At 40.2% G+C, this 70,998-nt stretch overlaps 3 protein-coding genes across 3 annotated transcripts; 1 reads left to right on the top strand and 2 right to left on the bottom strand.

Moving 5' to 3' along the window:
• Positions 1–39,679: 39,679 nt before the first annotated feature.
• LOC123037897 lies at positions 39,680–40,821 on the top strand. The gene is made up of 2 exons (XM_044460725.1): positions 39,680–40,361; positions 40,441–40,821. The coding sequence occupies exons 1-2, from the start codon at positions 40,260–40,262 to the stop codon at positions 40,660–40,662; spliced, it is 324 nt and encodes a 107-aa protein (XP_044316660.1). The 5' UTR covers positions 39,680–40,259; the 3' UTR covers positions 40,663–40,821.
• An 8,408-nt stretch (positions 40,822–49,229) lies between these two features.
• Positions 49,230–52,018, bottom strand: LOC123037896. Its single transcript, XM_044460724.1, has 2 exons — positions 49,405–52,018; positions 49,230–49,342 (listed from the first exon to the last, which is right to left on the bottom strand). The coding sequence occupies exons 1-2, from the start codon at positions 51,770–51,772 to the stop codon at positions 49,293–49,295; spliced, it is 2,418 nt and encodes an 805-aa protein (XP_044316659.1). The 5' UTR covers positions 51,773–52,018; the 3' UTR covers positions 49,230–49,292.
• A 7,843-nt stretch (positions 52,019–59,861) lies between these two features.
• LOC123037898 lies at positions 59,862–63,103 on the bottom strand. The gene is made up of 2 exons (XM_044460726.1): positions 60,653–63,103; positions 59,862–60,590 (listed from the first exon to the last, which is right to left on the bottom strand). The coding sequence occupies exons 1-2, from the start codon at positions 63,018–63,020 to the stop codon at positions 60,541–60,543; spliced, it is 2,418 nt and encodes an 805-aa protein (XP_044316661.1). The 5' UTR covers positions 63,021–63,103; the 3' UTR covers positions 59,862–60,540.
• Between the last annotated feature and the right edge of the window lie 7,895 nt (positions 63,104–70,998).

Raw genomic sequence — 70,998 nt, 5'->3', positions numbered from 1 at the left:
TTTTGGGTCAAAGTTAAACAAGTCAAATTAGAAATAACTGACATAAAAATGGGTGAAAAATTTGATCAAAGTTAAATTGAAAAATTTGAATGCAGATTTTTGGAGAATCGAATCAGAAGTCTTTAGAGGTATGCCACTTTGGAATCGGCTTAAGTTTGGTTAAGTTATGGACTCTCTAAGTCCTATTTTGGGTCAACGTTAAACAAGTCAAATTAGAAAAAACTGACATGAAAATGGGTGAAAAATTTGATCAAAGTTAAATTGAAAAATTTAAATGCAGATTTTTAGAGAATCGAATCAGAAGTCCTTAGAGGTATGCCACTATGGAATCGGCTTAAGTTTGGTAAAGTTATGGACTCTCCAAGTCCAATTTTGAGTCACTCTTTTACAAGACATCGGAAAATTAGAAATAACTCACATGAAAATGGGTCAAAAAATTAATCGACGTTAAATTGAAAAATTTGAATGCAGATTTTTAGAGAATCGAATCAGAAGTCTTTAGAGGTATGCGGCTTTGGAATCGGCTTAAGTTTGGTAAAGTTATGGACTCTCGCAGTTCAATTTTGGGTCAAAGTTAAACAAGTCAAATTAGAAATAACTGACATAAAAATGGGTGAAAAATTTGATCAAAGTTAAATTGAAAAATTTGAATGCAGATTTTTAGAGAATCGAATCAGAAGTCTTTAGAGGTATGCCACTTTGGAATCGGCTAAAGTTTGGTTAAGTTATGGACTCTCTAAGTCCTATTTTGGGTCAACGTTAAACAAGTCAAATTAGAAATAACTGACATAAAAATGGGTGAAAAATTTGATCAAAGTTAAATTGAAAAATTTGAATGCAGATTTTTAGAGAATCGAATCAAAAGTCTTTAGAGGTATGCCACTTTGCAATAGGCTTAAGCTTGGTAAAGTTATGGAACTCTAAGTCCAATTTTGAGTCACTCTTTTACAAGTCATCGGAAAATTAGAAATAACTCACATGAAAATGGGTCAAAAAATTTGATCAACGTTAAATTGAAAAATTTGAATGCAGATTTTTAGAGAATCGAATCAGAAGTCTTTAGAGGTATGCGGCTTTGGAATCGGCTTAAGTTTGGTAAAGTTGTGGACTCTCGAAGTTCAATTTTGGGTCAAAGTTAAACAAGTCAAATTAGAAATAACTGACATAAAAATGGGTGAAAAATTTGATCAAAGTTAAATTGAAAAATTTGAATGCAGATTTTTGGAGAATCGAATCAGAAGTCTTTAGAGGTATGCCACTTTGGAATCGGCTAAAGTTTGGTTAAGTTATGGACTCTCTAAGTCCTATTTTGGGTCAACGTTAAACAAGTCAAATTAGAAATAACTGACATAAAAATGGGTGAAAAATTTGATCAAAGTTAAATTGAAAAATTTGAATGCAGATTTTTAGAGAATCGAATCAGAAGTCTTTAGAGGTATGCGGCTTTGGAATCGGCTTAAGTTTGGTAAAGTTGTGGACTCTCGAAGTTCAATTTTGGGTCAAAGTTAAACAAGTCAAATTAGAAATAACTGACATAAAAATGGGTGAAAAATTTGATCAAAGTTAAATTGAAAAATTTGAATGCAGATTTTTAGAGAATCGAATCAGAAGTCTTTAGAGGTATGCCACTTTGGAATCGGCTTAAGTTTGGTTAAGTTATGGACTCTCTAAGTCCTATTTTGGGTCAACGTTAAACAAGTCAAATTAGAAAAAACTGACATGAAAATGGGTGAAAAATTTGATCAAAGTTAAATTGAAAAATTTAAATGCAGATTTTTAGAGAATCGAATCAGAAGTCCTTAGAGGTATGCCACTATGGAATCGGCTTAAGTTTGGTAAAGTTATGGACTCTCTAAGTCCAATTTTGAGTCACTCTTTTACAAGACATCGGAAAATTAGAAATAACTCACATGAAAATGGGTCAAAAAATTAATCGACGTTAAATTGAAAAATTTGAATGCAGATTTTTAGAGAATCGAATCAGAAGTCTTTAGAGGTATGCGGCTTTGGAATCGGCTTAAGTTTGGTAAAGTTATGGACTCTCGAAGTTCAATTTTGGGTCAAAGTTAAACAAGTCAAATTAGAAATAACTGACATAAAAATGGGTGAAAAATTTGATCAAAGTTAAATTGAAAAATTTGAATGCTGATTTTTAGAGAATCGAATCAGAAGTCTTTAGAGGTATGCCACTTTGGAATCGGCTAAAGTTTGGTTAAGTTATGGACTCTCTAAGTCCTATTTTGGGTCAACGTTAAACAAGTCAAATTAGAAATAACTGACATAAAAATGGGTGAAAAATTTGATCAAAGTTAAATTGAAAAATTTGAATGCAGATTTTTAGAGAATCGAATCAGAAGTCTTTAGAGGTATGCCACTTTGCAATCGGCTTAAGCTTGGTAAAGTTATGGAACTCTAAGTCCAATTTTAAGTCACTCTGTTACAATTCCTCGGAAAACTAGAAATAAGTGACATAAAAATGGGTGAAAAATTTGATCAAAGTTAAATTGAAAAATTTGAATGCAGATTTTTAGAGAATCGAATCAGAAGTCTTTAGAGGTATGCCACTTTGGAATCGGCTAAAGTTTGGTTAAGTTATGGACTCTCTAAGTCCTATTTTGGGTCAACGTTAAACAAGTCAAATTAGAAATAACTGACATAAAAATGGGTGAAAAATTTGATCAAAGTTAAATTGAAAAATTTGAATGCAGATTTTTAGAGAATCGAATCAGAAGTCTTTAGAGGTATGCCACTTTGCAATCGGCTTAAGCTTGGTAAAGTTATGGAACTCTAAGTCCAATTTTAAGTCACTCTGTTACAATTCCTCGGAAAACTAGAAATAACTGACATGAAAATGGGTCAAAAATTTGATCAACGTTAAATTGAAAAATTTGAATGCAGATTTTTAGAGAATCGAATCAGAAGTCTTTAGAGGTATGCGGCTTTGGAATCGGCTTAAGTTTGGTAAAGTTATGGACTCTCGAAGTTCAATTTTGGGTCAAAGTTAAACAAGTCAAATTAGAAATAACTGACATAAAAATGGGTGAAAAATTTGATCAAAGTTAAATTGAAAAATTTGAATGCAGATTTTTAGAGAATCGAATCAGAAGTCTTTAGAGGTATGCCACTTTGCAATCGGCTTAAGCTTGGTAAAGTTATGGAACTCTAAGTCCAATTTTGAGTCACTCTTTTACAAGTCATCGGAAAATTAGAAATAACTCACATGAAAATGGGTCAAAAATTTGATCAACGTTAAATTGAAAAATTTGAATGCAGATTTTTAGAGAATCGAATCAGAAGTCTTTAGAGGTATGCGGCTTTGGAATCGGCTTAAGCTTGGTAAAGTTATGGAACTCTAAGTCCAATTTTGAGTCACTCTTTTACAAGTCATCGGAAAACTAGAAATAACTGACATGAAAATGGGTCAAAAATTTGATCAACGTTAAATTGAAAAATTTGATCAAAGTTAAATTGAAAAATTTGAATGCAGATTTTTAGAGAATCGAATCAGAAGTCTTTAGAGGTATGCCACTTTGGAATCGGCTAAAGTTTGGTTAAGTTATGGAACTCTAAGTCCAATTTTGAGTCACTCTTTTACAAGTCATCGGAAAATTAGAAATAACTCACATGAAAATGGGTCAAAAATTTGATCAACGTTAAATTGAAAAATTTGAATGCAGATTTTTAGAGAATCGAATCAGAAGTCTTTAGAGGTATGCGGCTTTGGAATCGGCTTAAGTTTGGTAAAGTTGTGGACTCTCGAAGTTCAATTTTGGGTCAAAGTTAAACAAGTCAAATTAGAAATAACTGACATAAAAATGGGTGAAAAATTTGATCAAAGTTAAATTGAAAAATTTGAATGCAGATTTTTGGAGAATCGAATCAGAAGTCTTTAGAGGTATGCCACTTTGGAATCGGCTTAAGTTTGGTTAAGTTATGGACTCTCTAAGTCCTATTTTGGGTCAACGTTAAACAAGTCAAATTAGAAAAAACTGACATGAAAATGGGTGAAAAATTTGATCAAAGTTAAATTGAAAAATTTAAATGCAGATTTTTAGAGAATCGAATCAGAAATCCTTAGAGGTATGCCACTATGGAATCGGCTTAAGTTTGGTAAAGTTATGGACTCTCTAAGTCCAATTTTGAGTCACTCTTTTACAAGACATCGGAAAATTAGAAATAACTCACATGAAAATGGGTCAAAAAATTAATCGACGTTAAATTGAAAAATTTGAATGCAGATTTTTAGAGAATCGAATCAGAAGTCTTTAGAGGTATGCGGCTTTGGAATCGGCTTAAGTTTGGTAAAGTTATGGACTCTCGAAGTTCAATTTTGGGTCAAAGTTAAACAAGTCAAATTAGAAATAACTGACATAAAAATGGGTGAAAAATTTGATCAAAGTTAAATTGAAAAATTTGAATGCAGATTTTTAGAGAATCGAATCAGAAGTCTTTAGAGGTATGCCACTTTGGAATCGGCTAAAGTTTGGTTAAGTTATGGACTCTCTAAGTCCTATTTTGGGTCAACGTTAAACAAGTCAAATTAGAAATAACTGACATAAAAATGGGTGAAAAATTTGATCAAAGTTAAATTGAAAAATTTGAATGCAGATTTTTAGAGAATCGAATCAAAAGTCTTTAGAGGTATGCCACTTTGCAATCGGCTTAAGCTTGGTAAAGTTATGGAACTCTAAGTCCAATTTTGAGTCACTCTTTTACAAGTCATCGGAAAATTAGAAATAACTCACATAAAAATGGGTCAAAAATTTGATCAACGTTAAATTGAAAAATTTGAATGCAGATTTTTAGAGAATCGAATCAGAAGTCTTTAGAGGTATGCGGCTTTGGAATCGGCTTAAGTTTGGTAAAGTTGTGGACTCTCGAAGTTCAATTTTGGGTCAAAGTTAAACAAGTCAAATTAGAAATAACTGACATAAAAATGGGTGAAAAATTTGATCAAAGTTAAATTGAAAAATTTGAATGCAGATTTTTGGAGAATCGAATCAGAAGTCTTTAGAGGTATGCCACTTTGGAATCGGCTTAAGTTTGGTTAAGTTATGGACTCTCTAAGTCCTATTTTGGGTCAACGTTAAACAAGTCAAATTAGAAAAAACTGACATGAAAATGGGTGAAAAATTTGATCAAAGTTAAATTGAAAAATTTAAATGCAGATTTTTAGAGAATCGAATCAGAAGTCCTTAGAGGTATGCCACTATGGAATCGGCTTAAGTTTGGTAAAGTTATGGACTCTCCAAGTCCAATTTTGAGTCACTCTTTTACAAGACATCGGAAAATTAGAAATAACTCACATGAAAATGGGTCAAAAAATTAATCGACGTTAAATTGAAAAATTTGAATGCAGATTTTTAGAGAATCGAATCAGAAGTCTTTAGAGGTATGCGGCTTTGGAATCGGCTTAAGTTTGGTAAAGTTATGGACTCTCGCAGTTCAATTTTGGGTCAAAGTTAAACAAGTCAAATTAGAAATAACTGACATAAAAATGGGTGAAAAATTTGATCAAAGTTAAATTGAAAAATTTGAATGCAGATTTTTAGAGAATCGAATCAGAAGTCTTTAGAGGTATGCCACTTTGGAATCGGCTAAAGTTTGGTTAAGTTATGGACTCTCTAAGTCCTATTTTGGGTCAACGTTAAACAAGTCAAATTAGAAATAACTGACATAAAAATGGGTGAAAAATTTGATCAAAGTTAAATTGAAAAATTTGAATGCAGATTTTTAGAGAATCGAATCAAAAGTCTTTAGAGGTATGCCACTTTGCAATAGGCTTAAGCTTGGTAAAGTTATGGAACTCTAAGTCCAATTTTGAGTCACTCTTTTACAAGTCATCGGAAAATTAGAAATAACTCACATGAAAATGGGTCAAAAATTTGATCAACGTTAAATTGAAAAATTTGAATGCAGATTTTTAGAGAATCGAATCAGAAGTCTTTAGAGGTATGCGGCTTTGGAATCGGCTTAAGTTTGGTAAAGTTGTGGACTCTCGAAGTTCAATTTTGGGTCAAAGTTAAACAAGTCAAATTAGAAATAACTGACATAAAAATGGGTGAAAAATTTGATCAAAGTTAAATTGAAAAATTTGAATGCAGATTTTTGGAGAATCGAATCAGAAGTCTTTAGAGGTATGCCACTTTGGAATCGGCTAAAGTTTGGTTAAGTTATGGACTCTCTAAGTCCTATTTTGGGTCAACGTTAAACAAGTCAAATTAGAAATAACTGACATAAAAATGGGTGAAAAATTTGATCAAAGTTAAATTGAAAAATTTGAATGCAGATTTTTAGAGAATCGAATCAGAAGTCTTTAGAGGTATGCGGCTTTGGAATCGGCTTAAGTTTGGTAAAGTTGTGGACTCTCGAAGTTCAATTTTGGGTCAAAGTTAAACAAGTCAAATTAGAAATAACTGACATAAAAATGGGTGAAAAATTTGATCAAAGTTAAATTGAAAAATTTGAATGCAGATTTTTAGAGAATCGAATCAGAAGTCTTTAGAGGTATGCCACTTTGGAATCGGCTTAAGTTTGGTTAAGTTATGGACTCTCTAAGTCCTATTTTGGGTCAACGTTAAACAAGTCAAATTAGAAAAAACTGACATGAAAATGGGTGAAAAATTTGATCAAAGTTAAATTGAAAAATTTAAATGCAGATTTTTAGAGAATCGAATCAGAAGTCCTTAGAGGTATGCCACTATGGAATCGGCTTAAGTTTGGTAAAGTTATGGACTCTCTAAGTCCAATTTTGAGTCACTCTTTTACAAGACATCGGAAAATTAGAAATAACTCACATGAAAATGGGTCAAAAAATTAATCGACGTTAAATTGAAAAATTTGAATGCAGATTTTTAGAGAATCGAATCAGAAGTCTTTAGAGGTATGCGGCTTTGGAATCGGCTTAAGTTTGGTAAAGTTATGGACTCTCGAAGTTCAATTTTGGGTCAAAGTTAAACAAGTCAAATTAGAAATAACTGACATAAAAATGGGTGAAAAATTTGATCAAAGTTAAATTGAAAAATTTGAATGCTGATTTTTAGAGAATCGAATCAGAAGTCTTTAGAGGTATGCCACTTTGGAATCGGCTAAAGTTTGGTTAAGTTATGGACTCTCTAAGTCCTATTTTGGGTCAACGTTAAACAAGTCAAATTAGAAATAACTGACATAAAAATGGGTGAAAAATTTGATCAAAGTTAAATTGAAAAATTTGAATGCAGATTTTTAGAGAATCGAATCAGAAGTCTTTAGAGGTATGCGGCTTTGGAATCGGCTTAAGTTTGGTAAAGTTATGGACTCTCGAAGTTCAATTTTGGGTCAAAGTTAAACAAGTCAAATTAGAAATAACTGACATAAAAATGGGTGAAAAATTTGATCAAAGTTAAATTGAAAAATTTGAATGCTGATTTTTAGAGAATCGAATCAGAAGTCTTTAGAGGTATGCCACTTTGGAATCGGCTAAAGTTTGGTTAAGTTATGGACTCTCTAAGTCCTATTTTGGGTCAACGTTAAACAAGTCAAATTAGAAATAACTGACATAAAAATGGGTGAAAAATTTGATCAAAGTTAAATTGAAAAATTTGAATGCAGATTTTTAGAGAATCGAATCAGAAGTCTTTAGAGGTATGCCACTTTGCAATCGGCTTAAGCTTGGTAAAGTTATGGAACTCTAAGTCCAATTTTAAGTCACTCTGTTACAATTCCTCGGAAAACTAGAAATAAGTGACATAAAAATGGGTGAAAAATTTGATCAAAGTTAAATTGAAAAATTTGAATGCAGATTTTTAGAGAATCGAATCAGAAGTCTTTAGAGGTATGCCACTTTGGAATCGGCTAAAGTTTGGTTAAGTTATGGACTCTCTAAGTCCTATTTTGGGTCAACGTTAAACAAGTCAAATTAGAAATAACTGACATAAAAATGGGTGAAAAATTTGATCAAAGTTAAATTGAAAAATTTGAATGCAGATTTTTAGAGAATCGAATCAGAAGTCTTTAGAGGTATGCCACTTTGCAATCGGCTTAAGCTTGGTAAAGTTATGGAACTCTAAGTCCAATTTTAAGTCACTCTGTTACAATTCCTCGGAAAACTAGAAATAACTGACATGAAAATGGGTCAAAAATTTGATCAACGTTAAATTGAAAAATTTGAATGCAGATTTTTAGAGAATCGAATCAGAAGTCTTTAGAGGTATGCGGCTTTGGAATCGGCTTAAGTTTGGTAAAGTTATGGACTCTCGAAGTTCAATTTTGGGTCAAAGTTAAACAAGTCAAATTAGAAATAACTGACATAAAAATGGGTGAAAAATTTGATCAAAGTTAAATTGAAAAATTTGAATGCAGATTTTTAGAGAATCGAATCAGAAGTCTTTAGAGGTATGCCACTTTGCAATCGGCTTAAGCTTGGTAAAGTTATGGAACTCTAAGTCCAATTTTGAGTCACTCTTTTACAAGTCATCGGAAAATTAGAAATAACTCACATGAAAATGGGTCAAAAATTTGATCAACGTTAAATTGAAAAATTTGAATGCAGATTTTTAGAGAATCGAATCAGAAGTCTTTAGAGGTATGCGGCTTTGGAATCGGCTTAAGTTTGGTAAAGTTGTGGACTCTCGAAGTTCAATTTTGGGTCAAAGTTAAACAAGTCAAATTAGAAACAAGAAAGGAAAGCTAACTTCGGGCGGAGCCGAAGTTGAAATACCCTTGCAGAATATTCTGCAAATTATATTCTCCAAAATTATTCATATGATGCATTCTTAATACTCATAAAAAATTCCACCTTCCTAATTTTAAAAACACCAAAGTTATGGCAATTTCAATCGTTCAGTTATATGGCAGCTACAGGATATAGTCGGCCGATCCATATGAAATTTGGTAGGTCGGATTAATTGGCCATAAATAAAACCCATAGGAAATCCCAACTTTCTAACTTTACAAACACCAAAGTTATTTCATTTCCGATCAATCAGTTATATGGCAGCTATAGGATATAGTCAGCCGATCCTTATGAAATTTAATATGTCGAATTGATTGGGCAAAAATAAAACCCATAGAAAATCCCAACTCTCTAACTTTACAAACACCAAAGTTATGACATTTCCGATCAATCAGTTATATAGCAGCTATAGGATATAGTCGGCCGATCCTTATGAAGTTTGGTACGTCGGATTGACTGGCCAAATATAAAACCCATAGAAAGTCCCAAGTTCCTAACTTAACAAACAGCAGAGTTATGGCCGTTCCGACTTATATACTGCGTGCAAAGGAAAGAAGGGTGTGTGCAAAGTTTGAATTCGATTTCTTTAAAACTGAGAGACTAGTTCGCGTAGAAACAGACAGACGGACAGACAGACGGACAGACAGACGGACAGACGGACAGACAGACGGACATGGCTATATCAACTCAGGAGGTGATCTTGATCAAGAATATATATACTTTATAGGGTCGAAAATGTCTCCTTCACTGCGTTGCACACTTTTGACCAAAATTATAATACCCTTTGCAAGGGTATAAAACTGACATAAAAATGGGTGAAAAATTTGATCAAAGTTAAATTGAAAAATTTGAATGCAGATTTTTAGAGAATCGAATCAGAAGTCTTTAGAGGTATGCCACTTTGCAATCGGCTTAAGGCAGGCTTGCACCTTGTGAGGTCAAAAAAATCTTCTTTTTTTTTTTTGCAGTTTCGGATACATATATGTTTCAATTTTACTCTCCTAAAATTTCAAGTCGAAATCTCTTGAATTACGAAAGTTATCGGCCGTTTGGTGGACCGGTGTCAAGCGCGTTGCCATTATAGTGCAAATTTTCAAACGCGTTTTTCTCGAAACCATGTTTTCCGAGTTGGCGGAAGTCGTACAAGCCGCAAAAATTGAGCAATCGTCATGAAATTTTTTATACATGTTCCTCAGAAGTATGTGCATGGCATAGACTAGGATCTTTTGAAAATATTAAAAATTGTTTATTTAAAAAAATAATGAGTAACGAAAAAATGAGGAAAAAACCGATTTTTTGTTCAAAAGCTCATAATTTTTGCATTTTTTATGTTTTTTCAATTATCCTAGTTCAAGCCATGCGAGCAAGTGTACAGATTAAGAATATATTCGTTTTTTGCGTTTCGGAAGTCGTACAAGCCGCAAAAATTGAGCAATCGTCATGAAATTTTTTATACATGTTCCTCAGAAGTATGTGCATGGCATAGACTAGGATCTTTTGAAAATATTAAAAATTGTTTAATTAAAAAATAATGAGTAACGACAAAATGAGGAAAAAACCGATTTTTTGTTCAAAAGCTCATAATTTTTGCATTTTTTATGTTTTTTCAATTATCCTAGTTCAAGCCATGCGAGCAAGTGTACAGATTAAGAATATATTCGTTTTTTGCGTTTCGGAAGTCGTACAAGCCGCAAAAATTGAGCAATCGTCATGAAATTTTTTATACATGTTCCTCAGAAGTATGTGCATGGCATAGACTAGGATCTTTTGAAAATATTAAAAATTGTTTATTTAAAAAAATAATGAGTAACGAAAAAATGAGGAAAAAACCGATTTTTTGTTCAAAAGCTCATAATTTTTGCATTTTTTATGTTTTTATACCCTTGCAGAGGGTATTATAATTTTGGTCAAAAGTGTGCAACGCAGTGAAGGAGACATCTCCGACCCTATAAAGTATATATATTCTTGATCAGGATCACCTCCTGAGTTGATATAGCCATGTCCGTCTGTCCGTCTGTCCGTCTGTCCGTCTGTCCGTCTGTCTGTCCGTCTGTCTGTTTCTACGCGAACTAGTCTCTCAGTTTTAAAGATATCGAATTGAAACTTTGCACACACCCTTCTTTCCTTTGCACGCAGTATATAAGTCGGAACGGCCGGGATCGGCCGACTATATCCTATAGCTGCCATATAACTGAACGATCGGAAATGCCATAACTTTGGTGTTTGTAAAGTTAGGAAGTTGGGATTTTCTATGGGTTTTGTATTTGGCTAATCAATCCGACATGCCGAATTTCATAAGGATCGGCCGACTATATCCTATAGCTTCCATATAACTGATTGATCGGAAATGCCATAACTTTGGTGTTTGTAAAGTTAGAATGTTGGGATTTTCTATGGGTTTTATATTTGGCTAATCAATCCGACATGCCGAATTTCATAAGGATCGGCCGACTATATCCTATAGCTGCCATATAACTGATTGATCGGAAATGCCATAACTTTGGTGTTTGTAAAGTTAGGAAGTCGGCATTTTCTATGGGTGTTATATTTGGCCAGCCAATCCGACCTACCAAATTTCATAAGGATCGGCCGATTATATCCTATAGCTGCCATATAACTGAACGATTGGAAATGTCATAACTTTGGTGTTTTTAAAGTTAGGAAGTTGGGATTTTTTATGAGTATTAAGAATGCATCATATGAATAATTTTGGAGAATATAATTTACAGAGTATTCTGCAAGGGTATATCAACTTCGGCTCCGCCCGAAGTTAGCTTTCCTTTCTTGTTTCAATTATCCTAGTTCAAGCCATGCGAGCAAGTGTACAGATTAAGAATATATTCGTTTTTTGCGTTTCAGATTATTTCTTAAAATTCCAAAAAATCCGCCATGAGGAAGAGTTTTTCGCGGACATGCCGCCATTGTTGGGTACTCCCCCTCCCCCCTTCGCTTGGATCGCACTCAAAAAAATTGTGTAGCTTCAATAAACTGTACCCTACAACTGGCTAAAATTTTATTCCCACACCTACCATACTTTCCAAGAAATAAATTCCAGAAAAAAATCAGGTTTTGGGCGCCAACAAGGTGCAAGCCTGCCTTAAGCTTGGTAAAGTTATGGAACTCTAAGTCCAATTTTGAGTCACTCTTTTACAAGTCATCGGAAAATTAGAAATAACTCACATGAAAATGGGTCAAAAATTTGATCAACGTTAAATTGAAAAATTTGAATGCAGATTTTTAGAGAATCGAATCAGAAGTCTTTAGAGGTATGCGGCTTTGGAATCGGCTTAAGTTTGGTAAAGTTATGGACTCTCGAAGTTCAATTTTGGGTCAAAGTTAAACAAGTCAAATTAGAAATAACTGACATAAAAATGGGTGAAAAATTTGATCAAAGTTAAATTGAAAAATTTGAATGCAGATTCTTAGAGAATCGAATCAGAAGTCTTTAGAGGTATGCCACTTTGGAATCGGCTAAAGTTTGGTTAAGTTATGGACTCTCTAAGTCCTATTTTGGGTCAACGTTAAACAAGTCAAATTAGAAATAACTGACATAAAAATGGGTGAAAAATTTGATCAAAGTTAAATTGAAAAATTTGAATGCAGATTTTTAGAGAATCGAATCAGAAGTCTTTAGAGGTATGCCACTTTGCAATCGGCTTAAGCTTGGTAAAGTTATGGAACTCTAAGTCCAATTTTAAGTCACTCTGTTACAATTCCTCGGAAAACTAGAAATAACTGACATGAAAATGGGTCAAAAATTTGATCAACGTTAAATTGAAAATTTGAATGCAGATTTTTAGAGAATCGAATCAGAAGTCTTTAGAGGTATGCCACTTTGCAATCGGCTTAAGCTTGGTAAAGTTATGGAACTCTAAGTCCAATTTTGAGTCACTCTTTTACAAGTCATCGGAAAATTAGAAATAACTCACATGAAAATGGGTCAAAAAATTTGATCAACGTTAAATTGAAAAATTTGAATGCAGATTTTTAGAGAATCGAATCAGAAGTCTTTAGAGGTATGCGGCTTTGGAATCGGCTTAAGTTTGGTAAAGTTGTGGACTCTCGAAGTTCAATTTTGGGTCAAAGTTAAACAAGTCAAATTAGAAATAACTGACATAAAAATGGGTGAAAAATTTGATCAAAGTTAAATTGAAAAATTTGAATGCAGATTTTTAGAGAATCGAATCAGAAGTCTTTAGAGGTATGCCACTTTGCAATCGGCTTAAGCTTGGTAAAAGTTATGGAACTCTAAGTCCAATTTTAAGTCACTCTGTTACAATTCCTCGGAAAACTAGAAATAACTGACATGAAAATGGGTCAAAAATTTGATCAACGTTAAATTGAAAAATTTGAATGCAGATTTTTAGAGAATCGAATCAGAAGTCTTTAGAGGTATGCGGCTTTGGAATCGGCTTAAGTTTGGTAAAGTTATGGACTCTCGAAGTTCAATTTTGGGTCAAAGTTAAACAAGTCAAATTAGGAATAACTGACATAAAAATGGGTGAAAAATTTGATCAAAGTTAAATTGAAAAATTTGAATGCAGATTTTTAGAGAATCGAATCAGAAGTCTTTAGAGGTATGCCACTTTGGAATCGGCTTAAGTTTGGTTAAGTTATGGACTCTCTAAGTCCTATTTTGGGTCAACGTTAAACAAGTCAAATTAGAAAAAACTGACATGAAAATGGGTGAAAAATTTGATCAAAGTTAAATTGAAAAATTTAAATGCAGATTTTTAGAGAATCGAATCAGAAGTCCTTAGAGGTATGCCACTATGGAATCGGCTTAAGTTTGGTAAAGTTATGGACTCTCTAAGTCCAATTTTGAGTCACTCTTTTACAAGACATCGGAAAATTAGAAATAACTCACATGAAAATGGGTCAAAAAATTAATCGACGTTAAATTGAAAAATTTGAATGCAGATTTTTAGAGAATCGAATCAGAAGTCTTTAGAGGTATGCGGCTTTGGAATCGGCTTAAGTTTGGTAAAGTTAAGGACTCTCGAAGTTCAATTTTGGGTCAAAGTTAAACAAGTCAAATTAGAAATAACTGACATAAAAATGGGTGAAAAATTTGATCAAAGTTAAATTGAAAAATTTGAATGCAGATTTTTAGAGAATCGAATCAGAAGTCTTTAGAGGTATGCCACTTTGGAATCGGCTAAAGTTTGGTTAAGTTATGGACTCTCTAAGTCCTATTTTGGGTCAACGTTAAACAAGTCAAATTAGAAATAACTGACATAAAAATGGGTGAAAAATTTGATCAAAGTTAAATTGAAAAATTTGAATGCAGATTTTTAGAGAATCGAATCAGAAGTCTTTAGAGGTATGCCACTTTGCAATCGACTTAAGCTTGGTAAAGTTATGGAACTCTAAGTCCAATTTTAAGTCACTCTGTTACAATTCCTCGGAAAACTAGAAATAACTGACATGAAAATGGGTCAAAAATTTGATCAACGTTAAATTGAAAAATTTGAATGCAGATTTTTAGAGAATCGAATCAGAAGTCTTTAGAGGTATGCGGCTTTGGAATCGGCTTAAGTTTGGTAAAGTTATGGACTCTCGAAGTTCAATTTTGGGTCAAAGTTAAACAAGTCAAATTAGGAATAACTGACATAAAAATGGGTGAAAAATTTGATCAAAGTTAAATTGAAAAATTTGAATGCAGATTTTTAGAGAATCGAATCAGAAGTCTTTAGAGGTATGCCACTTTGGAATCGGCTTAAGTTTGGTTAAGTTATGGACTCTCTAAGTCCTATTTTGGGTCAACGTTAAACAAGTCAAATTAGAAAAAACTGACATGAAAATGGGTGAAAAATTTGATCAAAGTTAAATTGAAAAATTTGAATGCAGATTTTTAGAGAATCGAATCAGAAGTCTTTAGAGGTATGCCACTTTGGAATCGGCTTAAGTTTGGTTAAGTTATGGACTCTCTAAGTCCTATTTTGGGTCAACGTTAAACAAGTCAAATTAGAAATAACTGACATAAAAATGGGTGAAAAATTTGATCAAAGTTAAATTGAAAAATTTGAATGCAGATTTTTAGAGAATCGAATCAGAAGTCTTTAGAGGTATGCCACTTTGCAATCGGCTTAAGCTTGGTAAAGTTATGGAACTCTAAGTCCAATTTTAAGTCACTCTGTTACAATTCCTCGGAAAACTAGAAATAACTGACATGAAAATGGGTCAAAAATTTGATCAACGTTAAATTGAAAATTTGAATGCAGATTTTTAGAGAATCGAATCAGAAGTCTTTAGAGGTATGCGGCTTTGGAATCGGCTTAAGTTTGGTAAAGTTATGGACTCTCGAAGTTCAATTTTGGGTCAAAGTTAAACAAGTCAAATTAGAAATAACTGACATAAAAATGTGTGAAAAATTTGATCAAAGTTAAATTGAAAAATTTGAATGCAGATTTTTAGAGAATCGAATCAGAAGTCTTTAGAGGTATGCCACTTTGCAATCGGCTTAAGCTTGGTAAAGTTATGGAACTCTAAGTCCAATTTTGAGTCACTCTTTTACAAGTCATCGGAAAATTAGAAATAACTCACATGAAAATGGGTCAAAAATTTGATCAACGTTAAATTGAAAAATTTGAATGCAGATTTTTAGAGAATCGAATCAGAAGTCTTTAGAGGTATGCGGCTTTGGAATCGGCTTAAGTTTGGTAAAGTTGTGGACTCTCGAAGTTCAATTTTGGGTCAAAGTTAAACAAGTCAAATTAGAAATAACTGACATAAAAATGGGTGAAAAATTTGATCAAAGTTAAATTGAAAAATTTGAATGCAGATTTTTAGAGAATCGAATCAGAAGTCTTTAGAGGTATGCCACTTTGCAATCGGCTTAAGCTTGGTAAAAGTTATGGAACTCTAAGTCCAATTTTAAGTCACTCTGTTACAATTCCTCGGAAAACTAGAAATAACTGACATGAAAATGGGTCAAAAATTTGATCAAAGTTAAATTGAAAAATTTGAATGCAGATTTTTAGAGAATCGAATCAGAAGTCTTTAGAGGTATGCCACTTTGCAATCGGCTTAAGCTTGGTAAAGTTATGGAACTCTAAGTCCAATTTTAAGTCACTCTGTTACAATTCCTCGGAAAACTAGAAATAACTGACATGAAAATGGGTCAAAAATTTGATCAACGTTAAATTGAAAATTTGAATGCAGATTTTTAGAGAATCGAATCAGAAGTCTTTAGAGGTATGCGGCTTTGGAATCGGCTTAAGTTTGGTAAAGTTATGGACTCTCGAAGTTCAATTTTGGGTCAAAGTTAAACAAGTCAAATTAGAAATAACTGACATAAAAATGTGTGAAAAATTTGATCAAAGTTAAATTGAAAAATTTGAATGCAGATTTTTAGAGAATCGAATCAGAAGTCTTTAGAGGTATGCCACTTTGCAATCGGCTTAAGCTTGGTAAAGTTATGGAACTCTAAGTCCAATTTTGAGTCACTCTTTTACAAGTCATCGGAAAATTAGAAATAACTCACATGAAAATGGGTCAAAAATTTGATCAACGTTAAATTGAAAAATTTGAATGCAGATTTTTAGAGAATCGAATCAGAAGTCTTTAGAGGTATGCGGCTTTGGAATCGGCTTAAGTTTGGTAAAGTTGTGGACTCTCGAAGTTCAATTTTGGGTCAAAGTTAAACAAGTCAAATTAGAAATAACTGACATAAAAATGGGTGAAAAATTTGATCAAAGTTAAATTGAAAAATTTGAATGCAGATTTTTAGAGAATCGAATCAGAAGTCTTTAGAGGTATGCCACTTTGCAATCGGCTTAAGCTTGGTAAAAGTTATGGAACTCTAAGTCCAATTTTAAGTCACTCTGTTACAATTCCTCGGAAAACTAGAAATAACTGACATGAAAATGGGTCAAAAATTTGATCAACGTTAAATTGAAAAATTTGAATGCAGATTTTTAGAGAATCGAATCAGAAGTCTTTAGAGGTATGCGGCTTTGGAATCGGCTTAAGTTTGGTAAAGTTATGGACTCTCGAAGTTCAATTTTGGGTCAAAGTTAAACAAGTCAAATTAGGAATAACTGACATAAAAATGGGTGAAAAATTTGATCAAAGTTAAATTGAAAAATTTGAATGCAGATTTTTAGAGAATCGAATCAGAAGTCTTTAGAGGTATGCCACTTTGGAATCGGCTTAAGTTTGGTTAAGTTATGGACTCTCTAAGTCCTATTTTGGGTCAACGTTAAACAAGTCAAATTAGAAATAACTGACATAAAAATGGGTGAAAAATTTGATCAAAGTTAAATTGAAAAATTTGAATGCAGATTTTTAGAGAATCGAATCAGAAGTCTTTAGAGGTATGCCACTTTGCAATCGGCTTAAGCTTGGTAAAGTTATGGAACTCTAAGTCCAATTTTAAGTCACTCTGTTACAATTCCTCGGAAAACTAGAAATAACTGACATGAAAATGGGTCAAAAATTTGATCAACGTTAAATTGAAAAATTTGAATGCAGATTTTTAGAGAATCGAATCAGAAGTCTTTAGAGGTATGCGGCTTTGGAATCGGCTTAAGTTTGGTAAAGTTATGGACTCTCGAAGTTCAATTTTGGGTCAAAGTTAAACAAGTCAAATTAGAAATAACTGACATAAAAATGGGTGAAAAATTTGATCAAAGTTAAATTGAAAAATTTGAATGCAGATTTTTAGAGAATCGAATCAGAAGTCTTTAGAGGTATGCCACTTTGCAATCGGCTTAAGCTTGGTAAAGTTATGGAACTCTAAGTCCAATTTTGAGTCACTCTTTTACAAGTCATCGGAAAATTAGAAATAACTCACATGAAAATGGGTCAAAAATTTGATCAACGTTAAATTGAAAAATTTGAATGCAGATTTTTAATAACTCACATGAAAATGGGTCAAAAATTTGATCAACGTTAAATTGAAAAATTTGAATGCAGATTTTTAGAGAATCGAATCAGAAGTCTTTAGAGGTATGCGGCTTTGGAATCGGCTTAAGTTTGGTAAAGTTGTGGACTCTCGAAGTTCAATTTTGGGTCAAAGTTAAACAAGTCAAATTAGAAATAACTGACATAAAAATGGGTGAAAAATTTGATCAAAGTTAAATTGAAAAATTTGAATGCAGATTTTTTGAGAATCGAATCAGAAGTCTTTAGAGGTATGCCACTTTGGAATCGGCTTAAGTTTGGTTAAGTTATGGACTCTCTAAGTCCTATTTTGGGTCAACGTTAAACAAGTCAAATTAGAAATAACTGACATAAAAATGGGTGAAAAATTTGATCAAAGTTAAATTGAAAAATTTGAATGCAGATTTTTAGAGAATCGAATCAGAAGTCTTTAGAGGTATGCCACTTTGCAATCGGCTTAAGCTTGGTAAAGTTATGGAACTCTAAGTCCAATTTTAAGTCACTCTGTTACAATTCCTCAGAAAACTAGAAATAACTGACATGAAAATGGGTCAAAAATTTGATCAACGTTAAATTGAAAAATTTGAATGCAGATTTTTAGAGAATCGAATCAGAAGTCTTTAGAGGTATGCGGCTTTGGAATCGGTTTAAGTTTGGTAAAGTTATGGACTCTCGAAGTTCAATTTTGGGTCAAAGTTAAACAAGTCAAATTAGAAATAACTGACATAAAAATGGGTGAAAAATTTGATCAAAGTTAAATTGAAAAATTTGAATGCAGATTTTTTGAGAATCGAATCAGAAGTCTTTAGAGGTATGACTCTCTAAGTCCTATTTTGGGTCAACGTTAAACAAGTCAAATTAGAAATAACTGACATGAAAATGGGTGAAAAATTTGATCAAAGTTAAATTGAAAAATTTAAATGCAGATTTTTAGAGAATCGAATCAGAAGTCCTTAGAGGTATGCCACTATGGAATCGGCTTAAGTTTGGTAAAGTTATGGACTCTCTAAGTCCAATTTTGAGTCACTCTTTTACAAGACATCGGCAAATTAGAAATAACTCACATGAAAATGGGTCAAAAATTTGATCAACGTTAAATTGAAAAATTTGAATGCAGATTTTTAGAGAATCGAATCAGAAGTCTTTAGAGGTATGCGGCTTTGGAATCGGCTTAAGTTTGGTAAAGTTGTGGACTCTCGAAGTTCAATTTTGGGTCGAAGTTCAATTTTGGGTCAAAGTTAAAGTTAAACAAGGCTTAAGCTTGGTAAAGTTATGGAACTCTAAGTCCAATTTTGAGTCACTCTTTTACAAGTCATCGGAAAATTAGAAATAACTCACATGAAAATGGGTCAAAAATTTGATCAACGTTAAATTGAAAAATTTTAATGCAGATTTTTAGAGAATCGAATCAGAAGTCTTTAGAGGTATGCCACTTTGGAATCGGCTTAAGCTTGGTAAAGTTATGGAACTCTAAGTCCAATTTTGAGTCACTCTTTTACAAGTCATCGGAAAATTAGAAATAACTCACATGAAAATGGGTCAAAAATTTGATCAACGTTAAATTGAAAAATTTGAATGCAGATTTTTAGAGAATCGAATCAGAAGTCTTTAGAGGTATGCGGCTTTGGAATCGGCTTAAGTTTGGTAAAGTTGTGGACTCTCGAAGTTCAATTTTGGGTCAAAGTTAAACAAGTCAAAGTAGAAATAACTGACATAAAAATGGGTGAAAAATTTGATCAAAGTTAAATTGAAAAATTTGAATGCAGATTTTTAGAGAATCGAATCAGAAGTCTTTAGAGGTATGCCACTTTGGAATCGGCTTAAGTTTGGTTAAGTTATGGACTCTCTAAGTCCTATTTTGGGTCAACGTTAAACAAGTCAAATTAGAAATAACTGACATAAAAATGGGTGAAAAATTTGATCAAAGTTAAATTGAAAAATTTGAATGCAGATTTTTAGAGAATCGAATCAGAAGTCTTTAGAGGTATGCCACTTTGGAATCGGCTTAAGTTTGGTTAAGTTATGGACTCTCTAAGTCCTATTTTGGGTCAACGTTAAACAAGTCAAATTAGAAATAACTGACATAAAAATGGGTGAAAAATTTGATCAAAGTTAAATTGAAAAATTTGAATGCAGATTTTTAGAGAATCGAATCAGAAGTCTTTAGAGGTATGCCACTTTGCAATCGGCTTAAGCTTGGTAAAGTTATGGAACTCTAAGTCCAATTTTAAGTCACTCTGTTACAATTCCTCGGAAAACTAGAAATAACTGACATGAAAATGGGTCAAAAATTTGATCAACGTTAAATTGAAAAATTTGAATGCAGATTTTTAGAGAATCGAATCAGAAGTCTTTAGAGGTATGCGGCTTTGGAATCGGCTTAAGTTTGGTAAAGTTATGGACTCTCGAAGTTCAATTTTGGGTCAAAGTTAAACAAGTCAAATTAGGAATAACTGACATAAAAATGGGTGAAAAATTTGATCAAAGTTAAATTGAAAAATTTGAATGCAGATTTTTAGAGAATCGAATCAGAAGTCTTTAGAGGTATGCCACTTTGGAATCGGCTTAAGTTTGGTTAAGTTATGGACTCTCTAGTCCTATTTTGGGTCAACGTTAAACAAGTCAAATTAGAAATAACTGACATAAAAATGGGTGAAAAATTTGATCAAAGTTAAATTGAAAAATTTAAATGCAGATTTTTAGAGAATCGAATCAGAAGTCCTTAGAGGTATGCCACTATGGAATCGGCTTAAGTTTGGTAAAGTTATGGACTCTCTAAGTCCAATTTTGAGTCACTCTTTTACAAGACATCGGAAAATTAGAAATAACTCACATGAAAATGGGTCAAACATTTGATCAACGTTAAATTGAAAAATTTGAATGCAGATTTTTAGAGAATCGAATCAGAAGTCTTTAGAGGTATGCGGCTTTGGAATCGGCTTAAGTTTGGTAAAGTTGTGGACTCTCGAAGTTCAATTTTGGGTCGAAGTTCAATTTTGGGTCAAAGTTAAAGTTAAACAAGGCTTAAGCTTGGTAAAGTTATGGAACTCTAAGTCCAATTTTGAGTCACTCTTTTACAAGTCATCGGAAAATTAGAAATAACTCACATGAAAATGGGTCAAAAATTTGATCAACGTTAAATTGAAAAATTTTAATGCAGATTTTTAGAGAATCGAATCAGAAGTCTTTAGAGGTATGCCACTTTGGAATCGGCTTAAGCTTGGTAAAGTTATGGAACTCTAAGTCCAATTTTGAGTCACTCTTTTACAAGTCATCGGAAAATTAGAAATAACTCACATGAAAATGGGTCAAAAATTTGATCAACGTTAAATTGAAAAATTTGAATGCAGATTTTTAGAGAATCGAATCAGAAGTCTTTAGAGGTATGCGGCTTTGGAATCGGCTTAAGTTTGGTAAAGTTGTGGACTCTCGAAGTTCAATTTTGGGTCAAAGTTAAACAAGTCAAATTAGAAATAACTGACATAAAAATGGGTGAAAAATTTGATCAAAGTTAAATTGAAAAATTTGAATGCAGATTTTTAGAGAATCGAATCAGAAGTCTTTAGAGGTATGCCACTTTGGAATCGGCTTAAGTTTGGTTAAGTTATGGACTCTCTAAGTCCTATTTTGGGTCAACGTTAAACAAGTCAAATTAGAAATAACTGACATAAAAATGGGTGAAAAATTTGATCAAAGTTAAATTGAAAAATTTGAATGCAGATTTTTAGAGAATCGAATCAGAAGTCTTTAGAGGTATGCCACTTTGCAATCGGCTTAAGCTTGGTAAAGTTATGGAACTCTAAGTCCAATTTTAAGTCACTCTGTTACAATTCCTCGGAAAACTAGAAATAACTGACATGAAAATGGGTCAAAAATTTGATCAACGTTAAATTGAAAAATTTGAATGCAGATTTTTAGAGAATCGAATCAGAAGACTTTAGAGGTATGCGGCTTTGGAATCGGCTTAAGTTTGGTAAAGTTATGGACTCTCGAAGTTCAATTTTGGGTCAAAGTTAAACAAGTCAAATTAGGAATAACTGACATAAAAATGGGTGAAAAATTTGATCAAAGTTAAATTGAAAAATTTGAATGCAGATTTTTAGAGAATCGAATCAGAAGTCTTTAGAGGTATGCCACTTTGGAATCGGCTTAAGTTTGGTTAAGTTATGGACTCTCTAGTCCTATTTTGGGTCAACGTTAAACAAGTCAAATTAGAAATAACTGACATAAAAATGGGTGAAAAATTTGATCAAAGTTAAATTGAAAAATTTGAATGTAGATTTTTAGAGAATCGAATCAGAAGTCTTTAGAGGTATGCCACTTTGCAATCGGCTTAAGCTTGGTAAAGTTATGGAACTCTAAGTCCAATTTTGAGTCACTCTTTTACAAGTCATCGGAAAATTAGAAATAACTCACATGAAAATGGGTCAAAAATTTGATCAACGTTAAATTGAAAAATTTGAATGCAGATTTTTAGAGAATCGAATCAGAAGTCTTTAGAGGTATGCCACTTTGCAATCGGCTTAAGCTTGGTAAAGTTATGGAACTCTAAGTCCAATTTTGAGTCACTCTTTTACAAGTCATCGGAAAATTAGAAATAACTCACATGAAAATGGGTCAAAAATTTGATCAACGTTAAATTGAAAAATTTGAATGCAGATTTTTAGAGAATCGAATCAGAAGTCTTTAGAGGTATGCGGCTTTGGAATCGGCTTAAGTTTGGTAAAGTTGTGGACTCTCAAAGTTCAATTTTGGGTCAAAGTTAAACAAGTCAAATTAGAAATAACTGACATAAAAATGGGTGAAAAATTTGATCAAAGTTAAATTGAAAAATTTGAATGCAGATTTTTAGAGAATCGAATCAGAAGTCTTTAGAGGTATGCCACTTTGGAATCGGCTTAAGTTTGGTTAAGTTATGGACTCTCTAAGTCCTATTTTGGGTCAACGTTAAACAAGTCAAATAAGAAATAACTGACATAAAAATGGGTGAAAAATTTGATCAAAGTTAAATTGAAAAATTTAAATGCAGATTTTTAGAGAATCGAATCAGAAGTCTTTAGAGGTATGCCACTTTGCAATCGGCTTAAGCTTGGTAAAGTTATGGAACTCTAAGTCCAATTTTAAGTCACTCTGTTACAATTCCTCGGAAAACTAGAAATAACTGACATGAAAATGGGTCAAAAATTTGATCAACGTTAAATTGAAAAATTTGAATGCAGATTTTTAGAGAATCGAATCAGAAGTCTTTAGAGGTATGCGGCTTTGGAATCGGCTTAAGTTTGGTAAAGTTATGGACTCTCGAAGTTCAATTTTGGGTCAAAGTTAAACAAGTCAAATTAGAAATAACTGACATAAAAATGGGTGAAAAATTTGATCAAAGTTAAATTGAAAAATTTGAATGCAGATTTTTAGAGAATCGAATCAGAAGTCTTTAGAGGTATGCGGCTTTGGAATCGGCTTAAGTTTGGTAAAGTTATGGACTCTCGAAGTTCAATTTTGGGTCAAAGTTAAACAAGTCAAATTAGAAATAACTGACATAAAAATGGGTGAAAAATTTGATCAAAGTTAAATTGAAAAATTTGAATGCAGATTTTTAGAGAATCGAATCAGAAGTCTTTAGAGGTATGCCACTTTGGAATCGGCTTAAGTTTGGTTAAGTTATGGACTCTCTAGTCCTATTTTGGGTCAACGTTAAACAAGTCAAATTAGAAATAACTGACATAAAAATGGGTGAAAAATTTGATCAAAGTTAAATTGAAAAATTTGAATGTAGATTTTTAGAGAATCGAATCAGAAGTCTTTAGAGGTATGCCACTTTGCAATCGGCTTAAGCTTGGTAAAGTTATGGAACTCTAAGTCCAATTTTGAGTCACTCTTTTACAAGTCATCGGAAAATTAGAAATAACTCACATGAAAATGGGTCAAAAATTTGATCAACGTTAAATTGAAAAATTTGAATGCAGATTTTTAGAGAATCGAATCAGAAGTCTTTAGAGGTATGCCACTTTGCAATCGGCTTAAGCTTGGTAAAGTTATGGAACTCTAAGTCCAATTTTGAGTCACTCTTTTACAAGTCATCGGAAAATTAGAAATAACTCACATGAAAATGGGTCAAAAATTTGATCAACGTTAAATTGAAAAATTTGAATGCAGATTTTTAGAGAATCGAATCAGAAGTCTTTAGAGATATGCGGCTTTGGAATCGGCTTAAGTTTGGTAAAGTTGTGGACTCTCAAAGTTCAATTTTGGGTCAAAGTTAAACAAGTCAAATTAGAAATAACTGACATAAAAATGGGTGAAAAATTTGATCAAAGTTAAATTGAAAAATTTGAATGCAGATTTTTAGAGAATCGAATCAGAAGTCTTTAGAGGTATGCCACTTTGGAATCGGCTTAAGTTTGGTTAAGTTATGGACTCTCTAAGTCCTATTTTGGGTCAACGTTAAACAAGTCAAATAAGAAATAACTGACATAAAAATGGGTGAAAAATTTGATCAAAGTTAAATTGAAAAATTTAAATGCAGATTTTTAGAGAATCGAATCAGAAGTCTTTAGAGGTATGCCACTTTGCAATCGGCTTAAGCTTGGTAAAGTTATGGAACTCTAAGTCCAATTTTAAGTCACTCTGTTACAATTCCTCGGAAAACTAGAAATAACTGACATGAAAATGGGTCAAAAAATTTGATCAACGTTAAATTGAAAAATTTGAATGCAGATTTTTAGAGAATCGAATCAGAAGTCTTTAGAGGTATGCGGCTTTGGAATCGGCTTAAGTTTGGTAAAGTTATGGACTCTCGAAGTTCAATTTTGGGTCAAAGTTAAACAAGTCAAATTAGAAATAACTGACATAAAAATGGGTGAAAAATTTGATCAAAGTTAAATTGAAAAATTTTAATGCAGATTTTTAGAGAATCGAATCAGAAGTCTTTAGAGGTATGCCACTTTGCAATCGGCTTGGTAAAGTTATGGAACTCTAAGTCCAATTTTGAGTCACTCTTTTACAAGTCATCGGAAAATTAGAAATAACTCACATGAAAATGGGTCAAAAATTTGATCAACGTTAAATTGAAAAATTTGAATGCAGATTTTTAGAGAATCGAATCAGAAGTCTTTAGAGGTATGCCACTTTGCAATCGGCTTAAGCTTGGTAAAGTTATGGAACTCTAAGTCCAATTTTGAGTCACTCTTTTACAAGTCATCGGAAAATTAGAAATAACTCACATGAAAATGGGTCAAAAATTTGATCAACGTTAAATTGAAAAATTTGAATGCAGATTTTTAGAGAATCGAATCAGAAGTCTTTAGAGGTATGCGGCTTTGGAATCGGCTTAAGTTTGGTAAAGTTGTGGACTCTCGAAGTTCAATTTTGGGTCAAAGTTAAACAAGTCAAATTAGAAATAACTGACATAAAAATGGGTGAAAAATTTGATCAAAGTTAAATTGAAAAATTTGAATGCAGATTTTTAGAGAATCGAATCAGAAGTCTTTAGAGGTATGCCACTTTGGAATCGGCTTAAGTTTGGTTAAGTTATGGACTCTCTAAGTCCTATTTTGGGTCAACGTTAAACAAGTCAAATTAGAAATAACTGACATGAAAATGGGTGAAAAATTTGATCAAAGTTAAATTGAAAAATTTAAATGCAGATTTTTAGAGAATCGAATCAGAAGTCCTTAGAGGTATGCCACTATGGAATCGGCTTAAGTTTGGTAAAGTTATGGACTCTCTAAGTCCAATTTTGAGTTACTCTTTTACAAGACATCGGAAAATTAGAAATAACTCACATGAAAATGGGTCAAAAAATTAATCGACGTTAAATTGAAAAATTTGAATGCAGATTTTTAGAGAAAATTTGATCAAAGTTAAATTGAAAAATTTGAATGCAGATTTTTAGAGAATCGAATCAGAAGTCTTTAGAGGTATGCCACTTTGCAATCGGCTTGGTAAAGTTATGGAACTCTAAGTCCAATTTTGAGTCACTCTTTTACAAGTCATCGGAAAATTAGAAATAACTCACATGAAAATGGGTCAAAAATTTGATCAACGTTAAATTGAAAAATTTGAATGCAGATTTTTAGAGAATCGAATCAGAAGTCTTTAGAGGTATGCCACTTTGCCATCGGCTTAAGCTTGGTAAAGTTATGGAACTCTAAGTCCAATTTTGAGTCACTCTTTTACAAGTCATCGGAAAATTAGAAATAACTCACATGAAAATGGGTCAAAAATTTGATCAACGTTAAATTGAAAAATTTGAATGCAGATTTTTAGAGAATCGAATCAGAAGTCTTTAGAGGTATGCGGCTTTGGAATCGGCTTAAGTTTGGTAAAGTTGTGGACTCTCGAAGTTCAATTTTGGGTCAAAGTTAAACAAGTCAAATTAGAAATAACTGACATAAAAATGGGTGAAAAATTTGATCAAAGTTAAATTGAAAAATTTGAATGCAGATTTTTAGAGAATCGAATCAGAAGTCCTTAGAGGTATGCCACTATGGAATCGGCTTAAGTTTGGTAAAGTTATGGACTCTCTAAGTCCAATTTTGAGTCACTCTTTTACAAGACATCGGAAAATTAGAAATAACTCACATGAAAATGGGTCAAAAAATTAATCGACGTTAAATTGAAAAATTTGAATGCAGATTTTTAGAGAATCGAATCAGAAGTCTTTAGAGGTATGCCACTTTGGAATCGGCTTAAGTTTGGTTAAGTTATGGACTCTCTAAGTCCTATTTTCGGTCAACGTTAAACAAGTCAAATTAGAAATAGCTGACACAAAAATGGGTGAAAAATTTGATCAAAGTTAAATTGAAAAATTTAAATGCAGATTTTTAGAGAATCGAATCAGAAGTCTTTAGAGGTATGCCACTTTGCAATCGACTTAAGCTTGGTAAAGTTATGGAACTCTAAGTCCAATTTTAAGTCACTCTGTTACAATTCCTCGGAAAACTAGAAATAACTGACATGAAAATGGGTCAAAAATTTGATCAACGTTAAATTGAAAAATTTGAATGCAGATTTTTAGAGAATCGAATCAGAAGTCTTTAGCGGTATGCGGCTTTGGAATCGGCTTAAGTTTGGTAAAGTTATGGACTCTCGAAGTTCAATTTTGGGTCAAAGTTAAACAAGTCAAATTAGAAATAACTGACATAAAAATGGGTGAAAAATTTGATCAAAGTTAAATTGAAAAATTTGAATGCAGATTTTTAGAGAATCGAATCAGAAGTCTTTAGAGGTATGCCACTTTGCAATCGGCTTAAGCTTGGTAAAGTTATGGAACTCTAAGTCCAATTTTGAGTCACTCTTTTACAAGTCATCGGAAAATTAGAAATAACTCACATGAAAATGGGTCAAAAATTTGATCAACGTTAAATTGAAAAATTTGAATGCAGATTTTTAGAGAATCGAATCAGAAGTCTTTAGAGGTATGCGGCTTTGGAATCGGCTTAAGTTTGGTAAAGTTGTGGACTCTCGAAGTTCAATTTTGGGTCAAAGTTAAACAAGTCAAATTAGAAATAACTGACATGAAAATGGGTGAAAAATTTGATCAAAGTTAAATTGAAAAATTTGAATGCAGATTTTTAGAGAATCGAATCAGAAGTCTTTAGAGGTATGCCACTTTGCAATCGGCTTAAGCTTGGTAAAGTTATGGAACTCTAAGTCCAATTTTGAGTCACTTTTTTACAAGTCATCGGAAAATTAGAAATAACTCACATGAAAATGGGTCAAAAATTTGATCAACGTTAAATTGAAAAATTTGAATGCAGATTTTTAGAGAATCGAATCAGAAGTCTTTAGAGGTATGCGGCTTTGGAATTGGCTTAAGTTTGGTAAAGTTGTGGACTCTCGAAGTTCAATTTTGGGTCAAAGTTAAACAAGTCAAATTAGAAATAACTGACATAAAAATGGGTGAAAAATTTGATCAACGTTAAATTGAAAAATTTGAATGCAGATTTTTAGAGAATCGAATCAGAAGTCTTTAGAGGTATGCGGCTTTGGAATTGGCTTAAGTTTGGTAAAGTTATGGACTCTCGAAGTTCAATTTTGGGTCAAAGTTAAACAAGTCAAATTAGAAATAACTGACATAAAAATGGGTGAAAAATTTGATCAAAGTTAAATTGAAAAATTTGAATGCAGATTTTTAGAGAATCGAATCAGAAGTCTTTAGAGGTATGCCACTTTGGAATCGGCTTAAGTTTGGTTAAGTTATGGACTCTCTAAGTCCTATTTTGGGTCAACGTTAAACAAGTCAAATTAGAAATAACTGACATAAAAATGGGTGAAAAATTTGATCAAAGTTAAATTGAAAAATTTGAATGCAGATTTTTAGAGAATCGAATCAGAAGTCTTTAGAGGTATGCCACTTTGCAATCGGCTTAAGCTTGGTAAAGTTATGGAACTCTAAGTCCAATTTTGAGTCACTCTTTTACAAGTCATCGGAAAATTAGAAATAACTCACATGAAAATGGGTCAAAAATTTGATCAACGTTAAATTGAAAAATTTGAATGCAGATTTTTAGAGAATCGAATCAGAAGTCTTTAGAGGTATGCGGCTTTGGAATCGGCTTAAGTTTGGTAAAGTTGTGGACTCTCGAAGTTCAATTTTGGGTCAAAGTTAAACAAGTCAAATTAGAAATAACTGACATGAAAATGGGTGAAAAATTTGATCAAAGTTAAATTGAAAAATTTGAATGCAGATTTTTAGAGAATCGAATCAGAAGTCTTTAGAGGTATGCCACTTTGCAATCGGCTTAAGCTTGGTAAAGTTATGGAACTCTAAGTCCAATTTTGAGTCACTTTTTTACAAGTCATCGGAAAATTAGAAATAACTCACATGAAAATGGGTCAAAAATTTGATCAACGTTAAATTGAAAAATTTGAATGCAGATTTTTAGAGAATCGAATCAGAAGTCTTTAGAGGTATGCGGCTTTGGAATTGGCTTAAGTTTGGTAAAGTTGTGGACTCTCGAAGTTCAATTTTGGGTCAAAGTTAAACAAGTCAAATTAGAAATAACTGACATAAAAATGGGTGAAAAATTTGATCAACGTTAAATTGAAAAATTTGAATGCAGATTTTTAGAGAATCGAATCAGAAGTCTTTAGAGGTATGCGGCTTTGGAATTGGCTTAAGTTTGGTAAAGTTATGGACTCTCGAAGTTCAATTTTGGGTCAAAGTTAAACAAGTCAAATTAGAAATAACTGACATAAAAATGGGTGAAAAATTTGATCAAAGTTAAATTGAAAAATTTGAATGCAGATTTTTAGAGAATCGAATCAGAAGTCTTTAGAGGTATGCCACTTTGGAATCGGCTTAAGTTTGGTTAAGTTATGGACTCTCTAAGTCCTATTTTGGGTCAACGTTAAACAAGTCAAATTAGAAATAACTGACATAAAAATGGGTGAAAAATTTGATCAAAGTTAAATTGAAAAATTTAAATGCAGATTTTTAGAGAATCGAATCAGAAGTCTTTAGAGGTATGCCACTTTGCAATCGGCTTAAGCTTGGTAAAGTTATGGAACTCTAAGTCCAATTTTAAGTCACTCTGTTACAATTCCTCGGAAAACTAGAAATAACTGACATGAAAATGGGTCAAAAATTTGATCAACGTTAAATTGAAAAATTTGAATGCAGATTTTTAGAGAATCGAATCAGAAGTCTTTAGAGGTATGCGGCTTTGGAATCGGCTTAAGTTTGGTAAAGTTATGGACTCTCGAAGTTCAATTTTGGGTCAAAGTTAAACAAGTCAAATTAGAAATAACTGACATAAAAATGGGTGAAAAATTTGATCAAAGTTAAATTGAAAAATTTGAATGCAGATTTTTAGAGAATCGAATCAGAAGTCTTTAGAGGTATGCCACTTTGCAATCGGCTTAAGCTTGGTAAAGTTATGGAACTCTAAGTCCAATTTTGAGTCACTCTTTTACAAGTCATCGGAAAATTAGAAATAACTCACATGAAAATGGGTCAAAAATTTGATCAACGTTAAATTGAAAAATTTGAATGCAGATTTTTAGAGAATCGAATCAGAAGTCTTTAGAGGTATGCCACTTTGCAATCGGCTTAAGCTTGGTAAAGTTATGGAACTCTAAGTCCAATTTTGAGTCACTCTTTTACAAGTCATCGGAAAATTAGAAATAACTCACATGAAAATGGGTCAAAAATTTGATCAACGTTAAATTGAAAAATTTGAATGCAGATTTTTAGAGAATCGAATCAGAAGTCTTTAGAGGTATGCGGCTTTGGAATCGGCTTAAGTTTGGTAAAGTTGTGGACTCTCGAAGTTCAATTTTGGGTCAACGTTAAACAAGTCAAATTAGAAATAACTGACATAAAAATGGGTGAAAAATTTGATCAAAGTTAAATTGAAAAATTTGAATGCAGATTTTTAGAGAATCGAATCAGAAGTCTTTAGAGGTATGCCACTTTGGAATCGGCTTAAGTTTGGTTAAGTTATGGACTCTCTAAGTCCTATTTTGGGTCAACGTTAAACAAGTCAAATTAGAAATAACTGACATGAAAATGGGTGAAAAATTTGATCAAAGTTAAATTGAAAAATTTAAATGCAGATTTTTAGAGAATCGAATCAGAAGTCCTTAGAGGTATGCCACTATGGAATCGGCTTAAGTTTGGTAAAGTTATGGACTCTCTAAGTCCAATTTTGAGTCACTCTTTTACAAGACATCGGAAAATTAGAAATAACTCACATGAAAATGGGTCAAAAAATTAATCGACGTTAAATTGAAAAATTTGAATGCAGATTTTTAGAGAATCGAATCAGAAGTCTTTAGAGGTATGCGGCTTTGGAATCGGCTTAAGTTTGGTAAAGTTGTGGACTCTCGAAGTTCAATTTTGGGTCAAAGTTAAACAAGTCAAATTAGAAATAACTGACATAAAAATGGGTGAAAAATTTGATCAAAGTTAAATTGAACAAGAAAGGAAAGCTAACTTCGGGCGGAGCCGAAGTTGATATACCCTTGCAGAATACTCTGTAAATTATATTCTCCAAAATTATTCATATGATGCATTCTTAATACTCATAAAAAATCCCAACTTCCTAACTTTAAAAACACCAAAGTTATGACATTTCCAATCGTTCAGTTATATGGCAGCTATAGGATATAATCGGCCGATCCTTATGAAATTTGGTAGGTCGGATTGGCTGGCCAAATATAACACCCATAGAAAATGCCGACTTCCTAACTTTACAAACACCAAAGTTATGGCATTTCCGATCAATCAGTTATATGGCAGCTATAGGATATAGTCGGCCGATCCTTATGAAATTCGGCATGTCGGATTGATTAGCCAAATATAAAACCCATAGAAAATCCCAACATTCTAACTTTACAAACACCAAAGTTATGGCATTTCCGATCAATCAGTTATATGGAAGCTATAGGATATAGTCGGCCGATCCTTATGAATTCGGCATGTCGGATTGATTAGCCAAATACAAAACCCATAGAAAATCCCAACTTCCTAACTTTACAAACACCAAAGTTATGGCATTTCCGATCGTTCAGTTATATGGCAGCTATAGGATATAGTCGGCCGATCCCGGCCGTTCCGACTTATATACTGCGTGCAAAGGAAAGAAGGGTGTGTGCAAAGTTTCAATTCGATATCTTTAAAACTGAGAGACTAGTTCGCGTAGAAACAGACAGACGGACAGACAGACGGACAGACAGACGGACAGACAGACGGACAGACGGACATGGCTATATCAACTCAGGAGGTGATCCTGATCAAGAATATATATACTTTATAGGGTCGGAGATGTCTCCTTCACTGCGTTGCACACTTTTGACCAAAATTATAATACCCTCTGCAAGGGTATAAAAATTTAAATGCAGATTTTTAGAGAATCGAATCAGAAGTCTTTAGAGGTATGCCACTTTGCAATCGGCTTAAGCTTGGTAAAGTTATGGAACTCTAAGTCCAATTTTGAGTCACTCTTTTACAAGTCATCGGAAAATTAGAAATAACTCACATGAAAATGGGTCAAAAATTTGATCAACGTTAAATTGAAAAATTTGAATGCAGATTTTTAGAGAATCGAATCAGAAGTCTTTAGAGGTATGCGGCTTTGGAATCGGCTTAAGTTTGGTAAAGTTGTGGACTCTCGAAGTTCAATTTTGGGTCAAAGTTAAACAAGTCAAATTAGAAATAACTGACATAAAAATGGGTGAAAAATTTGATCAAAGTTAAATTGAAAAATTTGAATGCAGATTTTTAGAGAATCGAATCAGAAGTCTTTAGAGGTATGCCACTTTGGAATCGGCTTAAGTTTGGTTAAATTATGGACTCTCTAAGTCCTATTTTGGGTCAACGTTAAACAAGTCAAATTAGAAATAACTGACATGAAAATGGGTGAAAAATTTGATCAAAGTTAAATTGAAAAATTTAAATGCAGATTTTTAGAGAATCGAATCAGAAGTCCTTAGAGGTATGCCACTATGGAATCGGCTTAAGTTTGGTAAAGTTATGGACTCTCTAAGTCCAATTTTGAGTCACTCTTTTACAAGACATCGGAAAATTATAAATAACTCACATGAAAATGGGTCAAAAAATTAATCGACGTTAAATTGAAAAATTTGAATGCAGATTTTTAGAGAATCGAATCAGAAGTCTTTAGAGGTATGCGGCTTTGGAATTGGCTTAAGTTTGGTAAAGTTATGGACTCTCGAAGTTCAATTTTGGGTCAAAGTTAAACAAGTCAAATTAGAAATAACTGACATAAAAATGGGTGAAAAATTTGATCAAAGTTAAATTGAAAAATTTGAATGCAGATTTTTAGAGAATCGAATCAGAAGTCTTTAGAGGTATGCCACTTTGGAATCGGCTTAAGTTTGGTTAAGTTATGGACTCTCTAAGTCCTATTTTGGGTCAACGTTAAACAAGTCAAATTAGAAATAACTGACATAAAAATGGGTGAAAAATTTGATCAAAGTTAAATTGAAAAATTTAAATGCAGATTTTTAGAGAATCGAATCAGAAGTCTTTAGAGGTATGCCACTTTGCAATCGGCTTAAGCTTGGTAATTATGGAACTCTAAGTCCAATTTTGAGTCACTCTTTTACAAGTCATCGGAAAATTAGAAATAACTCACATGAAAATGGGTCAAAAATTTGATCAACGTTAAATTGAACAAGAAAGGAAAGCTAACTTCGGGCGGAGCCGAAGTTGATATACCCTTGCTGAATACTCTGTAAATTATATTCCCCAAAATTATTCATATGATGCATTCTTAATACTCATAAAAAATCCCAACTTCCTAACTTTAAAAACACCAAAGTTATGGCATTTCCAATCGTTCAGTTATATGGCAGCTATAGGATATAGTCGGCCGATCCATATGAAAATTGGTAGGTCGGATTAATTGGCCAAAAATAAAACCCATAGGAAATCCAAACTTTCTAACTTTACAAACACCAAAGTTATGGCATTTCCGATCAATCAGTTATATGGCAGCTATAGAATATAGTCGGCCGATCCTTATGAAATTTGGTAGGTCTGATTGATTGCTCAAAAATAAAACCCATAGAAAATCCAAACTTCCAACTTCCATTTGGTAGGTCGATTGATTTGGCAAAATATAAAACCCATATAAAATCCCAAATTCCTAACTTTACCAACACCAAAGTTATGGCATTTCCGAACAATCATTTCTAAGGCGGGTATAGGATATAGTCGGCCGATCCTTTTGACATTTGGTAGGTCGGATTGATTGGCCAAAAATAACACCAATAGAAAATACCAACTTCCTAACTTAACAAACACCAAAGTTATGGCATTTCCGATCAAACATTTATATGGCGGCTATTGGATATAGTCCGCCAATCCTTGACATTTAGTAGGTCGGATTGATTGGCAAAATATAAAACCCATAGAAAATCCCAGCTTCCTAACTTTACCAACACCAAAGTTATGACATTTCCGAACAATCATTTCTAAGGCGGCTATAGGATATAGTCAACCGATCCTTTTGACATTTCGTAGGTCGGATTGATTGACCAAAAATAACACCAATAGAAAATACCACCAATATGGCATTTCCGATCAAGCAGTTATATGGCAGCTATAGTATATAGTCGGCCGATCCTTATGAATTTTGGTAGGTCGGATTGATTGCTCAAAAATAAAACCCATAGAAAATCCAAACTTCCAACTTCCATTTGGTAGGTCGATTGATTTGGCAAAATATAAAACCCATATAAAATCCCAAATTCCTAACTTTACCAACACCAAAGTTATGGCATTTCCGAACAATCATTTCTAAGGCGGGTATAGGATATAGTCGGCCGATCCTTTTGACATTTGGTAGGTCGGATTGATTGGCAAAATATAAAACCCATAGAAAATCCCAGCTTCCTAACTTTACAAACAACAAAGTTATGGCAAAGTTAGTTATATTGCAGCTATAGGATATAGTCGGACGACCCTTATGATATTTGGTAGGTCGGATTGGTTGCCAAATATAAAACCCATAGAAAATCTCAATTTACTAACTTTACAAACACCAAATATATGGCATTTCCGACTAATCAGTTCTATGGAGGCTATAGGATATAGTCATCCGATCCTTATGACATTTGGTATGTCGGATTGATTGGCAAAATATAAAACCCTTAGAAAATCTCAACATCCTAACTTTACAAACACCAAAGTTATGGCATTTCCGATCAAGCAGTTATATGGCAGCTATAGTATATAGTCGGCCGATCATTATGAATTTTGGTAGGTTGGATTGATTGCTCAAAAATAAAACCCATAGAAAATCCAAACTTCCAACTTCCATTTGGTAGGTCGATTGATTTGGCAAAATATAAAACCCATATAAAATCCCAAATTCCTAACTTTACCAACACCAAAGTTATGACATTTCCGAACAATCATTTTTAAGGCGGCTATAGGATATAGTCAACCGATCCTTTTGACATTTCGTAGGTCGGATTGATTGGCCAACAAGAAAGGAAAGCTAACTTCGGGCGGAGCCGAAGTTGATATACCCTTGCAGAATATTTTATAAATTATATTGTCCAAAATTATTCATATGATGTATTCTTAATACTCATAAAATGTCCCAACTTCCTAACTTTAAAAACACCAAAGTTATGTCATTTCCAATCGTTCAGTTATATGGCAGCTATAAGATATATTCGGCAGATCCTTATGAAATTCGGTAGGTCGGATTGATTGGCCAAAAATAAAACCCATAGAAAATCCCAACTTCCTAACTTTACAAACACCAAAGCTATGGCATTTCCGATCAATCAGTTATATGGCGGCTATAGGATATAGTCGTCCGATCCCTATGAAATTTGGTAGGTCGGATTGATTAGCCAAAAATAAAACCCATAGAAAATCCCAACTTCCTAACTTTAAAAACACCAAAGTTATGGCTTTTCCGATCGTTCAGTTATATGGCAGCTATATGATATAGTGGCCCGATCCGGCTCGTTCCGACTTATATACTACCTGCAATAAAAAGACAACTTTTGGGAAAGTTTCAAGCAGATAGCTTTAAAACTGAGGGACTAGTTTGCGTAGAAACGGACGGACAGACGGACAGACGGACAGACGGACGGACAGACGGACATGGCTAGATCGACTCTCCTGGTGATGCTGATCAAGAATATATATACTTTATAGGGTCGGAAATGTCTCCTTCACTGCGTTGCAAACTTTTGACTGAAATTATAATACCCTCTGCAAGGGTATAAAAATAACACCAATAAACAAGAAAGGAAAGCTAACTTCGGGCGGAGCCGAAGTTGATATACCCTTGCAGAATACTCTGTAAATTATATTCTCCAAAATTATTCATATGATGCATTCTTAATACTCATAAAAAATCCGAACTTCCTAACTTTAACAACAACAAAGTTATGGCATTTCCAATCGTTCAGTTATATGGCAGCTATAGGATATAGTCGGCCGATCCTTATGAAATTTGATAGGTCGGATTGATTGGCCAAAAATAAAATCCATAGAAAATCCCAACTTCCTAACTTTACAAACACCAAAGTTATGGCATTTCCGATCAATCAGTTATATGGCAGCTATAGGATATAGTCGGCCGATCCTTATGAAATTTGGTAGGTCGGATTGATTGGCCAAAAATAAAATCCATAGAAAATCCCAACTTCCTAACTTAACAAACACCAAAGTTATGGCATTTCCGATCAATCAGTTATATGGCAGCTATAGGATATAGTCGGCCGATCCTTATGAAATTTGGTAGGTCGGATTGATTGGCCAAATATAAAACCCATAGAAAATCCCAACTTCCTAACTTTACAAACACGAAAGTTATGGCATTTCCGATCAATCAGTTATATGGCAGCTATAGGATATAGTCGGCCGATCCCGGCCGTTCCGACTTATATACTGCGTGCAAAGGAAAGAAGGGTGTGTGCAAAGTTTCAATCCGATAGCTTTAAAACTGAGAGACTAGTTTGCGTAGAAACAGACAGACGGACAGACGGACAGACGGACAGACGGACAGACGGACATGGCTATATCAACTCAGGAGGTGATCCTGATCAAGAATATATATACTTTATAGGGTCGGAGATGTCTCCTTCACTGCGTTGCACACTTTTGACCAAAATTATAATACCCTCTGCAAGGGTATAAAAATACCAACTTACTAACTTAACAAACACCAAAGTTATGGCATTTCCGATCAAACATTTATATGGCGGCTATTGGATATAGTCCGTCAATCCTTATGACATTTGGTAGGTCGGATTGATTGGCCAAATATAAAATCCATAGAAAATCCCAGCTTCCTAACTTTACAAACAACAAAGTTATGGAAGTTCCGATCAATTAGTTATATGGCAGCTATAGGATATAGTCGGACGATCCTTATGATATTTGGTAGGTCGGATTTATTGGCCAAATATAAAACACATAGAAGATCCCAACTTCCTTACTTAACAAACACCAAAGATAAAACCCATAGAAAATCCCAACTTTCTAACACCAAAGTTATGACATTTCCGAAGAAACATTTATATGGCGGCTATTTGTTATAGTCCGCCGATCTTTATGACATTTGGTAGGTCGGATTGATTGGCCATATATAAAACCCATAGAAAATCCCAACTTCCTAACTTTACAAACACCAAAGTTATGGCATTTCCGATCAATTAGTTATATAAAAGCTATAGTATAAGGCCGGAGTTCCGTCGGCCGATCCTTCCTAACTTTACAAACACCAAAGTTATGGTATTTCCGATCAATAAGTTATATGGCGGCTTTAGTATATAGTCGGCCGATCCTTATGAATTTTGGTAGGTCGGATTGATTGCTCAAAATCCCAACTTCCAACTTCCATTTAATCAGTTATATGGCGGCTATAGGATATAGTCGGGCGATCCTGAAGCAATTTGGTAGGTCGGATGGATTGGCCAAACATAAAACCGATAGAAAATCCCAACTTTTTTAAACTTTGCTTGCTGGACGACAGACTAGGACTGGATGGTACCTAGTTGCCCCATGCTACTTTTATTGGCCTCTGATTACAAATACATGAATATATAGGTACAATTAATGAGAGAGAGAGAAATTTACATGGCTTTGAGACAGATTAGTACTTAAAGCTAGGTTTAGTATAACAGTTTAAATTGTAACAAAGTCTACCACAATTCTGGTACGTGTCTTAGATAACTTTAGCTAGGAGCTCGACAGTTGGTAACATTAATTTTAGTACATATACAATTCGTGGGAGCCACGAATAATTTGAGCATTTTTAGGTCTACATCATTCGGCAGTCAACAGAGCCAAAAGAGCGTGAATCCACAACCGACTATCAGCAAAAACGACGTCCGCGCAGCACCATATCGCCGAAGAAGCAGACCATCGCCGGCAGTAACTCCTCATCGCATAGAGCCGCCAGCTGAAACAACCATTGGATGAGGAAAAACAGCCAAGAAGTCCCGGAGGGGATACAATCCAATACTGTGGAGCGCAGCCGCCATCCCTCGCCGCACCTCACCGCACACAAGACAGGTATGTGCATTCACTACAGCTGGGCGCAAACATGGGGCGAAATGTATCCGCCAGTCACTCCGCAGCGCACAAGAGAAACTATCTCAGTAAGAGATTCTCATAACCGCCTCGCAAGATCTTTGGGTAGTCACACGCCGGCGTCCATGTGAGGCCCCAGGACTCAGTTGTCAGGACTTAAAGTTCCCTCGCCGTAATTTAAAGGCTCGCGTGCAGGTCAATCCAGAGTGAGTTTTGGCATATAAAATCATATTTTGCAGTATAAATGTACGGCGCAGCTGGAGCTCATCCGCGCACCAAGGAGTCCATTTGCTCGTGGGAGAGAAGCCCCCTTTGCGGTATTAGGAGCCACGGATTTAGTTTCACGACGCCTCCGTTTTGAAAAACCTCCGCCGCGGCGTCTAGAAACTCCAAACGCCTCTGTAGTTCTCCTTGCAAGTGGTCGTCTACTAGTGTCCTTTGGGTGGCAAGAAAGGAGAGGATGTCGAGGACTCGTCGCAAGTGTGAGTTTTGATTATTATATTAAATAATTGGAGGCGTAACCAGTTTTATTTTGCAGCAAAACAACTTATCAAAAGACAAATTGTCAGCTGGAGAAAACTCGGTCGTGGTGAGAAAAAACAGCTGTTTCCGTGTCGTAGCAGGTTGGCATCTCCAGAAAACAGTCGTTTGGCAAGCGCATACCGCACCCCCGCTAGCCTACAACCTGTGCGTTGGATTCTCTTGCCCCGTGAAGTTTTTTGGTAAACATCCCACGCCGCTGTCAAAGTTATAAAAGCATAATCAATCTCTTTTTGCAGATAAGGAAAACCAATTCCGCCAGAGCAGTTCGTCAGTTGGAATCACTTGGATTTTGGTGAGATGCCAGCCATTTTGGTGCCACATAAAGACGTCCGCCTTCCGCCGCGATTTCATCGCTCATCACGAATTTCACCGCACACAGAAAAAGGCGTGTGCATTCGCTACAGCTGGGCGCAATCTTGGGGCGAAGGTGGCAGGCGGCAATCACTGGTGAGAGGCAGCTGGAGAACCCACTTCTTAACCGCGCACAAAGGAGTCCATTTGCTCGTGGGAGAGAAGTCCCACTTTGCGGTCCTTAGGAGCCACGGATTTAGTTTTACGGCGCCTCCGATTTGAAAAAATCGCCGCCACAGCGTCTAGGAACTCCAAACGCCTCTGTAGTTCTCCTTTCAAGCGGTCGTCTGCTGGAGTCCTTTTGGGTGGCAAGAAAGGAGAGGATGTCGAGAAATCGCCGCAAGCCCTTTTTTTGTTTTTAAAAAAAAAAATCCAACGCCGCCGCCGTTTCGCAGGTTTACTGCAGAGATTCAGTGCTTCGCCGCTGTTTAAAGACAGTTTTATTTTGCAGCAAAACAACTTATCAAAAGACAAATTGTCAGCTGGAGAAAACTCGGTCGTGGTGAGAAAAAACAGCTGTTTCCGTGTCGTAGCAGGTTGGCATCTCCAGAAAACAGTCGTTTGGCAAGCGCATACCGCACCCCCGCTAGCCTACAACCTGTGCGTTGGATTCTCTTGCCCCATGAAGTTTTTTTGGTAAACATCCCACGCCGCTGTCAAAGTGATAAAGCATAAACAAACTCCTTTTGCAGATAAGGAAAACCAATTCCGCCAGGGCAATTCGTCAGTTGGATTTTGGTGACGGGCCAGCCAATTTACGCCGCAATTTCATCACTTGCCTCGAAAATTACCGCACACAGGTCAGGATGTACATTCGCTACAGCTGGGGCGCAATCTTGGGGCAAAATGTATCCGGCCGTCACTCCATAGCGCACAAGAGAAACGTCAATGTGAGGCCCCAGGACTCAGTTTCCAGGATTTAAAGTTCCCTCGCCGTAGTTTAAAGGCTCGCGTGCAGGTCAGTCCAGAGTGAGTTTTGGCATATAAAATCATATTTTGCAGTATAAATGTACGGCGCAGCTGGAGCTCATCCGCGCACCAAGGAGTCCATTTGCTCGTGGGAGAGAAGCCCCCTTTGCGGTATTAGGAGCCACGGATTTAGTTTCACGACGCCTCCGTTTTGAAAAACCTCCGCCGCGGCGTCTAGAATTTTCGCTTTGGTGCCGGCAGTGCGGACACTAGTAAGACCATTTGCCTATAGCAGGGCAATGGCTATTTATTTATTTCAGCTTTTTAGTGTATAAGCTATATATAAATACTATTTAGCGGCCAGTGGCAGAGGCCAATACAATAAAAGGCTTTAAGACATATAACAAAAATATACTGACAATAGGAACTGCGAATATCGATAGCGATGCGTCGCGATCGATACTCGCGGCTACGATTTATGAACTAGTTCATTGGTATCGCAGCCGCGAGCATCGACGGCCTCACATCACCATCGGTATCGCAGCCCTTTTTGTTTACATTTCAGAGTTGGAATAAATTTCTTTCATGTATTTCATTTTTCTTATTAGCGCCAGCGCTTTTCGGTGGATGCCCTCCTTGTTTCGACGGGATTGTCTACGGGAGTTGTGTACAGCTGAAGCTAGCAGCAGGTTCAGCGTTAGTTCCTCGGGGTCCAGAAAAGGTGCCCGAGAGGAGCTCCAGCCAGCGGATGAGTCGTTGCTCAAGGCATCTGCTGGGGTCAAACCAGCTGCAGTCAACAGATCCAGGTGAGCAGTGGGAGGAGACTCAATGCCAGCAGCAGGCCGGTGCCAGATGTGGCCGATGGTTGTTAATTTCGACTTCTTTCCCATCCGTTGGACTTGGGGCAGTAGCAGGTGCGCCGGTCAGCTGGTGAGTATAAGATTGCGAGTTTTTGCGGACGCTTTTTTACTTACAATTTTATTTTTTTTTTTTTTTTTTGCATCATGAGGGAGTAACGCAGCTAGTGATTACGCCAGCAGCCAGGCTTGGAGCAGTGTTGCCAGTGTCTACAGAGCATCCAGTCAGCTGGTGTCCAGGAATTTGCCAGGTTTCTTGCACACTGGGGAGCCAATTGGGACCCGTTTTTGCTGCTGTGGGCGGTGTTTGTGCTGCAGAGTCTGGAACGCAGGAGGCGCCAACCAAGGCTGAAGTAGGTGCCAATTTTTGGTGACATCAGTGCAGCTCCAGCCAGCAGATGTGGTGTTGCCGGATACATCTGTTGGGGAGAAGCTAGCTGCGGAGTTTGTGGCGATGCCATCCAACGGGACCAAAGGAGCAGTAGTGGGAGTATCAGTTCCCGCAGTAAGCCAAGCAGTAGGAGCCAGTGGGGTGAGTAAGAAATCGCCAATTTCCGTGTGTGTTGCTGACTGTAATCTTATCTCTCACACCAGGAGAAAAAAGCGCAGCAGAGTTGGTGTTTGCTGGCACATCAGAGTCCAGTGTAGCGGAGTCGATGATGGCGTTAGTAGCCAGGCGTGGAGCATCATCAGGAGGAGATATCTCGGCTGCAATCGAATTTTGGGGTCCTAGAGCATTGGAGCTGATGTCAGCGTTGCCTGTCAGCTAAGAAGAAACTCAATGACAGCAGCAGGCCCGTGCGCTTGTGGTCGCTGGTTTGTTAGTTTCGACTATTTTTCCCATCTGTTGGACTTGGGGCAGCAGCAGGTGCGCCGGTCAGCAGGAGGGAGTAGAGAAAACAAACCAATGCTCGCTGGAGCTTCTGGAGAACTCAGAGTGGTTTCGCCGGTAGCCGGGATTGGAGCAGTGCTGCCGGCGTTGAGGGAGCGTCCAATCAGCTGACGATCAGAGACTTGCCAGTTTCTTTGTGCACTATGAGGCGAGCTGGTCCCCGTTTCTGATGCCAATGGCGGTGGTTGGGCTGATGAGTCTGGAACGCAGGAGACGCAGCTCCAATCATCAGATATGGTGTTGCCGAATAAAAGCGTTGGGGCTAGTCCGGCTGCAGAGTTTGTGGCAGTGCCTTCCAACGGGTTCAAAGGAGCAGAAGTAGGAAACTCGGTAGCAGCGGTAAACCAGTGCAAACGTGGCTGTTGGTTTTTAACTCCAGTTATTTTTCTCGCACTAGGATGAGATATCTCAGCTGCAATCGAATTTGGTTGCATTGGAGTATTGGAGCTGATGTCTGTGTTGCCTGTCAGTCTTGGGGCAGCGGCAGAGGTATCAGTCAGCTGGTGAGCAGAAAGTCGCTGAATTTCATATGCGCTGTTAACTATGATTTTATCTCTCGCACCAGGAGGGAGTAGCGCTGCTAAGTTGGTGTGAGTCGGTACTTCTGGAGGACCTAAAGTATCGCAGCTACTGATTTCGCCAGTATCCGGCCTTGTAGCCGTGTTGGCGACGTCGGCAGAATCATCTGTGTCTAATAGTTCCTTTTCCAGACGCAGTTTTAGCCTGTTGAGGCCAGCCTCGAGTTGCTCCTCTGGCGTTGGCGGTTGGATCTCGGACGGTAATAGCGGGCTCATAATAAGCCTTTGGATGTATTCCGGCTGGAAGCGGATTTTGCGAGCCATGTCCCAACGGCTGATTGAGCCGCTTCTGACTAGCCGTGATTGATGATTGACCCAATCTATCGATGGTCGTTCCTGAGGTGTACCAGACGAAATCGCAAGTTCTTGTCTTTGTCGGGCGTTGTTTTCTTGCTGCTCAACTCGCAACTGATCCTGCTGCAGACTGTATTGTTTTTGTTGTTGCTGGTCAAGGCGAATTAATGTGGGCACTACCTGCTGGTGTTGTTCCGGCTGCTGGAGCAGAAGTTGTCGCAAAGGTGCGAAATGCGTCTCAAGTTGTTTGCTGTACACAGGAAGATCCTGGTTATTTGGAGTAAATAAATCTATAAGAAGATTTCTGGCTTCTGCATTCGGGTGTGCATAGAGGGAGTTGGCGAGCCTGCCACTAGCGTCGTCAAGTACCTCCTGTGCCGATTTTACCTTATAGCAGCTTTGTATAACCTTGTTTCTTGTGTAGCGGCCAGCTTGCACCACCCAGCGTAAGATTTTGTTCTGGGAAACTTCAATTTTTTTGAATTGAGTTTTGGAGACCAAGGGGCCCCAGACTGGGAGGGCATAGTGCCAGATTGGCGCAATCATCTGCTTATAAAGTAGTGCCTTGCTTGCGGCTGGGAGCTTACTTTGCTTCCCCAGTATCCAGTTTAGTCCGTAGGCAGAGGCACGTACTCTGTTAGCGAGTTGGGTGGTATGGTGGTTAAGTTTAAGCCTCTTGTCCAGTAAAAGCCCAAGGTAACGGTGTTTAAAATGGCTTTGGATTATCTTGCCATGAATTAATGGAGCCTTAGGCCCTCGTGAGACCGAGACGGTGCGGTTTGAAAACATAACGTGTACTGTTTTGTTCGCATTGAGGGTAATGCCCCAGTCTGACGCCCATTCTGTGATTTCGTATAGATAGGTGGTGTTTGTGTTGATAGCTATGTGCGCTGCTTTGTCTGCGCACATGATGATAGTATCATCCGCATATGTTGAGAGCAGCATGAATTTATGGTCCACCTGTTCTTTGAAAAGGGTTCGTTCAACGGAGCTTGGGAGCGGCATATCTGCTGTATAAATTGTGTATAATATGGGTCCCAAGACACTGCCTTGAGGGACACCCGCGGCAATGGTTCCAATTCTGGATTGGTGCCCGTTGTATCCGTTGACAATAAATGTGCGGTTTGTGAGGTAGCTATCAAGAGTTTTGAGGAGGCAGTAAGGTAGTAGCTTAGCGAGCTTCAAGAGCAGACCTTGGTGCCAAACACGGTCAAACGCTTCACTAACATCTATAAAAACAGCAGAGCAGTGAAGCTTTTGTTTGAAAGCGTTCTGTATGAACTGAGTCACTCTAAATAGTTGTTGCTCTGTGCTGTGCCCCCTCCGAAAGCCGAACTGGTGAGCGGGGACTGCATCCTCAAAGTCCTTACACCTGAACATCCTTTTCATTAGGAGCACCTCAAAAATTTTGGAGAAGCCAGCCAAGAGGCTGATTGGCCTATACGAGTCAACCTCATGATGACTTTTTCCGGGTTTTTTAATCATGGAGATGTATGCGCACTTCCATTTTGAGGGAAAGTGCCCGTATCTAAGGATGCAGTTGTAAATGTAGGTAATAAAAATTACGGCTTTATGGGGAAGTTTTTTGATGAGACTATTTTCAATCCGGTCTCCCCCGGGGCCTTTTTTATTTTGTAGGAGTTTAATCTCTAGATAAACTTCTGCAGGTGTAATTGGCTTAAACCGCACGTCAGCAACAGGGTGGTCTCCCCCATAATTCTCCCTGTGCAGCCACCTAGTCGTCGTGATTAATTTCTTATGCCTAATGATTTCTCTTGACTCAGAAATTACAGTATCCCTATATTCAGCTGAAGTTGTTAGTTTTGGTGTAAACCTTTCTTCAAGGTGCTTAACGAAAGCTTCAGTTTTCTCCTCGCTTGTCTTTGTCCAAGTAAATGTTTCCCTACTACTACCACCACCATTTTCACACTTGATTTTTAAGGGCCAGTTTGGCTCCGGTTTTCTCTTGAAACGATTAGCAATTTTCCAGAGTTTTTGGGCGCGATAGCGGTCCGTTGGGTCGATGTTGTTAAACATTTTGTTGTTAATTTTAGTTTTTTCCTCCTGCACAGATTTAGAAAAGGCACGACTGTGTGAATTATATATTTTCCGATTTTCTGGAGTGGGCCTGGCAATAAAATTACGCTTACTAATATTTTTGGCATCAAGTTGATTCTGAAGACGTTAACTAAGAATGATTTGCCCTGGCCGATGATGAGTACGCGAGCTTCTATTTTGGGAAGCTGCCGCAGCCGCACAGTAAATTTTGTTGTAGAGGGAATCAATTACGAGCTCAATGTCCTCCCCTGAAGAAATTTCGGTGTTGAGGTGAATTGAATCTGATAGAACACGCTGGAATTTTTTAACGCTGGCTCTGGGTGGTAGGAGCCGACGTTTTTTGGCGCTGTTTTCAAAGAATCCATTTACAGCCAACTCAATGACAATAGGGAGGTGGTCAGACTGCAGATCAACTATGGAATGTGTACGAATCCTATCGCTAGGAATGCCTGAATAGATTGCGAAATCAATTGCTGATGGCTTTTTTCTACTATCAAAGGGGTAGTGAGTGGCGCCTCCAGTCGCTAGTACGTTTAGCTGTTTATTTAAGTGAATCGATCGCAAGAGGTTCCTGCCTCTTGCACAGGATCTCATGCCTCCCCACCAGGGGTTTTTTGCGTTCCAATCCCCGCATATAATAATTTTGGAGCTATACGATAGTTTTTTTATGTGGTCGAATAACTTATTAAAATGGACATCAGACCAATTATGTTGAGGTGGAAGATAAACTGGGGCTATAACTATTTCTTCCCTATTGCCAACTGTGATGGCTAGTGGGCAGCTTTGTAAGTAGTCTTCTAATATTGGCTGCAAGGCTATATGTTTAAGATCTGCCTTTATGTACACGGCCGTGCCACCACTTCTTTTGGTGGGGTGTGTGGCGGTGTATAGAACGTAGCCATTTATGTGTGCTTTGTTAATGGTGGTGGTAAGTGGGTCGAAGTTAGAGGCAAGGCGGATTTCAGTAATAATCATTAAGTCTAATTTATTTTGCTGAATAAAAAGTTCTACTTCAGGGAATTTGTTGCCAAGGCCACAGGCGTTCCAATACGCAATTTTGAATGATTTGCATAGGGAGACGCCTGCATTTGCTATTGGCTGAGTGGGATCTTCTGAGTAAATTCTGGAATTTCGTCTAGCATTTCTTGTATTAGGCATGGCATTCCTCATTAACATTTATTTGCCCCTTGGATGAGGCAATAAGGAGGTGTACTAATTTAAACAGGGCATCAACTTTTTTTCCCATTTCACTCACGGCAACCAGGTTTTGCTGGACCAACTGCATCATTTCATCAGCAGTGAATAAAGGCGGAGCAGATCTAGTTTGGTTTCCCCGCAGCATGTGTGGTTCCCGTTGAAGTGGCTGCCTGCGTTGTTGATGGCCGCTCGTTGTAGGGGGAGACTTTTCGCTGTTATTCCTGCTGGGAGAAAGAGTATTAATGCGGGCTGTATGACAGTTTTCCCTAACACCACGTTGTTCAGCTTGTAGTCGGGTCTGAAACTCTTTCAGGTGATTTTCTGCAGGATTTTTAGCAGGAATGGTTTTTGTGAGATTTTTATTGAGAGCCTGACTATAGGTGGCTTGGTTGACTTTGCTAGGTATACTGCGAAAGGGGTTTTGTACTCGTGAAGACTCTTCAGGGCACGCCCTTGTTTCGCCTGGCAGGTTCGTCGTATTCCGGTGAGTTTGTCGCTGCCTGTGCTCAGTGTTGGTTTGGGGTCTCTTATCCACGGCAATATGCGCACGGTAGGCTGTAAGGCGGGCCTGCGCTTTTTTGTACTCAACGCATCCCTTATAGCTGGCAACATGGCCGAGCCCACAGTTTGCACATTTGGGATTTGAGACTCTGACCTCCGAGCAATCCGTCGTCGCGTGGCTTCCTGCGCATTTCATGCACACGAAATCCCGGCGACAATTTGACTTGGTGTGCTCAAAACGCTGGCAGCGATGGCACATTGCGGGTTCAAGCCTCCTCAGCTGACGTTCAACCTTGACGATTTGATTTCCCAGCCTGTTGACGCTGAGGATTTTGTCGTTGGCATGGTCAGCCGCAGGAGCCAGCTCTACTTCAAAGATGTCCAGAGGCTTTCTGCTGCGTCGATGTTTGATGTTGTTAATGTAGCGGACATGTAGACCCAGTTCAGTAAGTTGCCGGCGAATCTGGTCGCTGGGCGTGGAATGATGTAAATGCCTGATAACAACTCTATAGCCACGCTCCGACGGTCGCTGAAACGTGTGAGACTGACATTTCTCAGCCTCCAGTTTAGCCAAAATCTGTTGATAGGAGATAAAGTCCTTGCATGTAATCTTGATTTTATTTCCAATTAGGCATGCCATGGAATAATTGTTTTGCAGACCCTCAATATTGTTGAGAGCCGTTATTAGAGGTTGGATGGAAGAAATATTATGTAAGAAGATAGCAGGGATTTTTTCAACAGGTTTTTGTGCCGAGGGGTTTACTTGGTCAGCAGGAGGTTGTTGGCTTGTGTCCTGAATCGTTTTGCGAGGGGCCTGACTGTCTCTCCGCGTGCATGCCGACTCTGTGGGAGTTTTCTGCACATTTCGGCAAGTGGTCAGGCTGCTGTGGGCGTCCTCAGCTTCCTCGAAGATATCCATGCATTCCTCAGTTGGCTTAGACGGGGTGCTGGACACAGGCGCCAGGCAAGTTGGCTTGATTGCTGGTTCGCCAGCCGGAGTAGCAGCTTCCATGAGTTTGGCCGCCGAGATGGACCTGGTTCGCTTTTTACTTGTTATCGAGAGAGAAAGCTTCTTCCGTTTGCTGCACAAGGGTCCAGGTTTGGACGCTGGCGCAACTGAGTTAAGGGTAGATTTACGTCTAAGGGTAGATAAAATATGATTATTTAGTTCATAATTATCACAGTCAATAGCATCCACAACAGGCTGATCACCGGGCTTGAAGTTTTTGCAGGTGTTAGTGGAGGTGGCGTAGCGCGGTGCGTTTAACCCCTCTCCTTCCTTCTCACGAGATGGCAAATGAATGTCTGCAACCACAGTTACTTTTTTGCTGCTGGGTCCAGGTAGAGTAGGGCTCAGTGATACACTAGATACATCGCTAGGTATATCACGGCTCTGGTGGTCAGTATTAGCGTTGGAGATCATTTTATTTGGTTTGGCAAAAAACACGTGCGCTAAAGTTAGGTTAGGCTGCAGTGGTATGTGTGGCTTTAAAACAGTTCAGTTTGCATGTATAAGTGCGTGGTGAGTTTGATTTTGGCGCGAGAAGCCCAGAAAAGCCGCGAATTAGTTTGTGTGTGTGGGTGCGATACAAGAGTTTTTCACAGCACAAGTGCATGTGTCAGTGTAGACAATTTACATACACAGAACAAACACTAGCACTAAATACATGCGCGTCAGTCACATAAAACATTTTAACACGTTAAAATTGTCCAGTAGTTACACGCTACGTACGAAAAACTTTTTTCGCTTTGGTGCCGGCAGTGCGACACTATTTTTCGCTTTGGTGCCGGCAGTGCGGACACTAGTAAGACCATTTGCCTATAGCAGGGCAATGGCTATTTATTTATTTCAGCTTTTTAGTGTATAAGCTATATATAAATACTATTTAGCGGCCAGTGGCAGAGGCCAATTTTCGCTTTGGTGCCGGCTTTTCGCTTTGGTGCCGGCAGTGCGGACACTAGTAAGACCATTTGCCTATAGCAGGGCAATGGCTATTTATTTATTTCAGCTTTTTAGTGTATAAGCTATATATTTTTCGCTTTGGTGCCGGCAGTGCGGACACTAGTAAGACCATTTGCCTATAGCAGGGCAATGGCTATTTATTTATTTCAGCTTTTTAGTGTATAAGCTATATATAAATACTATTTAGCGGCCAGTGGCAGAGGCCAATACAATAAAAGGCTTTAAGACATATAACAAAAATATACTGACAATAGGAACTGCGAATATCGATAGCGATGCGTCGCGATCGATACTCGCGGCTACGATTTATGAACTAGTTCATTGGTATCGCAGCCGCGAGCATCGACGGCCTCACATCACCATCGGTATCGCAGCCCTTTTTGTTTACATTTCAGAGTTGGAATAAATTTCTTTCATGTATTTCATTTTTCTTATTAGCGCCAGCGCTTTTCGGTGGATGCCCTCCTTGTTTCGACGGGATTGTCTACGGGAGTTGTGTACAGCTGAAGCTAGCAGCAGGTTCAGCGTTAGTTCCTCGGGGTCCAGAAAAGGTGCCCGAGAGGAGCTCCAGCCAGCGGATGAGTCGTTGCTCAAGGCATCTGCTGGGGTCAAACCAGCTGCAGTCAACAGATCCAGGTGAGCAGTGGGAGGAGACTCAATGCCAGCAGCAGGCCGGTGCCAGATGTGGCCGATGGTTGTTAATTTCGACTTCTTTCCCATCCGTTGGACTTGGGGCAGTAGCAGGTGCGCCGGTCAGCTGGTGAGTATAAGATTGCGAGTTTTTGCGGACGCTTTTTTACTTACAATTTTATTTTTTTTTTTTTTTTTTTTTGCATCATGAGGGAGTAACGCAGCTAGTGATTACGCCAGCAGCCAGGCTTGGAGCAGTGTTGCCAGTGTCTACAGAGCATCCAGTCAGCTGGTGTCCAGGAATTTGCCAGGTTTCTTGCACACTGGGGAGCCAATTGGGACCCGTTTTTGCTGCTGTGGGCGGTGTTTGTGCTGCAGAGTCTGGAACGCAGGAGGCGCCAACCAAGGCTGAAGTAGGTGCCAATTTTTGGTGACATCAGTGCAGCTCCAGCCAGCAGATGTGGTGTTGCCGGATACATCTGTTGGGGAGAAGCTAGCTGCGGAGTTTGTGGCGATGCCATCCAACGGGACCAAAGGAGCAGTAGTGGGAGTATCAGTTCCCGCAGTAAGCCAAGCAGTAGGAGCCAGTGGGGTGAGTAAGAAATCGCCAATTTCCGTGTGTGTTGCTGACTGTAATCTTATCTCTCACACCAGGAGAAAAAAGCGCAGCAGAGTTGGTGTTTGCTGGCACATCAGAGTCCAGTGTAGCGGAGTCGATGATGGCGTTAGTAGCCAGGCGTGGAGCATCATCAGGAGGAGATATCTCGGCTGCAATCGAATTTTGGGGTCCTAGAGCATTGGAGCTGATGTCAGCGTTGCCTGTCAGCTAAGAAGAAACTCAATGACAGCAGCAGGCCCGTGCGCTTGTGGTCGCTGGTTTGTTAGTTTCGACTATTTTTCCCATCTGTTGGACTTGGGGCAGCAGCAGGTGCGCCGGTCAGCTGGTGAGTATAAGATTGCCGGTTTTTGTGTACGCTCCCACTTACAATTTCATCTCACACACCAGGAGGGAGTAGAGAAAACAAACCAATGCTCGCTGGAGCTTCTGGAGAACTCAGAGTGGTTTCGCCGGTAGCCGGGATTGGAGCAGTGCTGCCGGCGTTGAGGGAGCGTCCAATCAGCTGACGATCAGAGACTTGCCAGTTTCTTTGTGCACTATGAGGCGAGCTGGTCCCCGTTTCTGATGCCAATGGCGGTGGTTGGGCTGATGAGTCTGGAACGCAGGAGACGCAGCTCCAATCATCAGATATGGTGTTGCCGAATAAAAGCGTTGGGGCTAGTCCGGCTGCAGAGTTTGTGGCAGTGCCTTCCAACGGGTTCAAAGGAGCAGAAGTAGGAAACTCGGTAGCAGCGGTAAACCAGTGCAAACGTGGCTGTTGGTTTTTAACTCCAGTTATTTTTCTCGCACTAGGAGGAGATATCTCAGCTGCAATCGAATTTGGTTGCATTGGAGTATTGGAGCTGATGTCTGTGTTGCCTGTCAGTCTTGGGGCAGCGGCAGAGGTATCAGTCAGCTGGTGAGCAGAAAGTCGCTGAATTTCATATGCGCTGTTAACTATGATTTTATCTCTCGCACCAGGAGGGAGTAGCGCTGCTAAGTTGGTGTGAGTCGGTACTTCTGGAGGACCTAAAGTATCGCAGCTACTGATTTCGCCAGTATCCGGCCTTGTAGCCGTGTTGGCGACGTCGGCAGAATCATCTGTGTCTAATAGTTCCTTTTCCAGACGCAGTTTTAGCCTGTTGAGGCCAGCCTCGAGTTGCTCCTCTGGCGTTGGCGGTTGGATCTCGGACGGTAATAGCGGGCTCATAATAAGCCTTTGGATGTATTCCGGCTGGAAGCGGATTTTGCGAGCCATGTCCCAACGGCTGATTGAGCCGCTTCTGACTAGCCGTGATTGATGATTGACCCAATCTATCGATGGTCGTTCCTGAGGTGTACCAGACGAAATCGCAAGTTCTTGTCTTTGTCGGGCGTTGTTTTCTTGCTGCTCAACTCGCAACTGATCCTGCTGCAGACTGTATTGTTTTTGTTGTTGCTGGTCAAGGCGAATTAATGTGGGCACTACCTGCTGGTGTTGTTCCGGCTGCTGGAGCAGAAGTTGTCGCAAAGGTGCGAAATGCGTCTCAAGTTGTTTGCTGTACACAGGAAGATCCTGGTTATTTGGAGTAAATAAATCTATAAGAAGATTTCTGGCTTCTGCATTCGGGTGTGCATAGAGGGAGTTGGCGAGCCTGCCACTAGCGTCGTCAAGTACCTCCTGTGCCGATTTTACCTTATAGCAGCTTTGTATAACCTTGTTTCTTGTGTAGCGGCCAGCTTGCACCACCCAGCGTAAGATTTTGTTCTGGGAAACTTCAATTTTTTTGAATTGAGTTTTGGAGACCAAGGGGCCCCAGACTGGGAGGGCATAGTGCCAGATTGGCGCAATCATCTGCTTATAAAGTAGTGCCTTGCTTGCGGCTGGGAGCTTACTTTGCTTCCCCAGTATCCAGTTTAGTCCGTAGGCAGAGGCACGTACTCTGTTAGCGAGTTGGGTGGTATGGTGGTTAAGTTTAAGCCTCTTGTCCAGTAAAAGCCCAAGGTAACGGTGTTTAAAATGGCTTTGGATTATCTTGCCATGAATTAATGGAGCCTTAGGCCCTCGTGAGACCGAGACGGTGCGGTTTGAAAACATAACGTGTACTGTTTTGTTCGCATTGAGGGTAATGCCCCAGTCTGACGCCCATTCTGTGATTTCGTATAGATAGGTGGTGTTTGTGTTGATAGCTATGTGCGCTGCTTTGTCTGCGCACATGATGATAGTATCATCCGCATATGTTGAGAGCAGCATGAATTTATGGTCCACCTGTTCTTTGAAAAGGGTTCGTTCAACGGAGCTTGGGAGCGGCATATCTGCTGTATAAATTGTGTATAATATGGGTCCCAAGACACTGCCTTGAGGGACACCCGCGGCAATGGTTCCAATTCTGGATTGGTGCCCGTTGTATCCGTTGACAATAAATGTGCGGTTTGTGAGGTAGCTATCAAGAGTTTTGAGGAGGCAGTAAGGTAGTAGCTTAGCGAGCTTCAAGAGCAGACCTTGGTGCCAAACACGGTCAAACGCTTCACTAACATCTATAAAAACAGCAGAGCAGTGAAGCTTTTGTTTGAAAGCGTTCTGTATGAACTGAGTCACTCTAAATAGTTGTTGCTCTGTGCTGTGCCCCCTCCGAAAGCCGAACTGGTGAGCGGGGACTGCATCCTCAAAGTCCTTACACCTGAACATCCTTTTCATTAGGAGCACCTCAAAAATTTTGGAGAAGCCAGCCAAGAGGCTGATTGGCCTATACGAGTCAACCTCATGATGACTTTTTCCGGGTTTTTTAATCATGGAGATGTATGCGCACTTCCATTTTGAGGGAAAGTGCCCGTATCTAAGGATGCAGTTGTAAATGTAGGTAATAAAAATTACGGCTTTATGGGGAAGTTTTTTGATGAGACTATTTTCAATCCGGTCTCCCCCCGGGGCCTTTTTATTTTGTAGGAGTTTAATCTCTAGATAAACTTCTGCAGGTGTAATTGGCTTAAACCGCACGTCAGCAACAGGGTGGTCTCCCCCATAATTCTCCCTGTGCAGCCACCTAGTCGTCGTGATTAATTTCTTATGCCTAATGATTTCTCTTGACTCAGAAATTACAGTATCTTTTCGCTTTGGTGCCGGCAGTGCGGACACTAGTAAGACCATTTGCCTATAGCAGGGCAATGGCTATTTATTTATTTCAGCTTTTTAGTGTATAAGCTATATATAAATACTATTTAGCGGCCAGTGGCAGAGGCCAATACAATAAAAGGCTTTAAGACATATAACAAAAATATACTGACAATAGGAACTGCGAATATCGATAGCGATGCGTCGCGATCGATACTCGCGGCTACGATTTATGAACTAGTTCATTGGTATCGCAGCCGCGAGCATCGACGGCCTCACATCACCATCGGTATCGCAGCCCTTTTTGTTTACATTTCAGAGTTGGAATAAATTTCTTTCATGTATTTCATTTTTCTTATTAGCGCCAGCGCTTTTCGGTGGATGCCCTCCTTGTTTCGACGGGATTGTCTACGGGAGTTGTGTACAGCTGAAGCTAGCAGCAGGTTCAGCGTTAGTTCCTCGGGGTCCAGAAAAGGTGCCCGAGAGGAGCTCCAGCCAGCGGATGAGTCGTTGCTCAAGGCATCTGCTGGGGTCAAACCAGCTGCAGTCAACAGATCCAGGTGAGCAGTGGGAGGAGACTCAATGCCAGCAGCAGGCCGGTGCCAGATGTGGCCGATGGTTGTTAATTTCGACTTCTTTCCCATCCGTTGGACTTGGGGCAGTAGCAGGTGCGCCGGTCAGCTGGTGAGTATAAGATTGCGAGTTTTTGCGGACGCTTTTTTACTTACAATTTTATTTTTTTTTTTTTTTTTGCATCATGAGGGAGTAACGCAGCTAGTGATTACGCCAGCAGCCAGGCTTGGAGCAGTGTTGCCAGTGTCTACAGAGCATCCAGTCAGCTGGTGTCCAGGAATTTGCCAGGTTTCTTGCACACTGGGGAGCCAATTGGGACCCGTTTTTGCTGCTGTGGGCGGTGTTTGTGCTGCAGAGTCTGGAACGCAGGAGGCGCCAACCAAGGCTGAAGTAGGTGCCAATTTTTGGTGACATCAGTGCAGCTCCAGCCAGCAGATGTGGTGTTGCCGGATACATCTGTTGGGGAGAAGCTAGCTGCGGAGTTTGTGGCGATGCCATCCAACGGGACCAAAGGAGCAGTAGTGGGAGTATCAGTTCCCGCAGTAAGCCAAGCAGTAGGAGCCAGTGGGGTGAGTAAGAAATCGCCAATTTCCGTGTGTGTTGCTGACTGTAATCTTATCTCTCACACCAGGAGAAAAAAGCGCAGCAGAGTTGGTGTTTGCTGGCACATCAGAGTCCAGTGTAGCGGAGTCGATGATGGCGTTAGTAGCCAGGCGTGGAGCATCATCAGGAGGAGATATCTCGGCTGCAATCGAATTTTGGGGTCCTAGAGCATTGGAGCTGATGTCAGCGTTGCCTGTCAGCTAAGAAGAAACTCAATGACAGCAGCAGGCCCGTGCGCTTGTGGTCGCTGGTTTGTTAGTTTCGACTATTTTTCCCATCTGTTGGACTTGGGGCAGCAGCAGGTGCGCCGGTCAGCTGGTGAGTATAAGATTGCCGGTTTTTGTGTACGCTCCCACTTACAATTTCATCTCACACACCAGGAGGGAGTAGCGAAACCAGGCCAGTGCTCGCTGGTGCTTCTGGAGAACTCAGAGTGGTTTCGCCGGTAGCCGGGATTGGAGCAGTGCTGCCGGCGTTGAGGGAGCGTCCAATCAGCTGACGATCAGAGACTTGCCAGTTTCTTTGTGCACTATGAGGCGAGCTGGTCCCCGTTTCTGATGCCAATGGCGGTGGTTGGGCTGATGAGTCTGGAACGCAGGAGACGCAGCTCCAATCATCAGATATGGTGTTGCCGAATAAAAGCGTTGGGGCTAGTCCGGCTGCAGAGTTTGTGGCAGTGCCTTCCAACGGGTTCAAAGGAGCAGAAGTAGGAAACTCGGTAGCAGCGGTAAACCAGTGCAAACGTGGCTGTTGGTTTTTAACTCCAGTTATTTTTCTCGCACTAGGAGGAGATATCTCAGCTGCAATCGAATTTGGTTGCATTGGAGTATTGGAGCTGATGTCTGTGTTGCCTGTCAGTCTTGGGGCAGCGGCAGAGGTATCAGTCAGCTGGTGAGCAGAAAGTCGCTGAATTTCATATGCGCTGTTAACTATGATTTTATCTCTCGCACCAGGAGGGAGTAGCGCTGCTAAGTTGGTGTGAGTCGGTACTTCTGGAGGACCTAAAGTATCGCAGCTACTGATTTCGCCAGTATCCGGCCTTGTAGCCGTGTTGGCGACGTCGGCAGAATCATCTGTGTCTAATAGTTCCTTTTCCAGACGCAGTTTTAGCCTGTTGAGGCCAGCCTCGAGTTGCTCCTCTGGCGTTGGCGGTTGGATCTCGGACGGTAATAGCGGGCTCATAATAAGCCTTTGGATGTATTCCGGCTGGAAGCGGATTTTGCGAGCCATGTCCCAACGGCTGATTGAGCCGCTTCTGACTAGCCGTGATTGATGATTGACCCAATCTATCGATGGTCGTTCCTGAGGTGTACCAGACGAAATCGCAAGTTCTTGTCTTTGTCGGGCGTTGTTTTCTTGCTGCTCAACTCGCAACTGATCCTGCTGCAGACTGTATTGTTTTTGTTGTTGCTGGTCAAGGCGAATTAATGTGGGCACTACCTGCTGGTGTTGTTCCGGCTGCTGGAGCAGAAGTTGTCGCAAAGGTGCGAAATGCGTCTCAAGTTGTTTGCTGTACACAGGAAGATCCTGGTTATTTGGAGTAAATAAATCTATAAGAAGATTTCTGGCTTCTGCATTCGGGTGTGCATAGAGGGAGTTGGCGAGCCTGCCACTAGCGTCGTCAAGTACCTCCTGTGCCGATTTTACCTTATAGCAGCTTTGTATAACCTTGTTTCTTGTGTAGCGGCCAGCTTGCACCACCCAGCTTGCACCAGCTTGCACCAGCTTGCACCACCCAGATTTTGTTCTGGGAAACTTCAATTTTTTTGAATTGAGTTTTGGAGACCAAGGGGCCCCAGACTGGGAGGGCATAGTGCCAGATTGGCGCAATCATCTGCTTATAAAGTAGTGCCTTGCTTGCGGCTGGGAGCTTACTTTGCTTCCCCAGTATCCAGTTTAGTCCGTAGGCAGAGGCACGTACTCTGTTAGCGAGTTGGGTGGTATGGTGGTTAAGTTTAAGCCTCTTGTCCAGTAAAAGCCCAAGGTAACGGTGTTTAAAATGGCTTTGGATTATCTTGCCATGAATTAATGGAGCCTTAGGCCCTCGTGAGACCGAGACGGTGCGGTTTGAAAACATAACGTGTACTGTTTTGTTCGCATTGAGGGTAATGCCCCAGTCTGACGCCCATTCTGTGATTTCGTATAGATAGGTGGTGTTTGTGTTGATAGCTATGTGCGCTGCTTTTGTCTGCGCACATGATGATAGTATCATCCGCATATGTTGAGAGCAGCATGAATTTATGGTCCACCTGTTCTTTGAAAAGGGTTCGTTCAACGGAGCTTGGGAGCGGCATATCTGCTGTATAAATTGTGTATAATATGGGTCCCAAGACACTGCCTTGAGGGACACCCGCGGCAATGGTTCCAATTCTGGATTGGTGCCCGTTGTATCCGTTGACAATAAATGTGCGGTTTGTGAGGTAGCTATCAAGAGTTTTGAGGAGGCAGTAAGGTAGTAGCTTAGCGAGCTTCAAGAGCAGACCTTGGTGCCAAACACGGTCAAACGCTTCACTAACATCTATAAAAACAGCAGAGCAGTGAAGCTTTTGTTTGAAAGCGTTCTGTATGAACTGAGTCACTCTAAATAGTTGTTGCTCTGTGCTGTGCCCCCTCCGAAAGCCGAACTGGTGAGCGGGGACTGCATCCTCAAAGTCCTTACACCTGAACATCCTTTTCATTAGGAGCACCTCAAAAATTTTGGAGAAGCCAGCCAAGAGGCTGATTGGCCTATACGAGTCAACCTCATGATGGCTTTTTCCGGGTTTTTTAATCATGGAGATGTATGCGCACTTCCATTTTGAGGGAAAGTGCCCGTATCTAAGGATGCAGTTGTAAATGTAGGTAATAAAAATTACGGCTTTATGGGGAAGTTTTTTGATGAGACTATTTTCAATCCGGTCTCCCCCCGGGGCCTTTTTATTTTGTAGGAGTTTAATCTCTAGATAAACTTCTGCAGGTGTAATTGGCTTAAACCGCACGTCAGCAACAGGGTGGTCTCCCCCATAATTCTCCCTGTGCAGCCACCTAGTCGTCGTGATTAGTTTCTTATGCCTGATGATTTCTCTTGACTCAGAAATTACAGTATCCCTATATTCAGCTGAAGTTGTTAGTTTTTTAAGGGCCAGTTTGGCTCCGGTTTTCTCTTGAAACGATTAGCAATTTTCCAGAGTTTTTGGGCGCGATAGCGGTCCGTTGGGTCGATGTTGTTAAACATTTTGTTGTTAATTTTAGTTTTTTCCTTCTGCACGGGCAATAAAATTACGCTTACTAATATTTTTGGCATCAAGTTGATTCTGAAGACGTTGACTAAGAATGATTTGCCCTGGCCGATGATGAGTACGCGAGCTTCTATTTTGGGAAGCTGCCGCAGCCGCACAGTAAATTTTGTTGTAGAGGGAATCAATTACGAGCTCAATGTCCTCCCCTGAAGAAATTTCGGTGTTGAGGTGAATTGAATCTGATAGAACACGCTGGAATTTTTTAACGCTGGCTCTGGGTGGTAGGAGCCGACGTTTTTTGGCGCTGTTTTCAAAGAATCCATTTACAGCCAACTCAATGACAATAGGGAGGTGGTCAGACTGCAGATCAACTATGGAATGTGTACGAATCCTATCGCTAGGAATGCCTGAATAGATTGCGAAATCAATTGCTGATGGCTTTTTTCTACTATCAAAGGGGTAGTGAGTGGCGCCTCCAGTCGCTAGTACGTTTAGCTGTTTATTTAAGTGAATCGATCGCAAGAGGTTCCTGCCTCTTGCACAGGATCTCATGCCTCCCCACCAGGGGTTTTTTGCGTTCCAATCCCCGCATATAATAATTTTGGAGCTATACGATAGTTTTTTTATGTGGTCGAATAACTTATTAAAATGGACATCAGACCAATTATGTTGAGGTGGAAGATAAACTGGGGCTATAACTATTTCTTCCCTATTGCCAACTGTGATGGCTAGTGGGCAGCTTTGTAAGTAGTCTTCTAATATTGGCTGCAAGGCTATATGTTTAAGATCTGCCTTTATGTACACGGCCGTGCCACCACTTCTTTTGGTGGGGTGTGTGGCGGTGTATAGAACGTAGCCATTTATGTGTGCTTTGTTAATGGTGGTGGTAAGTGGGTCGAAGTTAGAGGCAAGGCGGATTTCAGTAATAATCATTAAGTCTAATTTATTTTGCTGAATAAAAAGTTCTACTTCAGGGAATTTGTTGCCAAGGCCACAGGCGTTCCAATACGCAATTTTGAATGATTTGCATAGGGAGACGCCTGCATTTGCTATTGGCTGAGTGGGATCTTCTGAGTAAATTCTGGAATTTCGTCTAGCATTTCTTGTATTAGGCATGGCATTCCTCATTAACATTTATTTGCCCCTTGGATGAGGCAATAAGGAGGTGTACTAATTTAAACAGGGCATCAACTTTTTTTCCCATTTCACTCACGGCAACCAGGTTTTGCTGGACCAACTGCATCATTTCATCAGCAGTGAATAAAGGCGGAGCAGATCCAGTTTGGTTTCCCCGCAGCATGTGTGGTTCCCGTTGAAGTGGCTGCCTGCGTTGTTGATGGCCGCTCGTTGTAGGGGGAGACTTTTCGCTGTTATTCCTGCTGGGAGAAAGAGTATTAATGCGGGCTGTATGACAGTTTTCCCTAACACCACGTTGTTCAGCTTGTAGTCGGGTCTGAAACTCTTTCAGGTGATTTTCTGCAGGATTTTTAGCAGGAATGGTTTTTGTGAGATTTTTATTGAGAGCCTGACTATAGGTGGCTTGGTTGACTTTGCTAGGTATACTGCGAAAGGGGTTTTGTACTCGTGAAGACTCTTCAGGGCACGCCCTTGTTTCGCCTGGCAGGTTCGTCGTATTCCGGTGAGTTTGTCGCTGCCTGTGCTCAGTGTTGGTTTGGGGTCTCTTATCCACGGCAATATGCGCACGGTAGGCTGTAAGGCGGGCCTGCCCTTTTTTGTACTCAACGCATCCCTTATAGCTGGCAACATGGCCGAGCCCACAGTTTGCACATTTGGGATTTGAGACTCTGACCTCCGAGCAATCCGTCGTCGCGTGGCTTCCTGCGCATTTCATGCACACGAAATCCCGGCGACAATTTGACTTGGTGTGCTCAAAACGCTGGCAGCGATGGCACATTGCGGGTTCAAGCCTCCTCAGCTGACGTTCAACCTTGACGATTTGATTTCCCAGCCTGTTGACGCTGAGGATTTTGTCGTTGGCATGGTCAGCCGCAGGAGCCAGCTCTACTTCAAAGATGTCCAGAGGCTTTCTGCTGCGTCGATGTTTGATGTTGTTAATGTAGCGGACATGTAGACCCAGTTCAGTAAGTTGCCGGCGAATCTGGTCGCTGGGCGTGGAATGATGTAAATGCCTGATAACAACTCTATAGCCACGCTCCGACGGTCGCTGAAACGTGTGAGACTGACATTTCTCAGCCTCCAGTTTAGCCAAAATCTGTTGATAGGAGATAAAGTCCTTGCATGTAATCTTGATTTTATTTCCAATTAGGCATGCCATGGAATAATTGTTTTGCAGACCCTCAATATTGTTGAGAGCCGTTATTAGAGGTTGGATGGAAGAAATATTATGTAAGAAGATAGCAGGGATTTTTTCAACAGGTTTTTGTGCCGAGGGGTTTACTTGGTCAGCAGAAGGTTGTTGGCTTGTGTCCTGAATCGTTTTGCGAGGGGCCTGACTGTCTCTCCGCGTGCATGCCGACTCTGTGGGAGTTTTCTGCACATTTCGGCAAGTGGTCAGGCTGCTGTGGGCGTCCTCAGCTTCCTCGAAGATATCCATGCATTCCTCAGTTGGCTTAGACGGGGTTTTTTTTTTCGCTTTGGTGCCGGCAGTGCGGACACTAGTAAGACCATTTGCCTATAGCAGGGCAATGGCTATTTATTTATTTCAGCTTTTTAGTGTATAAGCTATATATAAATACTATTTAGCGGCCAGTGGCAGAGGCCAATACAATAAAAGGCTTTAAGACATATAACAAAAATATACTGACAATAGGAACTGCGAATATCGATAGCGATGCGTCGCGATCGATACTCGCGGCTACGATTTATGAACTAGTTCATTGGTATCGCAGCCGCGAGCATCGACGGCCTCACATCACCATCGGTATCGCAGCCCTTTTTGTTTACATTTCAGAGTTGGAATAAATTTCTTTCATGTATTTCATTTTTCTTATTAGCGCCAGCGCTTTTCGGTGGATACCCTCCTTGTTTCGACGGGATTGTCTACGGGAGTTGTGTACAGCTGAAGCTAGCAGCAGGTTCAGCGTTAGTTCCTCGGGGTCCAGAAAAGGTGCCCGAGAGGAGCTCCAGCCAGCGGATGAGTCGTTGCTCAAGGCATCTGCTGGGGTCAAACCAGCTGCAGTCAACAGATCCAGGTGAGCAGTGGGAGGAGACTCAATGCCAGCAGCAGGCCGGTGCCAGATGTGGCCGATGGTTGTTAATTTCGACTTCTTTCCCATCCGTTGGACTTGGGGCAGTAGCAGGTGCGCCGGTCAGCTGGTGAGTATAAGATTGCGAGTTTTTGCGGACGCTTTTTTACTTACAATTTTATTTTTTTTTTTTTTTTTTTGCATCATGAGGGAGTAACGCAGCTAGTGATTACGCCAGCAGCCAGGCTTGGAGCAGTGTTGCCAGTGTCTACAGAGCATCCAGTCAGCTGGTGTCCAGGAATTTGCCAGGTTTCTTGCACACTGGGGAGCCAATTGGGACCCGTTTTTGCTGCTGTGGGCGGTGTTTGTGCTGCAGAGTCTGGAACGCAGGAGGCGCCAACCAAGGCTGAAGTAGGTGCCAATTTTTGGTGACATCAGTGCAGCTCCAGCCAGCAGATGTGGTGTTGCCGGATACATCTGTTGGGGAGAAGCTAGCTGCGGAGTTTGTGGCGATGCCATCCAACGGGACCAAAGGAGCAGTAGTGGGAGTATCAGTTCCCGCAGTAAGCCAAGCAGTAGGAGCCAGTGGGGTGAGTAAGAAATCGCCAATTTCCGTGTGTGTTGCTGACTGTAATCTTATCTCTCACACCAGGAGAAAAAAGCGCAGCAGAGTTGGTGTTTGCTGGCACATCAGAGTCCAGTGTAGCGGAGTCGATGATGGCGTTAGTAGCCAGGCGTGGAGCATCATCAGGAGGAGATATCTCGGCTGCAATCGAATTTTGGGGTCCTAGAGCATTGGAGCTGATGTCAGCGTTGCCTGTCAGCTAAGAAGAAACTCAATGACAGCAGCAGGCCCGTGCGCTTGTGGTCGCTGGTTTGTTAGTTTCGACTATTTTTCCCATCTGTTGGACTTGGGGCAGCAGCAGGTGCGCCGGTCAGCTGGTGAGTATAAGATTGCCGGTTTTTGTGTACGCTCCCACTTACAATTTCATCTCACACACCAGGAGGGAGTAGAGAAAACAAACCAATGCTCGCTGGAGCTTCTGGAGAACTCAGAGTGGTTTCGCCGGTAGCCGGGATTGGAGCAGTGCTGCCGGCGTTGAGGGAGCGTCCAATCAGCTGACGATCAGAGACTTGCCAGTTTCTTTGTGCACTATGAGGCGAGCTGGTCCCCGTTTCTGATGCCAATGGCGGTGGTTGGGCTGATGAGTCTGGAACGCAGGAGACGCAGCTCCAATCATCAGATATGGTGTTGCCGAATAAAAGCGTTGGGGCTAGTCCGGCTGCAGAGTTTGTGGCAGTGCCTTCCAACGGGTTCAAAGGAGCAGAAGTAGGAAACTCGGTAGCAGCGGTAAACCAGTGCAAACGTGGCTGTTGGTTTTTAACTCCAGTTATTTTTCTCGCACTAGGAGGAGATATCTCAGCTGCAATCGAATTTGGTTGCATTGGAGTATTGGAGCTGATGTCTGTGTTGCCTGTCAGTCTTGGGGCAGCGGCAGAGGTATCAGTCAGCTGGTGAGCAGAAAGTCGCTGAATTTCATATGCGCTGTTAACTATGATTTTATCTCTCGCACCAGGAGGGAGTAGCGCTGCTAAGTTGGTGTGAGTCGGTACTTCTGGAGGACCTAAAGTATCGCAGCTACTGATTTCGCCAGTATCCGGCCTTGTAGCCGTGTTGGCGACGTCGGCAGAATCATCTGTGTCTAATAGTTCCTTTTCCAGACGCAGTTTTAGCCTGTTGAGGCCAGCCTCGAGTTGCTCCTCTGGCGTTGGCGGTTGGATCTCGGACGGTAATAGCGGGCTCATAATAAGCCTTTGGATGTATTCCGGCTGGAAGCGGATTTTGCGAGCCATGTCCCAACGGCTGATTGAGCCGCTTCTGACTAGCCGTGATTGATGATTGACCCAATCTATCGATGGTCGTTCCTGAGGTGTACCAGACGAAATCGCAAGTTCTTGTCTTTGTCGGGCGTTGTTTTCTTGCTGCTCAACTCGCAACTGATCCTGCTGCAGACTGTATTGTTTTTGTTGTTGCTGGTCAAGGCGAATTAATGTGGGCACTACCTGCTGGTGTTGTTCCGGCTGCTGGAGCAGAAGTTGTCGCAAAGGTGCGAAATGCGTCTCAAGTTGTTTGCTGTACACAGGAAGATCCTGGTTATTTGGAGTAAATAAATCTATAAGAAGATTTCTGGCTTCTGCATTCGGGTGTGCATAGAGGGAGTTGGCGAGCCTGCCACTAGCGTCGTCAAGTACCTCCTGTGCCGATTTTACCTTATAGCAGCTTTGTATAACCTTGTTTCTTGTGTAGCGGCCAGCTTGCACCACCCAGCGTAAGATTTTGTTCTGGGAAACTTCAATTTTTTTGAATTGAGTTTTGGAGACCAAGGGGCCCCAGACTGGGAGGGCATAGTGCCAGATTGGCGCAATCATCTGCTTATAAAGTAGTGCCTTGCTTGCGGCTGGGAGCTTACTTTGCTTCCCCAGTATCCAGTTTAGTCCGTAGGCAGAGGCACGTACTCTGTTAGCGAGTTGGGTGGTATGGTGGTTAAGTTTAAGCCTCTTGTCCAGTAAAAGCCCAAGGTAACGGTGTTTAAAATGGCTTTGGATTATCTTGCCATGAATTAATGGAGCCTTAGGCCCTCGTGAGACCGAGACGGTGCGGTTTGAAAACATAACGTGTACTGTTTTGTTCGCATTGAGGGTAATGCCCCAGTCTGACGCCCATTCTGTGATTTCGTATAGATAGGTGGTGTTTGTGTTGATAGCTATGTGCGCTGCTTTGTCTGCGCACATGATGATAGTATCATCCGCATATGTTGAGAGCAGCATGAATTTATGGTCCACCTGTTCTTTGAAAAGGGTTCGTTCAACGGAGCTTGGGAGCGGCATATCTGCTGTATAAATTGTGTATAATATGGGTCCCAAGACACTGCCTTGAGGGACACCCGCGGCAATGGTTCCAATTCTGGATTGGTGCCCGTTGTATCCGTTGACAATAAATGTGCGGTTTGTGAGGTAGCTATCAAGAGTTTTGAGGAGGCAGTAAGGTAGTAGCTTAGCGAGCTTCAAGAGCAGACCTTGGTGCCAAACACGGTCAAACGCTTCACTAACATCTATAAAAACAGCAGAGCAGTGAAGCTTTTGTTTGAAAGCGTTCTGTATGAACTGAGTCACTCTAAATAGTTGTTGCTCTGTGCTGTGCCCCCTCCGAAAGCCGAACTGGTGAGCGGGGACTGCATCCTCAAAGTCCTTACACCTGAACATCCTTTTCATTAGGAGCACCTCAAAAATTTTGGAGAAGCCAGCCAAGAGGCTGATTGGCCTATACGAGTCAACCTCATGATGACTTTTTCCGGGTTTTTTAATCATGGAGATGTATGCGCACTTCCATTTTGAGGGAAAGTGCCCGTATCTAAGGATGCAGTTGTAAATGTAGGTAATAAAAATTACGGCTTTATGGGGAAGTTTTTTGATGAGACTATTTTCAATCCGGTCCTCCCCCGGGGCCTTTTTATTTTGTAGGAGTTTAATCTCTAGATAAACTTCTGCAGGTGTAATTGGCTTAAACCGCACGTCAGCAACAGGGTGGTCTCCCCCATAATTCTCCCTGTGCAGCCACCTAGTCGTCGTGATTAATTTCTTATGCCTAATGATTTCTCTTGACTCAGAAATTACAGTATCCCTATATTCAGCTGAAGTTGTTAGTTTTGGTGTAAACCTTTCTTCAAGGTGCTTAACGAAAGCTTCAGTTTTCTCCTCGCTTGTCTTTGTCCAAGTAAATGTTTCCCTACTACTACCACCACCATTTTCACACTTGATTTTTAAGGGCCAGTTTGGCTCCGGTTTTCTCTTGAAACGATTAGCAATTTTCCAGAGTTTTTGGGCGCGATAGCGGTCCGTTGGGTCGATGTTGTTAAACATTTTGTTGTTAATTTTAGTTTTTTCCTCCTGCACGGATTTAGAAAAGGCACGACTGTGTGAATTATATATTTTCCGATTTTCTGGAGTGGGCCTGGCAATAAAATTACGCTTACTAATATTTTTGGCATCAAGTTGATTCTGAAGACGTTGACTAAGAATGATTTGCCCTGGCCGATGATGAGTACGCGAGCTTCTATTTTGGGAAGCTGCCGCAGCCGCACAGTAAATTTTGTTGTAGAGGGAATCAATTACGAGCTCAATGTCCTCCCCTGAAGAAATTTCGGTGTTGAGGTGAATTGAATCTGATAGAACACGCTGGAATTTTTTAACGCTGGCTCTGGGTGGTAGGAGCCGACGTTTTTTGGCGCTGTTTTCAAAGAATCCATTTACAGCCAACTCAATGACAATAGGGAGGTGGTCAGACTGCAGATCAACTATGGAATGTGTACGAATCCTATCGCTAGGAATGCCTGAATAGATTGCGAAATCAATTGCTGATGGCTTTTTTCTACTATCAAAGGGGTAGTGAGTGGCGCCTCCAGTCGCTAGTACGTTTAGCTGTTTATTTAAGTGAATCGATCGCAAGAGGTTCCTGCCTCTTGCACAGGATCTCATGCCTCCCCACCAGGGGTTTTTTGCGTTCCAATCCCCGCATATAATAATTTTGGAGCTATACGATAGTTTTTTTATGTGGTCGAATAACTTATTAAAATGGACATCAGACCAATTATGTTGAGGTGGAAGATAAACTGGGGCTATAACTATTTCTTCCCTATTGCCAACTGTGATGGCTAGTGGGCAGCTTTGTAAGTAGTCTTCTAATATTGGCTGCAAGGCTATATGTTTAAGATCTGCCTTTATGTACACGGCCGTGCCACCACTTCTTTTGGTGGGGTGTGTGGCGGTGTATAGAACGTAGCCATTTATGTGTGCTTTGTTAATGGTGGTGGTAAGTGGGTCGAAGTTAGAGGCAAGGCGGATTTCAGTAATAATCATTAAGTCTAATTTATTTTGCTGAATAAAAAGTTCTACTTCAGGGAATTTGTTGCCAAGGCCACAGGCGTTCCAATACGCAATTTTGAATGATTTGCATAGGGAGACGCCTGCATTTGCTATTGGCTGAGTGGGATCTTCTGAGTAAATTCTGGAATTTCGTCTAGCATTTCTTGTATTAGGCATGGCATTCCTCATTAACATTTATTTGCCCCTTGGATGAGGCAATAAGGAGGTGTACTAATTTAAACAGGGCATCAACTTTTTTTCCCATTTCACTCACGGCAACCAGGTTTTGCTGGACCAACTGCATCATTTCATCAGCAGTGAATAAAGGCGGAGCAGATCCAGTTTGGTTTCCCCGCAGCATGTGTGGTTCCCGTTGAAGTGGCTGCCTGCGTTGTTGATGGCCGCTCGTTGTAGGGGGAGACTTTTCGCTGTTATTCCTGCTGGGAGAAAGAGTATTAATGCGGGCTGTATGACAGTTTTCCCTAACACCACGTTGTTCAGCTTGTAGTCGGGTCTGAAACTCTTTCAGGTGATTTTCTGCAGGATTTTTAGCAGGAATGGTTTTTGTGAGATTTTTATTGAGAGCCTGACTATAGGTGGCTTGGTTGACTTTGCTAGGTATACTGCGAAAGGGGTTTTGTACTCGTGAAGACTCTTCAGGGCACGCCCTTGTTTCGCCTGGCAGGTTCGTCGTATTCCGGTGAGTTTGTCGCTGCCTGTGCTCAGTGTTGGTTTGGGGTCTCTTATCCACGGCAATATGCGCACGGTAGGCTGTAAGGCGGGCCTGCGCTTTTTTGTACTCAACGCATCCCTTATAGCTGGCAACATGGCCGAGCCCACAGTTTGCACATTTGGGATTTGAGACTCTGACCTCCGAGCAATCCGTCGTCGCGTGGCTTCCTGCGCATTTCATGCACACGAAATCCCGGCGACAATTTGACTTGGTGTGCTCAAAACGCTGGCAGCGATGGCACATTGCGGGTTCAAGCCTCCTCAGCTGACGTTCAACCTTGACGATTTGATTTCCCAGCCTGTTGACGCTGAGGATTTTGTCGTTGGCATGGTCAGCCGCAGGAGCCAGCTCTACTTCAAAGATGTCCAGAGGCTTTCTGCTGCGTCGATGTTTGATGTTGTTAATGTAGCGGACATGTAGACCCAGTTCAGTAAGTTGCCGGCGAATCTGGTCGCTGGGCGTGGAATGATGTAAATGCCTGATAACAACTCTATAGCCACGCTCCGACGGTCGCTGAAACGTGTGAGACTGACATTTCTCAGCCTCCAGTTTAGCCAAAATCTGTTGATAGGAGATAAAGTCCTTGCATGTAATCTTGATTTTATTTCCAATTAGGCATGCCATGGAATAATTGTTTTGCAGACCCTCAATATTGTTGAGAGCCGTTATTAGAGGTTGGATGGAAGAAATATTATGTAAGAAGATAGCAGGGATTTTTTCAACAGGTTTTTGTGCCGAGGGGTTTACTTGGTCAGCAGGAGGTTGTTGGCTTGTGTCCTGAATCGTTTTGCGAGGGGCCTGACTGTCTCTCCGCGTGCATGCCGACTCTGTGGGAGTTTTCTGCACATTTCGGCAAGTGGTCAGGCTGCTGTGGGCGTCCTCAGCTTCCTCGAAGATATCCATGCATTCCTCAGTTGGCTTAGACGGGGTGCTGGACACAGGCGCCAGGCAAGTTGGCTTGATTGCTGGTTCGCCAGCCGGAGTAGCAGCTTCCATGAGTTTGGCCGCCGAGATGGACCTGGTTCGCTTTTTAGTTGTTATCGAGAGAGAAAGCTTCTTCCGTTTGCTGCACAAGGGTCCAGGTTTGGACGCTGGCGCAACTGAGTTAAGGGTAGATTTACGTCTAAGGGTAGATAAAATATGATTATTTAGTTCATAATTATCACAGTCAATAGCATCCACAACAGGCTGATCACCGGGCTTGAAGTTTTTGCAGGTGTTAGTGGAGGTGGCGTAGCGCGGTGCGTTTAACCCCTCTCCTTCCTTCTCACGAGATGGCAAATGAATGTCTGCAACCACAGTTACTTTTTTGCTGCTGGGTCCAGGTAGAGTAGGGCTCAGTGATACACTAGATACATCGCTAGGTATATCACGGCTCTGGTGGTCAGTATTAGCGTTGGAGATCATTTTATTTGGTTTGGCAAAAAACACGTGCGCTAAAGTTAGGTTAGGCTGCAGTGGTATGTGTGGCTTTAAAACAGTTCAGTTTGCATGTATAAGTGCGTGGTGAGTTTGATTTTGGCGCGAGAAGCCCAGAAAAGCCGCGAATTAGTTTGTGTGTGTGGGTGCGATACAAGAGTTTTTCACAGCACAAGTGCATGTGTCAGTGTAGACAATTTACATACACAGAACAAACACTAGCACTAAATACATGCGCGTCAGTCACATAAAACATTTTAACACGTTAAAATTGTCCAGTATTCGCTTTGGTGCCGGCAGTGCGGACACTAGTAAGACCATTTGCCTATAGCAGGGCAATGGCTATTTATTTATTTCAGCTTTTTAGTGTATAAGCTATATATAAATACTATTTAGCGGCCAGTGGCAGAGGCCAATACAATAAAAGGCTTTAAGACATATAACAAAAATATACTGACAATAGGAACTGCGAATATCGATAGCGATGCGTCGCGATCGATACTCGCGGCTACGATTTATGAACTAGTTCATTGGTATCGCAGCCGCGAGCATCGACGGCCTCACATCACCATCGGTATCGCAGCCCTTTTTGTTTACATTTCAGAGTTGGAATAAATTTCTTTCATGTATTTCATTTTTCTTATTAGCGCCAGCGCTTTTCGGTGGATGCCCTCCTTGTTTCGACGGGATTGTCTACGGGAGTTGTGTACAGCTGAAGCTAGCAGCAGGTTCAGCGTTAGTTCCTCGGGGTCCAGAAAAGGTGCCCGAGAGGAGCTCCAGCCAGCGGATGAGTCGTTGCTCAAGGCATCTGCTGGGGTCAAACCAGCTGCAGTCAACAGATCCAGGTGAGCAGTGGGAGGAGACTCAATGCCAGCAGCAGGCCGGTGCCAGATGTGGCCGATGGTTGTTGATTTCGACTTCTTTCCCATCCGTTGGACTTGGGGCAGTAGCAGGTGCGCCGGTCAGCTGGTGAGTATAAGATTGCGAGTTTTTGCGGACGCTTTTTTACTTACAATTTTATTTATTTTTTTTTTTTGCATCATGAGGGAGTAACGCAGCTAGTGATTACGCCAGCAGCCAGGCTTGGAGCAGTGTTGCCAGTGTCTACAGAGCATCCAGTCAGCTGGTGTCCAGGAATTTGCCAGGTTTCTTGCACACTGGGGAGCCAATTGGGACCCGTTTTTGCTGCTGTGGGCGGTGTTTGTGCTGCAGAGTCTGGAACGCAGGAGGCGCCAACCAAGGCTGAAGTAGGTGCCAATTTTTGGTGACATCAGTGCAGCTCCAGCCAGCAGATGTGGTGTTGCCGGATACATCTGTTGGGGAGAAGCTAGCTGCGGAGTTTGTGGCGATGCCATCCAACGGGACCAAAGGAGCAGTAGTGGGAGTATCAGTTCCCGCAGTAAGCCAAGCAGTAGGAGCCAGTGGGGTGAGTAAGAAATCGCCAATTTCCGTGTGTGTTGCTGACTGTAATCTTATCTCTCACACCAGGAGAAAAAAGCGCAGCAGAGTTGGTGTTTGCTGGCACATCAGAGTCCAGTGTAGCGGAGTCGATGATGGCGTTAGTAGCCAGGCGTGGAGCATCATCAGGAGGAGATATCTCGGCTGCAATCGAATTTTGGGGTCCTAGAGCATTGGAGCTGATGTCAGCGTTGCCTGTCAGCTAAGAAGAAACTCAATGACAGCAGCAGGCCCGTGCGCTTGTGGTCGCTGGTTTGTTAGTTTCGACTATTTTTCCCATCTGTTGGACTTGGGGCAGCAGCAGGTGCGCCGGTCAGCTGGTGAGTATAAGATTGCCGGTTTTTGTGTACGCTCCCACTTACAATTTCATCTCACACACCAGGAGGGAGTAGAGAAAACAAACCAATGCTCGCTGGAGCTTCTGGAGAACTCAGAGTGGTTTCGCCGGTAGCCGAGCAGTGCTGCCGACGTTGAGGGAGCGTCCAATCAGCTGACGATCAGAGACTTGCCAGTTCCTTTGTGCACTATGAGGCGAGCTGGTCCCCGTTTCTGATGCCAATGGCGGTGGTTGGGCTGATGAGTCTGGAACGCAGGAGACGCAGCTCCAATCATCAGATATGGTGTTGCCGAATAAAAGCGTTGGGGCTAGTCCGGCTGCAGAGTTTGTGGCAGTGCCTTCCAACGGGTTCAAAGGAGCAGAAGTAGGAAACTCGGTAGCAGCGGTAAACCAGTGCAAACGTGGCTGTTGGTTTTTAACTCCAGTTATTTTTCTCGCACTAGGAGGAGATATCTCAGCTGCAATCGAATTTGGTTGCATTGGAGTATTGGAGCTGATGTCTGTGTTGCCTGTCAGTCTTGGGGCAGCGGCAGAGGTATCAATCAGCTGGTGAGCAGAAAGTCGCTGAATTTCATATGCGCTGTTAACTATGATTTTATCTCTCGCACCAGGAGGGAGTAGCGCTGCTAAGTTGGTGTGAGTCGGTACTTCTGGAGGACCTAAAGTATCGCAGCTACTGATTTTGCCAGTATCCGGCCTTGTAGTCGTGTTGGCGACGTCGGCAGAATCATCTGTGTCTAATAGTTCCTTTTCCAGACGCAGTTTTAGCCTGTTGAGGCCAGCCTCGAGTTGCTCCTCTGGCGTTGGCGGTTGGATCTCGGACGGTAATAGCGGGCTCATAATAAGCCTTTGGATGTATTCCGGCTGGAAGCGGATTTTGCGAGCCATGTCCCAACGGCTGATTGAGCCGCTTCTGACTAGCCGTGATTGATGATTGACCCAATCTATCGATGGTCGTTCCTGAGGTGTACCAGACGAAATCGCAAGTTCTTGTCTTTGTCGGGCGTTGTTTTCTTGCTGCTCAACTCGCAACTGATCCTGCTGCAGACTGTATTGTTTTTGTTGTTGCTGGTCAAGGCGAATTAATGTGGGCACTACCTGCTGGTGTTGTTCCGGCTGCTGGAGCAGAAGTTGTCGCAAAGGTGCGAAATGCGTCTCAAGTTGTTTGCTGTACACAGGAAGATCCTGGTTATTTGGAGTAAATAAATCTATAAGAAGATTTCTGGCTTCTGCATTCGGGTGTGCATAGAGGGAGTTGGCGAGCCTGCCACTAGCGTCGTCAAGTACCTCCTGTGCCGATTTTACCTTATAGCAGCTTTGTATAACCTTGTTTCTTGTGTAGCGGAATTGAATTGAATTTGAATTTTTTTGAATTGAGTTTTGGAGACCAAGGGGCCCCAGACTGGGAGGGCATAGTGCCAGATTGGCGCAATCATCTGCTTATAAAGTAGTGCCTTGCTTGCGGCTGGGAGCTTACTTTGCTTCCCCAGTATCCAGTTTAGTCCGTAGGCAGAGGCACGTACTCTGTTAGCGAGTTGGGTGGTATGGTGGTTAAGTTTAAGCCTCTTGTCCAGTAAAAGCCCAAGGTAACGGTGTTTAAAATGGCTTTGGATTATCTTGCCATGAATTAATGGAGCCTTAGGCCCTCGTGAGACCGAGACGGTGCGGTTTGAAAACATAACGTGTACTGTTTTGTTCGCATTGAGGGTAATGCCCCAGTCTGACGCCCATTCTGTGATTTCGTATAGATAGGTGGTGTTTGTGTTGATAGCTATGTGCGCTGCTTTGTCTGCGCACATGATGATAGTATCATCCGCATATGTTGAGAGCAGCATGAATTTATGGTCCACCTGTTCTTTGAAAAGGGTTCGTTCAACGGAGCTTGGGAGCGGCATATCTGCTGTATAAATTGTGTATAATATGGGTCCCAAGACACTGCCTTGAGGGACACCCGCGGCAATGGTTCCAATTCTGGATTGGTGCCCGTTGTATCCGTTGACAATAAATGTGCGGTTTGTGAGGTAGCTATCAAGAGTTTTGAGGAGGCAGTAAGGTAGTAGCTTAGCGAGCTTCAAGAGCAGACCTTGGTGCCAAACACGGTCAAACGCTTCACTAACATCTATAAAAACAGCAGAGCAGTGAAGCTTTTGTTTGAAAGCGTTCTGTATGAACTGAGTCACTCCCCCTCCGAAAGCCGAACTGGTGAGCGGGGACTGCATCCTCAAAGTCCTTACACCTGAACATCCTTTTCATTAGGAGCACCTCAAAAATTTTGGAGAAGCCAGCCAAGAGGCTGATTGGCCTATACGAGTCAACCTCATGATGACTTTTTCCGGGTTTTTTAATCATGGAGATGTATGCGCACTTCCATTTTGAGGGAAAGTGCCCGTATCTAAGGATGCAGTTGTAAATGTAGGTAATAAAAATTACGGCTTTATGGGGAAGTTTTTTGATGAGACTATTTTCAATCCGGTCTC

This window comes from Drosophila rhopaloa, unplaced genomic scaffold (genome assembly GCF_018152115.1).
Source record: "Drosophila rhopaloa isolate 14029-0021.01 unplaced genomic scaffold, ASM1815211v1 contig_212, whole genome shotgun sequence".
In the NCBI taxonomy this organism is placed as follows: domain Eukaryota; kingdom Metazoa; phylum Arthropoda; class Insecta; order Diptera; family Drosophilidae; genus Drosophila; species Drosophila rhopaloa.
The sequence above is the reverse complement of the archived record's forward strand: the minus strand, read 5'-3'. Positions and strand labels throughout refer to the sequence as shown.

Excerpts from the sequence above, each read along its gene's own strand:
- LOC123037897 (XM_044460725.1), top strand. The coding sequence starts at position 40,260 with ATGCCAGCAGCAGGCCGGTGCCAGATGTGGCCGATGGTTGTTAATTTC. Across the intron at positions 40,362-40,440 it reads GCAGGTGCGCCGGTCAGCTG|GGAGTAACGCAGCTAGTGAT; the intron begins GTGAGTATAAGA and ends TTGCATCATGAG.
- LOC123037896 (XM_044460724.1), bottom strand. The coding sequence starts at position 51,772 with ATGATTAAAAAACCCGGAAAAAGTCATCATGAGGTTGACTCGTATAGG. Across the intron at positions 49,343-49,404 it reads GTTTTCTCTACTCCCTCCTG|CTGACCGGCGCACCTGCTGC; the intron begins GTGTGTGAGATG and ends TATACTCACCAG.
- LOC123037898 (XM_044460726.1), bottom strand. The coding sequence starts at position 63,020 with ATGATTAAAAAACCCGGAAAAAGTCATCATGAGGTTGACTCGTATAGG. Across the intron at positions 60,591-60,652 it reads GTTTTCTCTACTCCCTCCTG|CTGACCGGCGCACCTGCTGC; the intron begins GTGTGTGAGATG and ends TATACTCACCAG.